We start from the raw sequence: 72,089 nt of genomic DNA, 5'->3' as shown, positions 1-72,089 counted from the left end.
GAACCTACTGAGCAGAAATTTGGAATATAATGCCAAATTTCAGGACAAAACATTTAAAAAGGAGTAATTGGGAGTAATCTAAAATTTCAACTGTAACCAGCTGCTGCCACCTCTCCCCTTCCTGCATAAGCCACCACTGGAATTCTTTCTTCCTCTCAGCACCATGCACACTGGCGGTTCCTCCAGCTTCAGTCAAAGGCTGCTGCCGCTTCGCACCCCATCTCCATCAGCCAGTGCTGGATTTCTCACCTCCACTCCCAGCACCATGCACACTGGTGGCCTCCCCCCTCCCTGCATCCGCTGCAGAGGCAGCAAAGTATTTTGACTAAAGTTATAAGTAGAAACAATTCTGCTTGGTAAATAAAAAATATTTATGCATTTTGCACAGAACAGTGATACGAACATTTTCATTAAACATTTAGAAAATAAAATCTTTATTCTTACAGTGAATTATTTACATTTCTGAATTAAAAAAATAAATTAAAAAAAGCAATGAAATTCCATTGACAAAAAACCTTACGGTTTCACATGTCCCATTAAGGCTTCTTACACATGATCTGGCATTTCTGAAACCTGTTGTAACTCTTCCACTCAAACGCCAAAAAGCAATGAAATTACGATCATTAAGGCTGACGCCTTAATGGACGTGTTCCTTGCGCAATACAGATATGGTACGCCATCACAGCCTGTGGGTAAGTGCAGATTCAGCACTCTCACAGAGTGAGATTGCTGTCACTCACACAATGGTGGAGCTGCTAATTCACAGATTTGTGTGCTCATTGGAATACACACATGCAGTCTATGCAACTGAAGGTCTGAGCAGTTATGTGGTGCACTCATCCTAATAAGTGCCTGCAATCATCTAAAACGGTCTATACCTCTGAGTTGCTATAGTGTTCATTCTAGCACCCGCCATCTTTGAAAACCCATGCAATTCCTCTTCCCTGCCTGGGGTGTAGCTGTCTGTTGTAGTACTTCTAGCACAGTGTGGTCTGTATATCAACACTGCAAACCAGACCTATGCTAGAAGCACCTCAGCAGACAGCAAAAACCCAAACAGGGTAGAGGATCTGCATGGGTTTTCAAAGCTGACAGGTGCTAGAATAAACACTATTACTAGAACTATCCCACTGAGGGTCCAACATCTTTCACACGCACTACATATATCCATTTCATTTAGTATTCACATGCAGTTACCAGAAACATCTTTCATAATTGCAAAAACTATAATACTCCCAACTACTATGCATCTACACTTTCTTCTCCTATACGCCTTCATGCTGCTCTGTCTTCCCTGATACCTACTGATGTGTGTATTCCCTCATCTGCATCAATTTGTCTTTCCCCATCTGCGCTGCCCTGTTTTTCCACACAGATGCCACCATTTCCTTCTACCTGTGCCACTGGCTTCCCCTCTATTAGTGATACTCTGTCTCCCCCTCCATCCATGCTGCTCTGCCCGCCTCATCCATGACACAGTTTCCTTCCATCTGTACTGCTGTCTCCCCTCTCCATCTGTGCTGCTCTGTTTTCCCTTTATCTCCTTTGATCTGAACCCCCTCCTCCTTCAGTGCTGTCTTTCCTCCAACTGCTCCTCTGTTTCCCACCCAATCGCATCACTCTGTCTTACCTTCCCCAATCTGTGCCACTGTTTTCCACCCATCTGCTTCGTTAGTCCCCCATCAGTGCTGCTTAGCCTTCCCACTATCTATGCATTTCTATTCCTCCCCATGCGCACCACACTGCCTCCTCCCCCAATCAACACCACTTTTATCCCATCCTCTCGGCTCTGTTTACTGCTCAGACCTTCAGTTGCATAGACTGCATGTGTGTATTCCAATGAGCACACAAATCTGTGAATTAGCAGCTCCACCATTGTGTGAGTGACAGCAATCTCACTCTGTGAGAGTGCTGAATCTGCACTTACCCACAGGCTGTGATGGCGTACCATATCTGTATTGCGCAAGGAACACGTCCATTAAGGCGTCAGCCTTAATGATCGTAATTTCATTGCTTTTTGGCGTTTGAGTGGAAGAGTTACAACAGGTTTCAGAAATGCCAGATCATGTGTAAGAAGCCTTAATGGGACATGTGAAACCGTAAGGTTTTTTGTCAATGGAATATATATATATATATATATATATATATATATATATATATATATACTGTATACTTGCCAACCAAAGAAAATGGACTAAATTTAATAGCACAAAAGTACCAAAATGTTATATATATATATATATATATATATATATATATATATATATATATATATATATATATATATATATATATATAAACATTTTGGTACTTTTGTACTTTTGTGCTATTAAATTTAGTCCTTTTTTTTTGGTTGGCAAGTACAATATATAATTAGTAAAATGGGCTTGGAAATCAACTTTAAATATTATGCCCATAAAATTGAGGTCACAAAGTCCAGTATCACTTTTTTGAGTTTATTAAATGATTTGGTTTAGGCAAAACCACCCTCGTATTTTAATATTGAATCTGGATTTTAGAAAGATATTGCCAAAAGTGAAACTCATATTATTTTGGCTTGTTTTCATTCCCTCCATATTATAACATTCTAGTCATCTCCACTCATCTTTACTACCACACAACTCACAATATTGTTCAGATATACAGGCTACAAGCTGTCTTGCGCTAAGCAAAGCAACAGAGCTGTGGCATAAATATACAGCAGTTACATTAAGAATATGCTACATCTACATATTATGCGGCACAGATGACTCATTTGCGACTGTGGCTCCAGGAATGCACTACAGACTCTCTTCCAAGTCTTTTGGTTTCTGAAATGTCGAATGGACATACACCACTCCAAGCTCTGTTAGGTAACACCTTTTCTCGTAAGTCTCCGCCACTTATAATTCAGGCTCTGAAAATTTGGAGAGCAATACATGTATTTTTGAAATTTCGGGACATTGATCCTGACACACCTTTATGGAATTCTCTTAAGTTATTTAAACTTTCCTCGCTTAAGCCTAGAGTGGTGTGGGGTGGTAAAGGAGTGATATCTATGGGTCAGTTATATCATGACGGAGTTTTAAAATCTTTCACGCAGTTGGTTAGTGATTTTGGAATTCCATCTACATATTTCTTTAGGTACCTACAGCTTCGCCAAGCCTTGTCCTTACAATTCCCTCAGGGTCCACCAGTTATTCGACACTCTCCACTCAAAACATTCCTTTTAAAATTAGGCTCTAAACATTCTCTCTCAAGCATATACTCTTTCCTTCTAACATATCATCACACCACTGACTTACCAAATCTACAGCAGAAATGGGAAATGGAAGTGGGTAGGTTGTCTGGGGACGAATGGAGTGAGGCACTTGCTTGTCCTCGGGAATCTACTGCTTCGGTTAGATTTCAGCAAATTCAATTGTTCATTTTACATAGAACTTACCTGACTCCATCTAGAATGGTAAAATTTGGTGGGAGGACTTCAGATGTATGCCCTAAATGTCAGGGTAGCTCAGGAACCTTTTGGCATTTATTGTGGGACTGCCCGATGGTGAAACCATTCTGGGATCAGGTGACCCAAGCTATGACTGTTACAGGAATACCCCAGAGTAGTCTAACACCTAAGTTTTGTTGCCTTGGGGTGTCTGGAGATGATGTCCTGGATAAACATACTAGGCAGTATGCAATTAATCTATGTACGTTGGCTAAAGTCTGCCTAGCCAGACTCTGGATGGCTTCCTCGGGTCCTGACTTTAAGGCCTGGACTTCTTTGGTTAATGCTACAGTGCAACATGAGCGATATTTATATATAACTCGTAAGACTGAATCCAAATTTAATCGTATTTGGGGTCGATGGCTTTCTTCAAAATATGCATCCCCACAACAATCCATTAATTAATGGCTGTGTTTTTGATTGTGTTGTTTTTTTTTTTTGTTTTTTTTCAACAATTTTTTTGGGGGGTTATACAGACCGTTCTTTATATCTATATATTCAATATAACTAACTGTGGCATTTTATGGTTTCTCAGGATAATTGATGTTTGCGGTGTTCTAAAAGTTAATATATGAATATGATTCTTTTAGGTTAAAGTAATTACAAGAGAAAATTTATATTATTCCCATAAATAAGATATTGTTAATGTAAGATATAATTGATTATCTTGTGATAGTCATATAAATGTTTGTAATTTTTATTTTTTTTATTTTATATTTAATTTCTGTTTTTTTTTAATTTTTTTTTAATTTTTTCGCTAGTTTAAGTTGTAGTTATGTTTGATTTGTGGAAAAAATAATAAAAATTACTCAATTTAAAAAAAGAATATGCTACATCTATGGAATTGTGGTGGCACATCTGGGGCAGACAGGGTAGCAGTTTATTAAACTATAGATACCAATAAAAATATAATTTTCCAAAGATACCCCACAACATTATTAAGAAATGGAGTATACAGTGGCAAGTAGGTACAGCACTGTTTGATTGATTAAAATGTACTAATTTAATTAATTATTTTAGAAAAATCAAAAGAAAATCAAAACTGCAGTATTGTATCTGTTTTGCAGCAACTGAGAAAATAGGTCATAAAAAAGATAATGTTAATAGTCAAAGATTCCTGATAAGGGTTTAAAGAGAAGCCAAGAAAATGGATACATGCACTGAACTGAAGAGCTGAAAACTCCAAACCAGCCTACAGTATATTGCGCTAACAAATTTTAGAAGGCTGACCTGCTTGCTATACTGCCGCAAACCCCCCCCCCCCCATTTTCTAACTTTGTAACACACTCATTTAATATATTTGTGGGTACTTGTTTCCTTGCACGGCCATACCGATTTGCATCGGGGTGATCGTGTCGGAAAAATTGCGTCGGTCGCATCGCATGCAACCAAATCGCATGCGATGCGACCGACGCGATCGACCCGATTTTTACATTGAATCAAATGTGAATAGGGCCCCTGGGACCCTATATTACATTGGATTCAATGTAAAGTATTCCCCAGACGCCCAATTTTACCCGCTCAACGCCACCCCACTATTGACGCCAACCCGAAGCGTGGCGAGCGCAGCGAGCCCGCGAGGGGCGGCGGTGCGCGTTCTCCGACCTTTTCATACCCCTACTATCCACGTCGGTGTGGAGTTGAGAATATAAAATGTGGCGAGCGCAGCGAGCCACCGAGCCCGAAGCGTGGCGAGCGCAGCGAGCCCCACGAGGGGACGCGTATTACTTTACAGGTATACGCGTCCGCTCGCCTCGCTGCGCTCGCCACACTTTATATTCTCAACTCCACGCCGACGTGTATAGTAGGGGTATGAAAAGGTCGGAGGATGCGCACCGCCGCCCCTCGGCGGTGCGCGTTAAGTTAAGGTACATGATGGACGCGATGGACGCGATTTCCTTTGAAATCAGGTCCATTTTGCCGGCAAAGGCAAAATCGGGGGCATCGCGTCGGTCGCGTGCATTAACATTGCGACCGACGCAATGCCCCCAATTTTGCCATAGGCTTCAATGTTAAAATATTTTTAACATTGAAATCGGGAGCACGCGCACCGCCGCCCCTCGGCGGTGCACGTAAAGTTAAGGTACACGATGGACACGATGGACGCGATTTCCTTTGAAATCAGGTTCATTTTGCCGGCAAAGGCAAAATCGGGGCATCGCGTCGGTCGCGTGCATTAACATTGCGACCGACGCAATGCCCCCAATTTTGCCATAGGCTTCAATGTTAAAATATTTTTAACATTGAAATCGGGAGCATCGCGTCGGTCTTGTGCCATTATAATGGCACAAGATGAGATGGACTTGATGAAGTCCATTTTACATAGGAAACAATGTGAAATGGGCCAATATGACCCATTTCACATTGTATATGGCCGCGTCATGGGTTCCGCAACGCCATTGTGAGCGTCACCCCACGATTGACGCCAACCCGAAGCGTGGCGAGTGCAGCAAGCCCGCGAGGGGCGGCGGTGCGCGTCCTCCGACCTTTTCATACCCCTACTATCCACGTCGGCATGGAGTCGAGAATATAAAGTGTGCCGAGCGCAGCGAGCCCAGCGAGGGGACGCGTATACCTGTGAAGTTATACGCGTCCGCTCGCCATGCTTCGGGCACGGTGGCTCGCTGCGCTCGCCACACTTTATATTCTCAGATCCACGCCGATGTGGATAGTAGGGGTATTAAAAGGTCGGAGGACGCGCACCGCCGCCCCTCGCCGGCTCGCTGCGCTCGCCACACTTTGGGTTGGCGTCAATCGTGGGGTGGCATTGAGGGGGTAAAATTGGGGGTCTGGGGAATACTTTACATTGAATCCAATGTAAAATAGGGTCCCAGGGGCCCTATTCACATTTGATTCAATGTAAAAATCGGGTCGATCGCATCGGTCGCATCGCATCGGTCGCAGTGAGCCATGTTTGACTGCAAACTTCATTCATACATATATCAAATGTACTTACAAGCTAGATACCAGCAAGGGATAGGTCAGCACCACCATGTGCATCCGTTGAGCACTGTGTATTAGGCTAAATGTTGGTGGAAACAGATGGTATTGGTCAATAATTGTTTTATGACTACACTTACAGTACAGGTACATTTTGGAGTACAGGGCACATGAGCTTACCAGAAAAGTAACGGCTGCTGATGTATGTCCGCCACAACTTCTTTAAAGCAAGTAACACTTGAGTAAAATGCTTAGAGAAAGTGGCCTGTGATACCCCCAAGGCCCATGAGGTCACAGACTGAGTGGAGCCTGTGGCCAAATAGTAGAGGGCACACATTAATTTGTGCTGGCCAGACACTGCATAGTTGGCTCCCCCAAAAGGGTCCAAATCATCTCTCACCTGCTCATATAAGTCCAACAGGTTAATGCGGTTCAGCCTAAACATCCCCACAACCTGTTGATCCGAGAGGGAGTCCAGGTACAGGCGAGCACGATACATATGTGGGGTACGCAGTAGTAAGGGGGCTACCAGGATCTGTTGCGCAGCTTCCTCCCTCCTGTGCAGCTCCTCCAAATGGGCCACATCACAGATAAGCAACTCCAAAACACTCTGCAAAATCTCCTTGTCTGAAACCCTCACAGGTGTCCTTAATGATGTTGGGGTTTATGTAGGGGTGTTTGGGAGTGAAAATGAGGGCACCTGTGATGAAATTAACCATGTGTGCACTTGACCAAAATGAGTTCTGGGCAAAATCGCCAAACAGAACCTGGTCTGAAATAAGTGCGATAATTAGACACCTAAAAAGTGCGATTTGCGAAAACGCATTGCATTAAATAAGCGATTTGTATATTTTTCTGTACGAAAACATCTGGATGCGATAAAAATGCAAATTAATCTCGCACTTTTGGTCCACATGCCTTAACGCACAAAATATGCGATTTCAGTCCCTTAGCGCATCCCATTAAATTGGCGATTTGACGGGAATATGCAATATCGCCATTTTGTTGTCTAATTAACGCCAAAAAACGCAAATCGCATCCCATAGAATGTCACCCATATAGTTTTCCATCTATCAAGTAATGTATAGGTATTAATTGCCATGGTGCTTTATTAGGGATCAAAAGACTGGGCTAAGTGACATCGATATGGACATTTCTCAGATGATATTATTGAGTTCCACTGCCTCATTTAACCCCTCCGGGTAAATGGAGTTCATTTTAAACACCCACGGTGTTACTTCTAAGGACAACACGATCCTCCACTCTCCATTGGCGATCTTAAGAAATTGCCCCAATTCATCTGGCAAGCTGTCAACATCTGAGAAAAATCTCATTTTGGATACCACGAACTGGGAAAGCCCCACAAGGTTATTGACCATCCTCCAGCGTCTACAATATATATCGATCTATAAACTCCGCAAAAATAGTGAGGACCACGGACCCAAGCCCGGAAAATACCAAATTCGAAGTGGTGAGATCCAATTCACTCATTCTCATAAACTCTGACATTGCCAATTGCCCCAATTTTTTTTCCAAGGAGGACTGCCCCAAACAAACACGCCAGCCATAGGGGAGAGTACATTGCAATTTATTTTAAGTATTTTTATTGTATAAAATGTGTGTAATTATTAACCTTTATTATTATTAAAAAATATGAAAATACAGGCAATCCCATATGTTTAACCCCTTCCTGACAGAGACAGTTTTTGCGTTCCTGACAGAGTCATTTTTTTCAAATCTGACATGTTTCACTTAAGTGGGGATAACTTTTTTTTGCTTTTACTTATCCCAGTGATTTTGAGATTGTTTTCTCGTGACACATTGTACTTCAAGTTAGTGGTAAATTTGGGTCGATACAGTCTGTGGTTTTTTGTGAAAAATACCAAAATGTCGTGAAAAAATGGAAAATTTTGCAATTTGCAAAATGTCACATTTTCTGCTTGTGAGACAAATAAACATACCACTCAAAATAGTTAATAACTAACAAAGACCATATGTCTACTTTATGTTGCAATCATTATTTCAACCTCCTTTTCATTTTTTTGGACACTAGGAGGCTTCAAATATGAATAGCAAATTCTCAAATTTTCAAGAAAATTTCAAACACTGATTTTTTTAGGGACCAGTTCAGTTCTGATGTGACTTTGAGGGACTTGTATGTGAGACACCCCCATAAATGATGCCATTTCAAAAACTGCACCCCTCACAGTATTCAAAACAGCATTTTGGAAGTTTGTTAACCCTTTATGTGTTTCACAGGAATTAAAACAAAGTGTAGGTGAAATTTCAAAATTTCTTTTTTTTTGCAGAGTTTCAATTTTAATACATTTTTCTAACGAACACAGTAGATTTTACTAGAGAAATGTGACTAAAAATTGATTCCCCCAATACTTTTGTTTTCATAAATATCCTATATGTGGCCCTAGTGTGCACGTTGACCAAACCACAGGCTTCATAATAGAAGGAGCACCTACTTGATTTTGGAGCCTCCTTTTTATGAGATTTTTTTTTAGGCACCATGTAGGTTTCTAGGCACCATTAGTGCTAAAAGTTAGGAACCTCCCCCACAAGTCACCCCATTTTGCAAACTACACCCTTCAGGGAATTCATTTAGGGGTATAGTGTACATTTCAAACCCCCAGGGGTTTCACCAATTTTGATACAACTGGGCTGTGAAAATGAAAAAATTTAATTTTTCATTTTCACAGCTCAGTTGTATCAAAATTGGTGAAACCCCTGGGGGTTTGAAATGTACACTATACCCCCTGATGAATTCCCTGAAGGGTGTAGTTTGCAAAATGGGGTCACTTGTGGGGGGGTTCCACTGTATGGGTGCTTCAGGGGTCATTCAACCAGAATCTGTGCTGCAAAATCCAAAAATCACTCCTTCCCTTCTGAGTCCTGCCATGCACCCAACTGGTATTTTTTGGTCACATGTGAGGCATTGCCATACTCGGGAGAAATTGGGGCACAGATTTTGGGGTGCTTTGTCTCCTTCATTCCTTGTGAAAATGAAAAATTTTGAGCCAGATCTGCATTTTTGTGTAAAAAAATGTAATTTTTTAAACAAAAATGCAGTTCTGGCTCAAAATTTTTCATTTTCGCAAGGAATGAAGGAGACAAAGCACCCCAAAATCTGTGCCCCAATTTCTCCCGAGTACGGCAATGCCTCATATGTGACCCAAAAATACCATTTGGGTGCATGGCAGGACTCAGAAGGGAAGGAGTGATTTTTGGTGGTGGAATGAATGGTGGGTGCTATGTCGCATTAGCAAGACCCCCGAAGCACCAATACAGTGGAACCCCCCCACATGTGACCCCATTTTGCTCACCAGCTTTGGGAGGGGGGCTGGCGCTGCGGCTGGTGGGGGGGTGGGAGGGGTGCTGGCGCTGCGGCAGCCGGGTGGGTGGGAGGGGGGGCCGCCGGGTGGGAGGGGGGGGGGGCTGGTGATCGGTGGTGATCGGTGCTGTACTTAACAGCACCGATCACTGTATATATATATATATATATATGTGTGTGTGTGTATATATATATATATATATATATATATATATATGTGTATATATATATATATACACACATATATATATATATATATATATATATATATATATATATATATATGTGTATATATATATATACACACATATACACACATATATATATATATATATATATATATATATATATATTTCAGTGTGTCTTTTTTTTTTTTTTACTTTTACAGCAGCTCATGCTGCTGCTGAGCCTGGCGGGGGGGGCCGGAGGGGGGGAGCACTGCGTGCGCTCAGCGCTTCCCCTACTAAGGACCTGCCGGGCTGCCGGGCTGCCGGGTGAGTGGGTGGGGGGGCTCCTGCTCATCGGTGGTGATCGGTACAGCACCGATCACCACCGTTTTCTGCAGAGGCGGAACAAGAGAGTTATGGGCCCAGGTGCAAAAATATTGTCTGGGCCCCCCAAACACACACAGAAAAACACATAGTTTTTTTTTCCCTTCAAATTTAAAGCCCAATACACATTATGCAGCACACTGTAATGCTAATTACACATTCACACACCGTAATGCCCATTACACATTATGCTACATGTAATTCCCCACAGTACTCCTGCTTATAAGGTTAATACCCCAATTATTGCCCCTTACACAATGCCCCCAGTAGTGTCCATTACATATAATGCCCACAGTAGTGCCCCTTACAATAATGCTCACTATGTTTTGCAGCCCGGCATGAGGCATCTATCCTGGCAGCGTAATGGTTGGATCTGCCCTTACAGGGAGAGAGCAGGTGAGAGGCACAGAGAGGAGATAGACAGGGAGAGAACAGGAGAGAGGCATGCAGGGGGAGAGATAAGGAAGTCCCTAGCTGTCTATTCCTTGCGGTATCCCTGGGGTTGGTGTCCACTTCTGTCGGTCTGACTCCTGGCTTGGAGTAGCAAGTCCAGTGCTGACAGTTCCCTTCAATGGTTACCTGTGCACAGGTCCCAGCTCCATCATTATATGGCTGATGGGACGCTGACAGGTGTGATTATGAGGAATGAAGCATGTAATTTACAGGTCACAATAGTGTAGGTTAGCTGTTGTGGGGGCTATCAGTCCCACTTAGATCATCTGGCATATTAAATGGACAGCAATATCAATGGCGGACAGCAACGAGCCTATTCTGTCCTTGGCTGTCAGCCCCCAATGACGATTGGCTGCCCCGGCCTAAGCCCATTTTAAATGTACAGTAGCGCCACTGCTTGATTGGGTTTGGTCCTGCCAGCAAGGGTCTAACTAGAACTTTGTGTGCCCTATAGAAAACTCTAGAAAGACCCCCACCACCACCCCGCCCCCACACCATTGTTACTACAATACAAGAGAGGGAGGGGTATGAAAGTGAGAGAGGGTTAGAGAGGGAGGGAGAGAGAAAGAGGGAAACAAGAGAGTGTTTGAGAAAAAGAGGGAGAGACAGGTGGAGACAGGGTGCTAAAGGGGGAGAGAGATAGAATGTGGGTGCATAGACGGGCAGATGTGTGGGGGCTCATAAACAGATGGAAAGAGGCATAGTTAGCCAGCGAGGTTGTCTGATGGGCATTGCCTCGACAGACAGATGAAGGGGCATAGACAGACAGATGGCTGGGTGGGGGAATGGTGAGCAGAGGGGCAGTCACACACAGACTGTGTTATCAATGTACAAATACCCTGACATCTCCCTCTGCAGGCCACCCCACCCATTCCCAGCCCTGACAGTATCTGCCAACCGTGGGGTTCCATGTGTTTGGTTCCACTCGCTTCGTGTGTGCGGCTCCTCTCCTCCTTTCCCCGTATGCACGGCTCCCCTCCTCAACTCCCCGTGTGTCATACTTGCCTACTTTTGAAAATCATTTTCAGGGAGATTTGAGTGGGTAGAATTTTCCGCAGCGGGTGGGGGACATGGGGTGGCGGACCGTGGGAACACATGGGAACACCCAGTGTTTCATGGGCGTTCCCATGGTAATTCGCGGGTGCAGGGGGCGGGCAACTGACATCGGCAGATGTCAGCTGCCCACCTGCTTCTTGTACAGGGTGCCACAGATCCATGTGCACAGGGCTTAAGGGTTCTAGCACGTACTGTCCTGCTGATCTGTGTTCCACTGCAGCGGCTGCATCTGAGGCCAGTCTCCGGAACATAGCCAGCAAGAGGAGATTGCTGTGACAGATTCCAATTCACTGCAGGGGTCCACTGCAGGAGAAAACAGATCAGCAACATGAAGCAGCAGCTCAGCATAACACAGCACCTGGCCTCCTGCTGCTGGTAAAATCGCCGACAGTCTGCCAGGCACTCTGCACACACAAACCACTCCACTCCCATACGCCGTGGCAACAGCTACCCAGAACATAGTGGTGGCAGTCAAGACACCAGCGCATGACATTGCCCATGCAGGCACCCCTCCCCGGACATTCTGGACTTGCGCATCCACAAGTCCGTATTTAAGGGGAGCAATACACTAAAACTAAGGTGCGGGGTAGCAGGTGGTTCATTCACAAATTGTGAGCCTCCCCGCTGAATGTTGTAGAGTAGGCAACCCACCATATTAGACACAGCCCCCCCCCCCATATTACACCCAGTGCACACACCACTATATTACATTACACAGCCCCCTCATGGGATGCAGTTACGATCCCGGCGGTCGGGATCCCGGCGTTCAGAATCCCGACGCCGGAATCCCGACCGCCGAAATGCCGACACATTCTCCCTCCTGGGGTGTCCACGACACCCCTGGAGGGAGAATAAATTAGTGGGCCGAGTGTAGCGAGGCACCGGGCCCGCTGCGTGGCGAGCGCAGCGAGCCCGCAAGGGGGAACGAAATACGTCCCCCCCTTGTCGGCATTTCGGCTGTCGGGATTCCGGCGTCGGGATTCTGAACGCCGGGATCCCGACCGCCGGGATTCAATACTGAATCCCCCCCTCATATTACACCCAGTGCACACACCACTATATTACACAGCCCCCTCATATTACACCCAGTGCACACACCACTATATTGCACAGCCCCCTCATATTACACCCAGTGCACACACCACTATATTACACAGCCCCCTCATATTACACCCAGTACACACCACTATATTACACAGCCCCCTCATATTACACCCAGTGCACATCACGATATTACACAGCCCCCTCATATTACACCCAGTACAGACCACTATATTACACTATACATCTCATATTACACCCAGTGCACACACCACTATATTATGTTACACAGCCCCCATATTACACCCAGTGCGTTACACAGCCCCCATATTACACCCAGTGCACACACCACTATATTACACTATACACAGCCCCCATATTACACCCAGTGCACTCCCCAACAAATTACATTACACATTTCCCTCATATTACACCCAGTACACACACTACTATATTACACTATACACAGCACTCCCTCCCCCATTACAACACACACAGTCCCCCATATTACTCTTAGCAAACACACAAAACTATATAACATAGCACACATAGCCCCCATATTACTCACACCACTATACACACACCATTTGAAAACAGCCCTCCCCATGTTATACAAGTACATGCAGCCACGCCCTCCACTATATTACAGCCTATACACACTACATTACACACAGCCCCCCTCACATTAATCAGAACCCTCCCTCCCCCAGTCTATACCTTTTTGTGTTGCTTCTTGTTTGGAGGTCACCCGGCTTCTTGGTGAGGGAGGCAGCTTAGCGGGGAGAGGAGCAGGGAGAGCAGGGCTGGCCTGATGCACGGAGCCAAGGCCTGCTCTGTGTGGTGGGCGTGGCCAGCTTCATTGAAACAGAGCCCCGGCTGCTGGCTCTCCAGCTCCTCCTGATGGTGACTTCCACCAGTAAGCAGTAAGTACGCACACAGCAGCACGGCCACCCGTAGCGGTGGCCGGCTGTGACCTAGGTGTGCACCCCCACCCCTGCCATTTCCAGACATGCGCGCACGCAGGGACAGGATGCCGGTCCCCAGCGCTGCTGCATCTGATGTAATGTGTTTAAAAGCACTGCTTCCGGTCACTCTCCGTCGGCGGCTAATGCTCTCACATTTTTACTAAACGGAAACGGCGGCATGCCGGGCGGACGGTGGCACCGGGCCCCTTTGACCCCTTGGGCCCCGGTGCAGTGCACCGTCTGCACCGGCGGTAGTTCCGCCCCTGGTTTTCTGTGTTACCGAGCGGCTTAGCCGCCGGTAACACAGGAAACGCTGTGAATGGCTGTTCAGATTTGAACAGCCAATCACAGCGATCGCCGACCGGGGGGGGCATCCCTGCCCCCCCTGGGCGGCGAGGGGGGATGTCTGCTGTCAGGGACAGCAGACATCTCCTAACTGTCACCGCGTCTATAGACGCGGTGACAGTTACAAGTCATGACGTACATTTATGCCATGTGTCGGGAAGTACTTCCCGACCATGACGTAAATGTACGTCAAATGTCGGGAAGGGGTTAATTACATTTAGTGCTGCCACCTGTTCTTGTTGTTTAACATGGATGTAAGCCCACACTTAGGTGTCCTGGTGGTATACCATAAACATCTATATACCGAACATATCATGCCAGTCTACAGTCCAAATCAATTTTTTTAATGGCATTCAATCAGTTCTTTAAATGGTCAGAAATACTGCCCATGCAAGGTCCATAAACTCTGTCCATCATTTCCTTTGCAGATCATCCATCCCGAAGTGCTCATGCACCGCAGCGCTCCAGAAAGAGTGGCACAGATGCAGAGCCTGCAGGTAAGAAGAAGCAAAAAAGCACCATTACACATACAGTACCAACACCCATTTCACATACACACTTGGCAACATTACATTCATATTCAGTTGCCACATGGCTACTGAAATGAATGTAATGACAACCAGCCATCACTCTTATTACCAATGCTAGCATTACATGAAGTCACGGGGTACATGTGTACGTACATAATACCCATTGGTATGTGACATAACCCTCAATACACCTTAGTCACATCTAACTACACATAAACTGCACTAGTATGCTTCAATACTTACCATTTTTATGTATTCACAGGACCATCAAAACTAGGGCAACACCCCACAACATCATCTGAAATGATTGAAGAAGATATGGAAATATTTCTTCAGCCAGTGGACTCCTGGGCACCTGAGGAAGAAAGCATGCCACCTGCAGAATGCAGCAAGTGTGGTGACACCAAACCAAACCACACCCACCCCATTGACCCACACACCAATGATACCAACAGAAATTGCTAACTCATTGCATACTTTCAAAAATAGGCAGCTTGAGTTTATGGAGATGCAAAGTCACCAAATAGGTAACATCCAAGGGTATATTCGCAACTTGTTCCAACAAGTTAAAAAATTAGGCAGCAGTGTCCGTTTTGCTGTGGGAACACAAGTGCGGATGGCTACTACCCTCGACACCCGTATGTCCGAAATAAGTAATGGCCTACGGGAGCACAATACTCATATTGCCACCCTTTAAACCATTATTGGGCAAAATCAAGCTCTAACTGCCCAAACAAATGCTTTAATTGCTATGCAGTCTCAAATTAACCATATGGAGCTTAATGCGTTAGGGGCAGCAACCTCTACTGTTAGTAGTGGATCCAGCTCACCAGTGAGTGTCTCACCCACTTCACCCCTACGTCGGAGTGTTAGGACCAGGGGCGGCCTGGGCTCAGGTGCCAAGGGAGGGTGTGCGCGTGCTCAGCCATCCCAAAAGGAATGCATTTGCCCACACATTTAAAAACACATTTATGCCTAATTGTGTTAATGTATATTAATGTATATTAATGTATGTTTAGCTTATATATATATTTGAACACATTTGTACACATTGTTCATACCAAAAAAAGAGGCTTTTCTGCAAAGTCAACAGTAAAAATGACATGCACCAAACTGAAGTTTCTGTAGTCTATTTACTACAAATGTATTTGTGCTATGACAGAAATGGTTTAATGCTATAGAAATGGTCAAAATGTGTAGGTATGCTAGAAAATGTCTCCAGTCCGTTACCTTGTAACTGTACTAGTTATACAACTATAGAGTTAAAGTCATGGGCCTCCAGCTGCTGTGGAAGTACACATTCCAGCATGATCTGGCACACCTATCATACAATAGATATCTTAAACTGTGCCAGCATAGGCAAATCTAGAATTATGGTAATGGGTGGTCCCAGATCTAGACATAATAGCAGGGGGACCTTTGCGCGGCGTAGCTGCGCGTCAAAAAGGGGGCATGGCCTCATGGGAAGGAGGCGTGGTATCACAAAAAGGGGTGTGGTATTACACTTTAGACCATACACAGTAATGCCCATTACACATTTTAGCAAGCTCCGTAATACCCATTACACATAAAGCCACATGCCCTAATGCCAATTACACATAAGGCCACACACCATAATGCCCATTACACATTGTGCCACACATCATGATGCCCATTACATACTATATAACAAACCGTAATGACCATTACATATTTGCCACATAAGTGCTGCTTACCTATGTGCTCATTGATAGGGGGTTCTTGCTTGATGGCACCATAGTACCCATAACACATGATGCCGCACACCATAGTACCCATTACACATAATGCCGCACACCATAGTACCCATTACACATGATGCCGCACACCATAGTACCCATTACACATGATGCCGTGCACCATAGTACCCATTACACATGATGCTGCACACATAATGCCCCTTACACATGATGCTGCACAGATAATGCCCCTTACACATGATGCTGCACACCGTAATGCCCCTTACACATTAAGCCACACATTATGCGTAATGCCCCCACATACCGCCACTTGTAGCGTCCCTTAAGCAATGCCCCCAAAAGTGCCACCATCGCTGCTGCTGCAGGGAGAGATGGAGAGCGGTGCAGCTGCTTCTATGGGGAGAGGAGCAGAGCACAGCGCAGAGCACGCTCCCACTCCCCTCCTGGTGTCCCCTCTAGCGGAGTGGACATTTGAAATATTGTGCGTGCTGTTGTTGTTGTGAGTGACGTCGGGGGAGCACGCCGGGCGTCGGCACCACATGATTAAAGGGGGGGGCGGGCTGAGGTGAAAGCGGGGAGAAGAATTGGAGCGTAATTAACCCATATGGATCCAGCCTGGTATCAGATTGAAGGCTCAGCGATTTGGGTTAGACTGAGATCAACTTCGAGCTTTAGTGATGCCGAAGGGGGAACTGGCAGCCGTTGAACTGGGTGGGGGTCGGAATTAGCGGGTCCCATGTTATCCTATAGGGAAAACGTTCCAGCTTTGCCTGGCAGTATCTCAGGTTCCCAGGGGGCTAGAGACACGGGGCTGGGCTCGTTGGAAAGCCCCATCCCTCAGCTACAAAATATACCCCCGGACCACACCCTAGATTCGCCTATGTGTGCCAGGGCATGTTGGGATGTGTAGTTGAACAACAGCTGCAGACCCATGAGTGTGATCCCACTGGTATTTAAAAATTCAATAATGTACTTACCAGCATGCCATCACCAAAGGATACGTCAGGATCAATCATTCTCATGAACAGGCCTCTGTCTACTCCCCTATATATTGTTGAGAAAGTATGGTATTTGGTTCAGTTTATGCGTGCACACTTACAGGAAAGGTACAAGGTAGGTTAATGGACACATTTACTTACCTGAAAAGTAGCGCCTAATTATCTCCCTGCGCATCAGATCCCCCCTCTGCGTACCCCGCACTACCATTGCCAAGGCAGTTTGAGCTTCCTGCACGACTGCTGTATCGGCATCCTCAACATAGGAAGGTTGGGCAAGGGCAATGTTGTGTAACATGCAGCAAGCCTAGACGATCGTCACTACTTTTGCTGGGTGGTAAAGAAGTATTCCTGATGACCTGTCCAAACACCTGAAACGACTTTTCAGCACCCCAAAGGTGCGTTCCACAACATTGTGGGTGGCAACATGTGATTCATTATAGCTGTGCTGTGCAGGGCCTTCTGGGGATCGCAGAGGTGTCATGAGCCACGGAAGACACCCATATCCTGAGTCACCTTTACAGAAAAGATGCGGTCAGTGCAGTATATGGTAAGGTATGTGCATTGGCCTAACATGGGTAAGTGGTACAACAGCAATAGGCAGGTCAAACTGTAGAAGTAGAGGGGCTGGTTCCACCTACATTTAGCACATATCAGAGGGGAGTACACACTACAGTGGCACATTAGATGTAAAAGAACACGCCTATCGCATCGCAGACCATAAGGCATGCTATGGTATGTGATGCGATGCAACGCGTTTGGCACCCGATGGTATACAATTTAAAAATGTATTCCATTGTATATGGCATACAAAGCCATACAATGCGATGTGATTTTAAATTGTATCAGCACCCTAATGGGGGCTTAGAATGTTAAATGCACCCCCACGCGGTACGCGTCCTACGACCTTTTCATAATCCCACTATCCACGTCGGCGTGGAGTTGATTTTGTATAGTATGGCGAGCGCAGTGAGCCACCGAGCCCAAAGCGTGGCGAGCGCAGTGAGCCCCGCGAGGGGACGCGGAATACATGTAAAGTAATACGCGACCCCTCGCGGGGCTCGCTGTGCTCACCACGCTTCGGGTTCGGTGCGCTCGTCACACTATATAAAATCAACTCCACGCCGACGTGGATAGTGGGGGTATGAAAAGGTCGTAGGCTGCATACCGCCTCCCCTCGCGGGCTCGCTACGCTCGCCACGCTTCGGGTTCACGTTCATAGTGGTGGTGGCATGGGGGTGCATTTAACATTGTAAGCCCCCATTAGGGTGCTTATACGATTAAATATCGTATAGGGGGCTTATACAATTTTTAATCGCACCACAGTGCATCGGGTGTATGCCATGTGATGCGATTATATGTTGTGCGACCAAATATCGTGGGCGCCCTGCTAATACACAAGTACCGTGCAATCCAGCACATTAGGAAATGCTCAGTGCCTATAGAAAGCCACCTTAAGGTCCTGCCACTCTGAATCAGAACGTGGGAATCTGATGTACTGTATGTGCGCCACAACTTCTTTAAAGCAAGTAACACTTGATTGAAATGCTTTGAGAAAGTTTCTTGTGAGACCCCAATGACCATGAGTGGAGCCTGTGGCCAAGTAGTAGAGGGCACACATTAATTTCTGAACCCTAGACACTGCATAGTTGGCCCACCAGTAAGGGTCCAAATATCTCTCACCTGCTCATCTAAGTCCAACAGGTTAGTCTGGTTCAGCGGAAACATCTCCACAACCTGTTGATCCGAGAGGGAGTCCAGTTACAGCCTAGCACGATACCTACGTGAAGCACGCAGTAGTCGGGGTACCTGGATCTGGCGCGCAGCTTCCTCCCTCCTCCTGTGCAGCTTCTCCAAGTGGGCCTAATCACATAGAGCCAACTCCAAACTACTCTGCAAAATCTCCATCTCTCAAACCCTCACAGGTGTCCTTAATGATGTTGGGGTATATGTAGGGGAGTTTATGAGTTAAAATGAGGACACCTGTGAACAAATTAACTATTTGTGCACTTGACCAAAATTAGTTCTGGGCCAAATCGCCCATCAGAACTTGGTCTGAAAAAAGTGCAATTTATATACACTTAAAAAGTGCGATTTCCGTTTGCGCATGCCATTAAATAAGCGATTTGTATACTTTTCTGTGCGAAAACATCTGGATACGTTATAAATGCGATTTTGTTTTGCTGACTTTTAGAAAGTGCGATTTAATGTAAAAAATATGCGAAATACGGGCCGTTGCGCACCCTATTAAATGGACAATTTGGGGAAAAAATGCGATAACGCCATTTTGTGGCGAAAATATTGCAAAAAAAAACACAAATCGACCTCTATTAAATGTCACCCCAACTTTGTTATTCATTCTTAAGGTGCCCATACACGGTCCGTTTAACGGATCAGTTCGGCACTTAATTAGCACGCATCGCATCGGATCGCATGCCTTGTGCATGCATTGTGCATGCACTGCGATCCGATGCGATGTGCAACTAGTACAAAAAGTATGTGCAGCACATACTTTTTGTACCGTACTATGTGATGCGCGGGAGCGTGCATCGCATAGTACTGAACGGAGCCGGCGAAAACGGACCGTGTGTGGGCTGCATTAGTGTTGTTCTGTTTATTGGGCCCTATTTTGACTCTTTTAAAACCTCTACTAAATTCCTAGAGAGGAGTTGTTACATCATCAGCAGTAGTGCCACTATATTTTTTGAACTCCACTGCCCTTCACAGACATGGTGCTTTATGTTGCACACCACTGGTCTTCACAGTCTGACACAGAGCCGGCCCTAGCCTAAATGACGCCCTAGGCAAGATTTTGGCTGGTGCCCCATAGCACCGCCACTAGTTCCGCCTCTGACCCTGCTCCCCTTTCCCAGCACCATCAACCCTCATCATAGCAGTCATCATTTTGGTGGTCCTACCCGCAATATTTTAAATAGAAACAGTGCACACATTTGGTGCGTAGCCCAAACAGGGGTGTGTTCTTGCTGGGAAGGGGCATGGCCACCCAATAGTACCCCCAATTCAAATTATGCCACACAGTAGTGCAACTTTATTCACAATGTATCATGTGATGGTGTCCCTTATTCACATTACAGCACACAGTAGTACCACTTTACCTTATGTACATTACTCCTCACATTATTCACATTATACCCTTAGAAAAAAATCCTGAGAAAATATTGTGTTTTTAACACCTCCATGGCCACACTGCAACCCAGCACAAAGCAGTGTGTGCTGGGCAGAGGAGAAGAGCTGCAGCTGCTGCTGTCACTTAAGGGGAGGGGGCCCGGGGCCCCCACTGGGCCCTTCCATCATACTTTGGCCTGGGTAATTTGTACCCCCTACCCCTTTCTCTCGGCACCCCTGATAATACCACACAGTAATGCCCCTTACACATGACACACATTATTAATGTCCTTATAACCATAATGCCCCTTACACATTATGCCAACCTTTATTAATGCCCTTCATACACATAATGACACACATAATGCCCCTTACACATATGTTGCACATTATTAATGCCCTTATACACATGACACACATAATGCCCATTCCACATATGTTGCACATTATTAATACCCTTATACACATGACACACATAATGCCTGTTACACATATGTCACACATTATTAATGCATTTATACATGACACACATAATGGCCCTTATTCTGGTTGGTGCGGATATTCCCGCATTCTTACGGAGCGGTCCGCACGCCACGGTGTTCTGCCGCGTGCGGCCATCGTCCGTAGAAACGCCCACGGGTCCTCCGCATTCGGACGGACTCACTCTTTAAGAACAGGGCGTGTTTACGGACGACATACAAACCATGCGTGTGCGGGAGAAACACTCCGATTCTGCACGGTATTACAGAGTATTACAGAGTATGCTCGGGAATATCGCATCCGAACGGGAGCCAAGCGGTGCTACCGCACGTAAGCGGAGTATTTACGCCAAACAACCCACTATTATATATCTTCTGCAATACATCCCATGACCCACTTATTCAATTACCTATCCTCATAACAAACTTCTTATTTGGAATTGGAATCAATTAGATGCCAATATATCCTTACAAGCATGCCTAACACATGCATTGCACACATTAACCCTTACAGCAATTGAAGTGCAATGGTTTCAATTAAAGCACTGACAAGCGTCCTATTAGTGAGTAATGAGTAAAGGAGTCGATTCTATTGGGTTCAGGTGTTAATGCTTGTAGTCATTAGGCGTACGTTCGCCTACCGCATGAACGAGTGGTGTCCGCAAAGCAATAGTACACTTGTGGACACCGCACATTTCTTCCCTTTTTGATCGCGTGCATTCGGAGTGGTATCCGAATGTACGCCCCCCAACATAAGTGTACTCCCCCGTGTCCGCCCATGTTTCCGCCCCGTTTTGCCCACTTTGAAACTACGCCCATGTGTCATTCCGCATGACGCCCATAATACGCCCATATTTCCCGACTGATTGCGGGGAACAGTTTTGGACGGGATTTGGCCGAACTGGTACGGAGTCAAGGCGTGGCACATGCGCGTTGCGTTCTCCACGCATGCGCAGACGCCGAAAAGACGCGATCCGAAAGTATGCGGTAAAGTCCGCGTCAATCAGAATAAGGGCCAATGCCCCTTACACATATGCCAAACACTATTGCACAACCAACCCACCGGCAGACAACACTCGCACAGCTGCTAACACTGTGACCTCTGCCTCTGCTTGGATACAGATGTTTCCTCATACATCTTGACTCAATAAGCGATGCAGCTCCTGGCCAGTTCTGCTAACGTTGGGTGCATTTTTTGATGAAAATTCGTCTTATTTGCATTGTTATGACCAGCACACACAAGGAGCTTCCGATGATTAAAATGATATGTGGCATAAATATATTCTGTGTGCGACTGTGGCTGTGCCTGCATACGGAATGCTATGTTACAGTGATTTCCATGAATACACTATTTCATATGCAAATACAGCCTCACTCACACGCATGCTGCATATCATTTTAATCAGCAGAAGCTGCTGATGCCCCTAGATATTCCAAATGCCCTAGGCAATTGCCTAGTTTGCCTATGCCTAAGGCCGGCTCTGGTCTGACACAGAGAAACAGTAGTGCCACAGTAATGCTTGTACCTCACAGCCAATAACTGACTATGTTTTTAGAGCTGCAGGTCACAGCCATTCATTCTTACAAAGCTACAGTAGTGCTTGCAACCCACAGCCCTTCACTGACACTGATTTGGTGCTGCATCCCAATGGCCTTCAAAGTCTGACACAGACACAAGAGTAGTGCCACTGTAGTGCTTGAAACCTACATCCCTTTTCTAACACTGACTTAGTGCTGAAGCCCACAGCCTGCCCTAACCCTCTGGAATCCTGTGTGAAATGGAGCAAGAACCATGATGGACTTTTATCAAATCCAAAACACGTGAGATCAAATGGGAAAATACATTGTGGCCTCATTTTTTAAATATGGGCATGGTGAGATATATAAGATTCAGGTTGGTACTAATCCCTGCTCTGACCCAGAATCTATCACAATTTGGACCTTGTCGAAATTACATACAGTAGATCAGGCATTCCCAACCACGGTCCTCAAGGCACACCAACAGTGCAGGTTTTGTAGATATCCAGGCTTGAGCACAGGTGACTTAATTAGTATCTGAGGGATTCTGATTAAACCATCTGTGCTGAAGCCTGGATATCACTAAATTCTGCACTGTTGGTGTGCCTTGAGGACCGTGGTCGGGAATGCCTGCAGTAGATTGTTACACTTGACTATTTTTCCTGCTTCCAGCAGAATAACATCAGGAACTGACTGTTTAATAATTGCTGCTTAATATATCCAAACCTTAGACAAATGCCATTGTAATGAGGTAATCAATGTTATCATTGACTTATGATTTGGCTTACACTTACATATCTGTATACATAATATTGTGATATACCATTTGCATGCATATATTAATAGGTATGGGCCAGCGACACTGAATCGGCCCTGGCATTTGTGCACGCGTGCAACCTTTGTCACGCACGTGCAGGAGAGAGGGGAATAGTAACGTGTGATGTTGCCTCTCTCCTGGACCTCAGGAGCACACAGAGAGAGCTGCTCCAGTGGCACTCTCTGTGCACAGATTGGGAGGCGGAACCTCCAGCTTGCAAGAAGAAATTGGCCCACCTGGCCATCGGCCCTTCTGGCATTTGCCAGAAGTTCCAGACGGCCAGTCCGGCCCTGGTATGGGCTCACTTGATAGCTTGGATTGTCAAAGTCTTCTCTCTAGTCTCATACTGTATTAAAATTATGTTTAGTTCCTCTTCCCTATATGGCCTCACTATACCGGAACCCAGTGCTGCACCTGTCTTCCTGTTGTTATTTCCTATATCATGAACTAAGTGTAGAAAAAAAATAGATTTTAGTCTTTGTACCCACATATAAACATTTTTTTCAGTAATATCACCTAATAAACTAATAAAAAGAAAGTAGTTTGCATGCAATAGACTGAGGAGATCAATCATCATATAAAAGCACAAGATAAACTAAAACAATTAACTAAAAAGGGCAATGTAAAACACTGACACACAAACATGTAGAAAGAGATGTATATCAAAACACTCATGCATGTATACATGTTTGTAGATAAATTCTTAGCCATAGTAGACACAATGGGGACTTTATTTCCAATAAATAAAGACATACAGTACCACAGCAACAGATGATTGCTATCAAGCATGTGAGCCACTTTGAACACAAAAGTTTACATGCTGGTTGGATCAATGACTAGGCCTGGAGAAACTCCTGTGGGTGTCAGGTCAGTGGTGACAGCTACCATGGTTTTAGCATTTGTTGGAAAAGGTAAAACATCAAAACGCAACAATTATACAAATAGTTATTTACAGAAATCCCAATACATAATATCCACAGACATGTATTATAAAAATACATTTGACAGAATTTTAAATGACTGTACAAGGGACTTTATCTAATTAGTGTGCTGTTTAACCTTTTATTCTATAATTCATAATTATATTATGCATGTGAATATTAAACTATGCATATATTATGCTAAAAGATACCACTGAAATCGGTTGCTATGAGGGCCCCGATTACAATTTGTACACAAAAGCCGAGGCAGCTGAACTAGGCTAAGAACTTGCTAAGTAATGGAAGTGATCAAGCAACCCAGTCTCCACCATTGCACAGCCTAAGAAACTGCGTACACGTACACAGCATCAACGCAGAAACAGAAAACATTGCCAGTGATTATATGGCAATGCAGACTGGCTGTGGGTAATTAGATGCAGGTGACATGTTTTCTTCATATAGGATTGCAGATGTAGATAGAGACATGCTGCAAAGATGGTCGCAATTATGCCCATTTATTTATTTATTTTTGACGCCACACCATTTTCTCTCCCAAACAAGGCATTCCTGTCAATAACTGTGAATTAGTTGTTACTGCTTAGGTGAGTGACTTTGCTAAGGTCCTTTGGTGTATGCACAGTGCGCCCCGTGGCACATGTGCAGTTTTCAAATCATTGCTTTGTTGGCCTAACAACGCCATTGTCTATTAATTAGTATCAGGCCTTGAGTTTCTAACTGTTGGTGTTTACAATTGATGTAATGCAAAGCTTTGATTTGTTAGTGTGTATGGTACATTTTAAAGTGGATGTAAGCATCTGACAAATTATAGAATCATACAATATATAAGACCATAGCCATCTATCCAATATCAGATAAAAAAAAACAAAAAAAAAACATGACTTTCATTTGTAAACATACGTGTTATATTTTTGCTACTGTAATTTTAAGACTGTTTACAATCTATGTAAAGAAATCATATGGCTTAATAATTGTGTCAGATAGATCCTTTAATTTAGGAAAAGGTGACTACAGCTGAATATGAGAACAACATAGGCCAGCTGTTTGGTCTGGCAAAGGGCTTTGTGTACTTGTATGATATATCCAGAGCGACCTTTTAGATTCCATGTACATAGTAACAATTAAAAGTACACAATGACTTGACAATGTTCACTGTGACAGACTGCAGGTTGGCTGCTTCCCATAACAGCCTCCCAGGCAGCGAGAAACAAAGAGCCGGAGCCCATCTGTACAACACTCTGAATGCCTCATGTTCCAAAGAGCGTTCTTTGTTTCTCCAAACGCCCCAGGAAGCTCTTCAACAAACAAAACTCAGAGGTCCAGAGGAGCCGAGTCACAGCATTAATATGATAATGAATTCTGGATTCAAATGACAGACATTACAAAGAGATAGACCCTTTTGATAGCAAGTTGTTGATTTTATTAAATGGGATTTCTTTGGCTTAATATTGATTTTGAGTGAAGATTTATCACAAGTGTACATACTTTATAAATAGCATGCTTTAAATCGTGCACTGCTGTTTTACAAGGACAGATTAGGGATATCAACTAGACTGAAACCTAATAATATTCTTCTGCTCCACCTGTAGCAAAGTGATGCATTCTTGCATCCAATAAGGATATAATCCCTGGGCAGTTTTTCCAATTGTTGCATGAATGGTTTCTGACAGATAAATTAAAATTTAAGTATAGCACCTCATTTTAATTTCAAAATATTATATTGTATTTATTTGATATAGAATTGCATTTGTAAAAAAACTCATTGCAATAATATAAAGTAATTTTGTTTTTTTTGTGGAAACATAATGTTAAACATGTGGGGTGACATTCTATGGTACGAGATAAAAGCGCATTTTTTTATCTCGCTCCACATCACCGCTCTTCGCTCCTTTCTGAAATCGCATTTTTTAGTAATAAATCACATATTTAATGGGATGCGATTTGGAGGCTGAAAAGTGCGATGTAGTGCGATTTGCGGCGAAGTGGTGCGATTTTATGACACATAAAAGTGTGATTTCTTCTGCCGGTCATGTGCGAGTTTTGGACCAACCGGAGTGCGATTTACAAGACTGTCTCCGCATGACTAAGAACCCCCTAACCTATTGGCCCACCTCTGTCCCCTCTATTATGCATCACACCCCCTATATAAAGGGGCACTGGCGCCATTTCACTCTTTGATAGGAAGTAAGAAGCATGGAGAGGAGCAGTGGCAGTATGAGCAGAGGAAGAGGTGTTGGTGGCAGAGTGAGGAGTGGCAGAGTGAGGAGTGGCAGAGTGAGCAGTGGCAGAGGGAGCAGTGGCAGAGGAGGCAGTGGCAGCAGCCAGCCAAGAGGAGCCAGTGGGAGATGCAGCAGAGGACTGCTGAGGTCGTCCTCCATTACAGGGAGTGGCAGCAGTGTGGCAGGCAGCATGGCCACAGCAAGGCCAGCCCCATACCAGGCCCTGGCGGACCAGCCCCAGCAGGAGGAGGTGGAGGATCCGGTGGCATCCCCATCCTATACCCAGGACCTATTCTGTACCCCAGAGCAGCTGCAGGAGGGCCACATGTCAGAGGTGGAGGAAGATGGAGGTGAGGAGGAGGAAGACACTGGAATGGAGGAGGAGGGGTACATGGCTGGAGTAGTAAATGAGGAGGAGGATGAGGAGTTAGAAGCTGGCTGCACAAAAAGTGGCAGAAAGGGGAGATTCCCCTACTAGGAAAATGCTGCACTTGTCCGGGCTATCATACCCCTGTTTGACCGGTTACTGGGGAAAAGTCACCACAAGACCACTGCACAGCGGAAAAGGGCTATGTGGAAGGACATCACCCAGGCGGTGAACGCTTTAAGTCAGCACAAGCGCCTGGTCAGAAACGTCAAGAAGAGGTTCAATGACATAAAGAGACACCTCAAAAGTAAAATGGCCATGGAGTTGGAGGAGGCCACCAAGACTGGCGGAGGAAGCCCCACCACTGTCTGCTACACGTCCTATGAGGTCAAGTTAAAAAGAATCATACCCCCTGAGGTCCTGCCACTCCAACTCAGAATGTGGGAATCTGATGTATGTCCGCCACAACTTCTTTAAAGCAAGTAACACTTGAGTAAAATGCTTAGAGAAAGTGGGCTGTGATACCCCCAAGGACCATGAGGTCACAGACTGAGTGGAGCCTGTGGCCAAATAGTAGAGGGTACACATTAATTTTTGCAGCCCAGACACTGCATAGTTGCCTCCCCCGAATCCAAATCATCTCTCACCTGCTCATATAAGTCCAACAGGTTATTGTGGTTCAGCCTTAACATCCCCACAACCTGTTGATCCAAGAGGGAGTCCAGGTATAGCCGAGCACGATACATACGTGGGGTACGCAGTAGTCGGGGGGCTACCTGGATCTGGTGTGCAGCTTCCTCCCTCCTGCGCAGCTCCTCCAAATGGGCCACATCACAAATCAGCAACTCCAAACCACTCTGCAAAATCTCCATGTCTCAAACCCTCACAGGTGTCCTTAATGATGTTGGGGTATATGTAGGGGTGTTTCTGAGTGAAATTGAGGGCACCTGTGTTGAAATTAACCATTTATGCACTTGACCAAAGTGAGTTCTGGGCCAAATCGCCCAACAGAACCAGGTCTGAAAAAAGTGCGATTATTAGTCACCTTAAAAGTGCGATTTACGAAACCGCATCTCATTAAATAAGCGATTTATATACTTTTCTGTACGAAAACATCTGGATGCGATAAAAATGCGATTTTTCCCCACACTTTCAGTCTGCATAAGTTATCGCACATTATATGCGATATCCATCCCTTAGCGCATCCTATTAAATATGCGATTTCAAGGAAAAATGCGATGTCGCCATTTTTTTTACTAATATTCGCCAAAAAACACACATCTCATCCCATAGAATGTCACCCTTAATGTGTACATATTGAACTCATATTGCATTGTTATTAAAAAGAACAACATAATGCAAAAACATTTAAATGGTAAAAAAAAATCTTAATTACAGGCTTTAGAAAATGGAAAAAAGTCATCTTAATGTCGGTGTCTTCTGCTATATTTGGATCAGTAGATTTTATTCATTTTATACCCTGAGAGATGTACTAAGCCACGTAGAGTGCTAAAGTAGAGAGAGAGAGAAAATGTACCAACCAAACCGCACCTGTTTACAGGCTGTGTTTGTAAAGTGACAGTTAGGAACTGATTGGTTGATACTTTATCTCTCTCCACTTTGGCTTAGTACGGGGATGAGGAACCTTCGGCCCTCCAGCTGTTGTTGAACTATACATCCCAGCATGCCCTGCAAGAGTTGTAGCATTGCCACATAGCAAAACTGTAACAAGGCATGCTAGGATGTGTAGGTCCACAACCGCTGGAGGGCCTAAATTTCCCCATCCCTGGCTTAGTACATCTGCATAACCATTGAAGGATGTATTGTCATTGCTTTTAACCAATATTTTGTGCAATGGCTTCCCAATTCTTTCACTAATTATAGTGAAGCTGCTCTGCCATGATTAGAGGCTGATGAGCCACAAAGCCTTTAATACTTTTAGCTGCTCTACACAGAGCAAGTGCTAATATGTTTTTTATTATTTATTAACCCCTTCACGACATTTGACGTATATATACGTCATGGTCGGGAAGTACTTCCCGACACATGACGTATATATACGTCATGACTTCTAACTGTCACTGCGTCTAGAGACGCAGTGACAGTTAGGTGATGTCTGCTGTCCCTGACAGCAGACATCCCCCCTCGCCGCCCAGGGGGGGCAGGGGTGCCCCCCCCCGGTCGGCGATCGCTGTGATTGGCTGTTCAAATCTGAACAGCCATTCACAGCGTTTCCTGTGTTACCGGCGGCTAAGCCGCTCGGTAACACAGGGATTCACTGGTGATCGGTGCTGTCAAGTACAGCACCGATCACCACCGATGTGCAGCCCCCCCTCGACCCCGCCGGGCACTCACCCGGCAGCAGCAGCAGCTCCCCCGGAGCGTCTGGAGCGCACGCAGCGCTGCCCTCCTCCCCCCTCCCCCCCGCAGCAGCAGCAGCATCAAGCTGCAGAAAAAGTTAAAAAATGTACAGTATGCACTGAAAAAATATATTTATATATATATATATATATATATATATATACACACACATATATATATATATATATATATATATATATGTGTGTGTATATATATTTGTATATATATATATATATATATATATACACATATATATATATATATGTGTGTGTGTGTGTGTGTATATACCGCACCGATTACCACCGATCACCAGCCCCCCCCCCCCCCCCTCCCACCCGGCAGCCCCCCTCCCTCCCACCCACCCGGCTGCCGCAGCACCAGCACCCCTCCAACCCCCCTCCGCCAGCCGCAGCGCCAGCCCCCCTCCCAAAGCTGGTGACTAAAATGGGGTCACTTGTGGGGGGGTTCCACTGTATTGGTGCTTCGGGGGTCTTGCTAATGCGACATAGCACCCACCATTCATTCCACCACCAAAAATCACTCCTTCCCTTCTGAGTCCTGCCATGCACCCAACTGGTATTTTTTGGTCACACGTGAGGCATTGCCGTACTCGGGAGAAATTGGGGCACAGATTTTGGGGTGCTTTGTCTCCTTCATTCCTTGTGAAAATAAAAAATTTTGAGCCAGAACTGCATTTTTCTGTAAAAAATTACATTTTTTTACACAAAAATGCAGATCTGGCTCAAAATTTTTCATTTTCACAAGGAATGAAGGAGACAAAGCACCCCAAAATCTGTTCCCCAATTTCTCCCGAGTACGGCAATGCCTCATGTGTGACCAAAAAATACCAGTTGGGTGCATGGCAGGACTCAGAAGGGAAGGAGTGATTTTTGGATTTTGCAGCACAGATTCTGGTTGAATGACCCCCGAAACACCCATACAGTGGAACCCCCCCACAAGTGACCCCATTTTGCAAACTACACCCTTCAGGGAATTCATCAAGGGGTATAGTGTACATTTCAAACCCCCCGGGGTTTCACCAATTTTGATACAACTGAGCTGTGAAAATGAAAAATTATTTTTTTTCATTTTCACTGCCCAGTTGTACCACAATTGGTGAAACCCCTGGGGGTTTGAAATGTACACTATACCCCTAGATGAATTCCCTGAAGGGTGTAGTTTGCAAAATGGGGTCACTTGTGGGGGAGTACCTAACTTTTAGCATCTTATGGTGCCTAGAAACCTACATGGTGCCTAAAAAATAATCTCATAAAAAGGAGGCTCCAAAATCAAGTAGGTGCTCCTTCTATTATGAAGCCTGTGGTTTGGTCACCGTGCACACTAGGGCCACATATAGGATATTTATGAAAACCAAAGAATTGGGGGAATCAATTTTTAGTCACATTTCTCTAGTAACATCTACTGTGTTCCTTAGAAAAATGTATTAAAATTGCAAATCTGCAAAAAAAATGAAATTTTGAAATTTCACCTACACTTTCTTTTAATTCCTGTGAAACACCTAAAGGGTTAACAAACTTCCAAAATGCTGTTTTGAATACTGTGAGGGGTGCAGTTTTTGAAATGGCATCATTTATGGGGGTGTCTCACATACAAGTCACTCAAAGTCACATCATAACTGACCTGGTCCCTAAAAAAATCAGAGTTTGAAATTTTCTTGAAAATTTGAGAATTTGCTATTCATATTTTAAGCCTCCTAGTGTCCAAAAAAATGAAAATGAGGTTGAAATAATGATGGCACCATAAAGTAGACATATGGTCTATGTTAGTTATTCACTATTTTGAGTGGTAAGATTATTTGTCTCACAAGCAGAAAATTTAACATTTTGCAAATCGCAAAATTTTCCATTTTTTTACGACATTTTGGTATTTTTCACAAAAAAACACAGACTGTATCGACGAAAATTTACCACTAACTTGAAGTACAATGTGTCACGAGAAAACAATCTCAAAATCACTGGGATAAGTAAAAGCAAAAAAAAGTTATCCCCACTTAAGTGATACATGCCAGATTTGAAAAAAAGGGCTCTGTCAGGAAGGCAAAAACTGGCTCTGTCATGAAATGCGGGAAGAACAAAGATGATCACAATGGGATGTCAGTGGATATTAAGTGGGGGGAAAATATAAATTATGGTATTTTATAAAATACTTTATGCTTGTGGTTGTTTTTTAAACAGGATTCTACCTAGGGAAATAAATGTCCCACCCTGTAATGGCAGTATTGGATATGCGTGCATTTGTTATTAGTTTACCGAAACCATGCACCATGTGATAACAGTGGGAGTAACTGGGAGGACAGTAAAGAAGCAAGGCACAGCAGTCTGGCTAAATATCTATGAGGTTTGTGCTCAGATATTGACAACAATTAAGATTACAGCCCAGTTACTGTACAATGGATCATCAATCACTGTAATTAGGGCCTACACTACCATGCATTACACAGCATGCAATAGTAGTTAGAATGTACTCACCTTCCAGATATAGAATTTAACATCTAGACAGGAGTGGGACCGGCAGCCGGGGAGCGCGGCGGCTAGGGAACATGGCAGCGAAGGGGGGAATGCATTGCGGCAGCTCCCCTCCTCCAAAACAGTAAGAGCCACCACTGCCTATAGTATAAGGGCCTTTTATTTGTGGCAGAAAATATGAGTCATCAGAGTGTGATGGAGGCCATTCCAGATATCAGAAATCTTAACCAGGCTTATTGGGTTATTAAATGGATAATAACAGGTTGCAGGGTAACCTCAGAGTAAAGAAGCAATTAACATTACTATATCAGACAGGAGCTTATGGGGTAAATGCTGTTGGTGTACATTTTAGTGTGGCGCACAACTGTATATAGTTGAGTGGTGGCAGTGGACTTTTTACAGTGAGCAGTAGTGAAACAGTGGTATCTATGTATCCATATAGTGGCTCTACTAAATGATCCCTATTTCAGTTCAGTGAGACACTGGGGGGCAGCTCCTGTCTCATGGAGTTTGAGAAGATGGCTCAGCATGTGCAGTTGACCGCTATGGGCTGTATTTAATCCGGGATTCTGACTGTCAGAGCATTCCTACAGTCAGAATTCTGAGCCATTTTTGCCCTGCTTGACAGGTATTCGATAGGCGGAATTCAATATTCCCGTCTGTTGACCTTCGAAAAAGTGGGTGTATCGGCAAAAATGGCCACGAATTGTCAAAAAAAAAAAAGAATTCAACAATCCATGGCCATTTCTGACAAAAGAGATCCGACAGGGTTAAAAGTTGTCGGAGTCCACCTTCAATGCTGTTGGAAACGTTAGCATTGAATAGGCAGTGGGTGCTATTAGTGTTCATTCTAGCCCCCCTGAACCTTTCAGAACCTGTGCAGTTCCTCTTTTCTGCCTGGGATGTCGCTGTCTGCTTTGGTGGTTCTAGTACAGTCTGGTCTGTATTGAGATACAGGTTGCAATGTGATAGAGACACCACAGCAGACAGCAACACCTTAGGCAGAAAAGAGGAACTGCACAGGAGGTGAAAGCTTCAGGGGCTAGAATAAACACTAGCACTTCGGTTGAAGGTCCCACTGTGATAACAGAGTACCTTTGTCTCATGGGCCTGATTTGTAGTTGTGTGCTATTGATTCCATGGCAAACAAAATAATTTATATTGAGATGTACTTCCTAGCCACCACCGATATCTGCAACTGTGGATAGGTAGCATCAGGCAAAGATCATGCAAACATTGACTTCCTGAGTAAGACTATGACTGCAAAGCATTGCGGCCATAACTGAGGCGCTGAAGCTATGTTATATATATATATATATATAAAAGATATGTTTGGGATGTGTTTCTCTTTATACTGTACATGTAGGTCCACGATGTCTATATGTTTACATGTTTATATGTTTTGTACAGTGGTTATATATATTTGTATATTAAGCAGTTTATCTCTTAAGGGTTAGACTTTTGCACTCAGGACTTCCCTGTATTCTGGTGCCACACATTCCTTCTATCTTAAAAACATTTTACCGGGGCCCGGCATTCCTCTCGGCTGCCCTGTACGTATTCTCTTGTCTGCCAGCATATGTTAACTAACGTCACTATGAACCAACCAGTCCTATAATGACCTAAAAAAACAGGCTAATATTATGCCTTGTTACAAAAAAGGAAAGACCATCCGCCCCTTTAAGGAGTGGATGGTGATGCATCGGACGACTATAAGAGCAGCTCTGGGGGGAAAACCATCGGACCAGCCCCTTGCCAGACATTTTTTTGGAAATGAAGCATAGTCTTGCTAGCTTCAAGCATGTTATAATTGATCATGTACCCGAGGACAAAAGGCGTGGAGACCGACACAAAAGTCTCCTTCGCTTGGAATCTAAGTGGATTTATCTGCTAGATACAGTCAAGCCCAAAGGTCTTAATGACCATCTCAATATGAGTATATTTGTAGATTGAGTCATAGTTTCATATCTTCAATACTAGTCGCTGCTTTATCATCCCCAGGCTTGTAGCCTTTATATGGATATTATTCCCTGTTTTCATATATATGCCCACACAAGTAAAAACTGTAGGCTATTAATATATATAGAGTATGCTCTTTTTTTCAGGTTTTATCCTGTTTTGTATATGTTTGTCTTTGCTATGTTCTGTATTTTTATATGTATTTGTTTTTCTCCAACAGTCACAGCGCATTATTTCAGCGCATAAGAGACTGTATTTGTCCTGCGTCGCCATGGTTACCGCTCAGCGGTGCGAGACGGGGAGAACAGGCGAGGGTGCTCCCTTTACTTCCGGCGGACGCACACGCTGCGGGCCAGGACGGCGTCTGACCACGTTGGTATGTACACTGCTATTTAAGAACTGTATTGTACATTGTGCTTTTGTGATTGTTGCCTGACGAAGGGCTGGAATAAAGGAAGCCCGAAAGCTTGCAAACCCTGTGTGGTTGTGGATAACTTTCTGCTGTTGAAGTCCGTGTGTGCTCGCTATCTGGAGTGGCTGTATTATTATACTGGCTGAAGCACTGCGGCTGTTGTCCTGCTGTAGGAGGGTGCTCGTCTACTGGACTTGTGTATATATATATATATATATATATATATATATATATATATGGTACTTGTGAGTTATCTGGGCGTCCGATTTTTTGATTGTATGCCTTAAGTTAAGGCATACAATCAGATGCGATGCGATACGATATCGCATCGCATCGCATCGCATCGCATGCGACCATCGGATGCGATGACCCGATTTTTCCATAGGAATCAATGTTAAAATGGACTGAGTCCATTTTAACATGGAATTCAATGGGAAAAAGGGGTCCTTTTCATACCCCTACTATCCAAGTGGGCATGGAGTTGGATATAAACCTGTGGCGAGCGTAGCGAGCCACCGAGCCCGAAGCGTGGCGAGCGAAGCGAGCCCCGAGAGGGGACGGTATTCCGTGTCCCCTCGCGGGGCTCGCTACGCTCGCCACGCTTCGGGCTCGGTGGCTCGCTACGCTCGCCACAGGTTTATATCCGACTCCATGCCCACTTGGATAGTAGGGGTATGAAAAGGACCCCTTTTTCCCATTGAATTCCATGTTAAAATGGACTCAGTCCATTTTAACATTGATTCCTATGGAAAAATCGGGTCATCGCATCGCATCGCATCCGATGGTCGCATGCGATGCGATGCGATGTCCCGATCCGACCCGATTTTAAAATCGGACGCCCGGATAACTCACAAGTACCATATATATATATATATATATATATATATATATATATATACATTCATCCCGACACCATCGTCTGATGAATTCCAATGGAAGATTGATTCATACAAATTTCATCGTAAACTCCGGTTAAAATAATTATTTTCCAAAAAAGGATATGTGCCATCCATCAAACAAAGTGAACAGGAGATTAACCCCTGTCGTCCCAAATCGTCCTTCGACCCTATTTCAAATAATTTTTCACTCAAAACTTTCAATAAAGCTCTTGACCATCTGGCTATTACCGAGGGGCATCGCCCAGTCACCAAAGCCATTAATCCCTAAAGGTCACAATTTGAATGTTTAAAATTTGGGTAAAGATCCATCAATAATTATCCGCCCCGCAGACAAAGGTGGGGGGATAGTGATTCTGATTAAAGATACTACCTTGCTTATTAACAAATGGCAGCACATGTTAACCCCATGGCAACAAGAACGTTTTCCCCATTGCCAGAGCATGCAACCCCCTGGCAGAGCATGCAATGCCCCTGGCAGAGCATGCAACCCCACAGGCAGAGCATGTTAAAACTATTGACAATCATGAAACCCATAAAAAATGAGCATGTAGGTAAGCAGATCTTGTGTGGCATAATATGTAATCGGTATGAGTAATAAGCATTGCGATGTTTGGTATATGTGTAAATTTTTGGTGCGCACGTTTGGCACACATTGTTGCTAAAATTTTGTTTGTCTGGCTCCTACATTTTCATCCTGCTCCTACATGTTAAAGACATTTGTCGAGCCCTGGCTTATATTTATATTATTTATAGATAAGTAAACATAAGTCTTTTAAATCATTGTGTCATAACATGCATAACTTGTAATGTTCACAAGAATAGCCCATTATGGTGGCACCAGACATTTGCAATTAATAGCAGTTACATAAAAATAATAGGAAACCAATTCTGAGACTGATGGAAAGAAAACTCATTAGCCCGGGAGGGATTAAGCGATCTCTTCAACACATTTCCAGCTGCAATCTGAGTGTGTTTAAACAAAAATTAGCACACTTAACAAGGAGTTTGATAGAGTGTTAACAATCCTCAACTTCACATTAAGCTGTTAACCAACAAAGTAGTCATTAACTGTTGGTAATAATGGCATTTGGGCATTACTACTGGTAATTACAAAAGTGATACAGTAAAGCTCAACATTTGATGTAAGGGTTTATTTTCCATTGCATATAAATACATTTCCTATATATATTTTTAGCAGTATAATATTGAAGGAAAAATACTGAAGTGAACAGTCATGGTGTAACTAGCAAATATGGCTACATCTTAACACATGCAGTATACTGTATGTGTGTATTGTATACATGTATGTATGTATATATATATATATATATATATGCTTCAAGCTGTCCTGAGGAAGGGGCTTCGGCTCCGAAACTGTTGGCAACTTAGGCTGAAGTTTTTATGCAATATTTGTGTGTGTTTATTCATTTGATGTATTGAATACAAGCTTTTTTTGCACTTTACTGAGAGTGCCGCCTCCTGTTCCTCATTTATTTGGTAAAATCGCTACTATGTACTGTATGTATATATATATATATATATATATATATATATATATATATATACATATATATGTATATGTGTTTAAAACAAGGGTGAGAAGAGTGCCTCTTGTGTAATATTGTATGGTGTGTAGATCAAAACCTCCACCACGCTGAATCACACACCAAAATATAAAGGTTTACTATATAAAGTGGTATCCAGCCACTTGTTAAAAAGCATGTGTGATCAATCCTCCGATACCAAGTACCTGCATGAAGGAGAGGCTTGCTGGGACTTACTGTTCCACAGGAGTACCCAACATTTATTTAATTCTTTCTTTTACCCAATACTATCAACCTGGCACCCACTGCCCAGGGGTGCCTGGGATAACCCCAAGCTTCAGCACTGGCCTTGACATTACATAAAACTGTCCCCCAGCTGTGGCTTTACCCTGTTACAGTATGTGTTGGATCCTGGTGCTGGTTTTAGAAATACGGAGGTCACCTACTTCTTTTGTCCCCATAATAATTAGAGACAGGATTATATGCAACATAAAAAGCTTGAAATATGCATGCAAATATGCATGAAAAATACTTAAAATATGCATCAGTTTTACAAGTCTTAGATATATAAAAATTGTTTTTATTGTTATTGGAGAAAGTTCCTTTAAAACTCTTTGGTATTTTAAGTTGGTGTTCTCATTCAATGATGAGTCTATTACCTGTAGCAAATGACCCTTTTGTCTAAATCGTTTGTGCCATCTCCATTTCCATCTTCAAGAAACAGATGACAATATGTACCCTTATCTGTAGGGTTATGATGTAATTGCTGTATCGCTAGTATCTATGATGCATACTTAGATTTAAAGGTAGATTCACTATTGTTTCTCCAAAGTGCGAAAAAATTGCTTGACCTTCAACAAATTTTTTAGACCTGGGAAAGAAAATGATCCCTCCTGGTGGATGAGTGCATGCGTTCTTCTCAGAGTCCAAACTGCAAGACTATATTATAAGGGCACGGTCGTGCCCTTATATTAAGGCTGAGTGCATCAAATGGATTTTTCCCTTAGGGAACTTTTCGGATGGGGGCATGGTGTTCGAGGGACTACACCTCAAAAGTGACTCGACGTACGGAGCTAAAATTTGGCATGTACGTGTAGAATCATGCCAAATTTCAGGGCGAAATATAAAAAAATTAGCAAATGGGAGCGATCTAAACTTCCAACTGTCAGTTTTTTTCTGCCACTTCAGAAATGGCAACTTGCCACCCATGATAGTCTATGAGGTTTTTTTTGGGAAGGCATAACTCAGGGTAGAGGAACAATTGAGACCTGGGGTTTGTTTTATTAGGTAGATATTGTCCCAGTGTATTGCCTTTTGGGGACTGAGGCGCTTCCACAGCCTGCGGACCAGATTCAGGTGCTTCCTTGAGGTAGAAAGAAGCCACCCGGTCCATCAGAGGAGCAGCTGCACCCTGGTAAATCCGTCCTCGCACTGTCCCTGTGTGTACCCTATCCCCCACCCCACTGTCCCTGTGTGTACCCTGTCCCTCACCCCACTGTCTCTGTGTGTACCCTGCCCCCCCACTGTCCCTGTGTGTACCCAGTGCCCCCGTGTGTATGCTGTCCCCCCAGTGCCCCCGTGTGTATGCTGTCCCCCCCCTAGTGCCCATGTGTGCGCGCTGTCCCCACCCATTGCCCCAGTGTGTGCGCTGTCCTCCCAGTGCCCCCGTGTGAACGCTGCCCCCCCCAGTGCTTCCATGTGTACAGCGCCCCTGTGTGTACGCTCTCCCCCCAGTGCCCCCTTGTGTGCACTTTACCCCACACAGTGCCCCCCATGTGTGCGCTGTACCCCCGCAGTGCCCCCGTGTGCACGCTGCCCCCCAGTGCCCCAAGTGTGTACGCTGTCCCCCCAGTGGTCCCGTGTGTACGCTGCCCCCCAGTGCCCCCGTGTGTATGCTGTCCCCCCCAGTGCCCCCGTGTGTATGATGTGCCCCCACCGTGTGTATGCTGGGCCCCCCCGTGTGTACACTGGGCCCTCCCCCCGTGTGTACACTGTGCCCCCTCCATGTTTACGCTGTGCCCCCCTCCGTGTGTACGCTGTGCCCCCCTCCGTGTGATCGCTGTGCTCCCCTCTGTGTGTGTACACTGTGCCCCCCTCTGTGTGTACGCTGAGCTCCCTCCATGTGTACGCTGTGCCCCCCTCCATGTGTACGCTGTGGCCCCCTCCGTGTGTACGCTGTGCCCCCCTCCGTGTGTACGCTGAGCCCTTTATTATTATTTTTATATTTCCTGCACAGACGCTGACCTCCCCATGCTACCGCTGGGAATGAGGCACTTCCACAGTCTGCGGACCAGATTTAGGCACTTCCTTGAGTTGCCTCCGCCATCGGGAAGGCAGAAAGAAGCCACCCGGGCCATCAGAGGAGCAGCTGCACCCAGGTAAATCCGTCCCCCCACTGTCCTTATGTGTACCCTGTCCCCCATCCCACTGTCCCTGTGTGTGCCCTGTCCCCCACCCCACTGTCCCTGTGTGTACCCTGTCCCCCACCCCACTGTCCATGTGTGTACCCTGCCTACCCCCAGTGTCCCCATGTGTACCCAGTGCCCCCGTGGGAATGCTGTCCCCCCCAGTGCCCCCGTGTGTATGCTGTCCCCATCCAGTGCACCCGTGTGTGCGTTGTCCCCCCCCAGTACTCCCATGTGTGCTCTGTCCCCCCAGTGCCCCTGTGTGTGCGCTGCCCCCCCAGTGCCCCCATGTGTGCGCTGCCCCCCCAGTACCCCCCGTGTGTACGCTGCTTCCTCCCAGGGCTTCCGTGTGTACAGTGCCCCTGTGTGTACGCTTTCCACCCCCCAGTGCCTCTGTGTGTACGCTCTCCCCCCCAGTGCCCCCCTGTGCGCACTGTACCCCCCCCCCAGTGCCCCCATGTGTACATTGTTCCCCCCAGTGCCCCAGTGTTTATGCTGTCCCCCCAGTACCCCAGTGTGTATGCTGTCCCCCCAGTGCCCCCGTGTATGCTGTGTCCCCCTGTGTATGCTGTGCCCCCCCGTGTGTATGCTGTGCCCCCCGTGTGTATGCTGTGCCCCCCCATGTGTACGCTGTGCCCCCCTCCGTGTATGGATTTTTTGGTTGGTAACCTGCGCTCTGAATCTTTTGGTATTTGGTTAGCAGCCGCACTAAACGGAAGACTGGTTCCGTTTTAATTTGTACAAGTTTCTAGATTGGTTTGTGCTGCGCTCTACCTTATATGTGATTGACTCTGTAAATGATTGACATATATTCTGAGATGTATGTCTTAAGAAATTCCCAATTTATTTAGAACATCAATCATAAATTGTAAATTATAAAAATCACAGTACTGTGTATGTATAACCCTACTGGGTAACACTCCCTTATAAACGTCAAGGGATTTAGATGGATGAATATTTACAGGAATAAATTAATTATTGAAAAAGAGGCAAAAAATTATAAATAAATAATGAATAAATGAAAAAGATGAAAAAATGAAAAAATGAATGATTATTGTGCACAAAATTGGTCTGTTCAGAATGAACAGAATTAGGTCCTTCAGTCAATGAAATAGCGGCGTCCCGCTGTTTGATAAACTATAATGTCTTTACTTCTCGGAGCAGCTTTCAGGTAACTCTTGCCTTCTGGTTTTCCGGGTCTGGTACTAGTAAGTATTGGTGTGCACTAAGGGTCCCGGACTCTTGGGGCTGCGTGCGCTGTCTGTCTGCTCCGGGGAGCTGCGTGTATCACACCGCTCTCCGTGCAGGCAGGGAATGGCCGGACACTGCACCTTGTCTGTGGCGGTTACTGAGACCACCGTTTCGGGTTTGTAAGTACCTGTCACGGTGACTGTTCACCACTCTACAGGTCCCCTGGCTCACTACCTCACTTTCCCTTCTCCGTACTCACCTCTTTCTGGGGCTTCCTTCTTGGTTTCCTTGCCGTCGTACAGTGTGTGCACACGCTGTTTGCCGCTGCCGTCCCGTTCACTCCGCCTGTCTCCAAAGTAAGTTAGGTTGTACTGGGGGTCTCTCTCCAACGCGTTTCGGCGTAAGCCTTCTTCTAGGGAGCTGTGCCCCCTCCATGTGTATGCTATGCCCCCCTCCATGTGTAAGCTATGCCCCCCTCCGTGTGTATGCTGTGCCCCCCTCCGTGTGTACGCTATGCCCCCCTCCATGTGCATGCTGTGCCCTCTCCGTGTGTACGCTGTGCCCCCCTCCGTGTGTCCTTTAATATTATTATATTTCCTGCCCAGACGCTGACCTCCCCATGCTACCACCGGGACTGAGGCGCTTCCACAGCCTGCGGACCAGATTCAGGCACTTCCATGAGTTGCCTCTGCCACCGGGAAGGCAAAAAGAAGCCACCTGGGCCATCAGAGGAGCAGCTGCACCCAGATAAATCCATCCCACCACTGTCCCTGTGTGTACCCTGTCCCCCACCCCACTGTCCCTGCCTGTACCCTGTCCCCCACCCTACTGTCCCTGTGTGTATCCTGTCCCCCACCCCACTGTCCCTTTGTGTACCCCCCCAGTGTCTCCGTGTGTACGCTGTCCCCCCATGCTCCCGTGTGTACGCTGCTCCCACCCAGTGCCCCCATGTGTGCGCATCCCCCCCTGTGCCCCCATGTGTGCGCTGTACCCCCCTGATGCCCCCGTGTGCATGCTGTCCCCCCACAGTGCCCCCGTGTGTGCTCTGTCCCCCCACAGTGCCCCGTGTGTGTGCTGTCCCCCCAGCGCCCCTGTTTGTGTGCTGTGCCCCCGTGTGTGCGCTGTCCCCCCCAGTGCCCCTGTGTGTGTGCTGTTCCCCCCAGTGCCCCTTTGTGTGCGCTGTTCTCCCCCCCAGTGCCCCCATGTGTGCACTGTTCCCCCCAATGCCCCCATGTGTGCACTGTCGCCCTCAGTGCCCTATCTATATTGACTCTGTGTAGTCTCTGTTCAAATCATCCGTGAGTGCCGCCATGCTGTTTACTATATATATATGTGCCCAATGTGTATGCTGTCCCCCTTCAGGGCCCCCATGTGTATGCTGTCCACCCTTCAGGGCCCCCATATGTACGCTGCCCCCCCCTCAGTGCCCCTGTGTGTATACTGCCCGCCTCAGTGCCCCCCATAGTGTAAAGGGCAGTACGGTGTTTGCTATAAAGTGTAATGTGCATTACGGTGTTTTCTATAAAGTGTAATGTGTATTACGGTGTTTGCTTTAAAGTGTAATGGGCATTACGGTCTTTTCTATAAAGTGTAATGGGCATTACGGTGTTTGCTATAATGAATAATGGGCATTATGGTGTTTGGTATAATGTGTAATGGGCATCACGGTGTGTGGCATAACTTAATGGGCATTATGGCATGTGGCTTTTTACTGTATAGGATCATCTCATCAAATTTTTTTACTTTCCTTTTTTGAGAAATTTTAAGTTTTGATTTTGACCATTTTTATTGAAATATACTGCTGTTTATAACTCATATGAAAGCCAATAAATTAAACCTTGTCCAACTCTTTACCTCAATTTCATCTTTTCATATTAACTTCTTAAACCAATGTACGTTAGCCTAAGAATTTGAAGTTCTCTCACATCCAAGCCATCAATAAATATACCAAATGCAATTGCAACATGGAATAGTCAGTTTAACACCCAGCGGGGAATGTAATAGGGTGTGAGAATCCAAAACTGAGAGATTTTAGGAGACTTTATGCACTACAGTAAGCTTCTACACGCTGGGTGTCATGCTCATTGCCAGGGGTTTCATGGGCTGGATGTCTTGCCTGTTGACAGAGGTTTCATGCACTGGGACAGGTGTCATACTCATTGCCAGGGGTTTGTAATGCTCATTGCCAGGGTTTTGAAATTCATGTGGCCAGGGGTGATGCTCGTTGCCAGGGGTGTGTTATCGTTAAACATTTAAATAAATCCAATGTTTATTCTTACAGTGAAATTTTAGATTTCTGAATTAAAAAAATTAATTGAAAAAAAGGCTATGAAATTCCATTGACAAAAAACCTTATGGCTTCACATGTCCCATTAAGGCTTCATACACATGATCTGGCATTTCAGAAACCTGTTGTAACTCTTCCACTCAAACGCCAAAAAGCAATGATATTACGATCATTAAGGCTGACGCCTTAATGGACGTGTTCCTTGCGCAAAACAGATATGGTACGCCATCACAGCCTGTGGGTAAGTGCAGAAGTAGCACTTTCACAGAGTGAGATTGCTGTCACTCACACAATGGTGGAGCTGCGAATTCACAGATTTGTGTACTCATTGGAATACACACATGCAGTCTATGCAACTGAAGATCTGAGTAGTAAACAGAGCCGAGAGGATGGGGTAAAAGTGGTGTTGAGTGGGGTAGGAGGCAGTGTGGTGTAGATGGGGAGGAATAGAAATGCGTAGATGGTAGGAAGGGTAAGCAGCAATGATGGGGTACTAACGAAGCAGATGGGTGGAAAACAGTGGCACAGATTGGGGAAGGTAAGGCAGAATGATGCGATTGGGCGGGAAACAGAGGAGCAGTTGGAGGAAAGACAGCACTGATGGGGGAGGGGGTTCGGAGCAAAGGGGATAAAGGGAAAACAGAGCAGTACAGATAGAGAGAGGAGACAGCAGTACAGATGAAAGGAAACTGTGTCATGGATGAGGCGGACAGAGCAGCATGGATGGAGTGGGAGACAGAGTATCACTAATAGAGGAGAAGCCAGTGGCACAGATAGAAGGAAACAGTGGCATTTGTGTGAAAAGTCAGGGCAGCGCAGATGGGGAAAGACACATTGTTGCAGATGAGGGAATACACACAGCAGTAGGTATTGGGGAAGACAGAGCAGCATGAAGGCATATAGGAGAAGAAAGTGTAGATGCATAGTAGTTGGGAGTGTTATAGTTTTTGCAATTATGAAAGATGTTTCTGGTAACTGTATGTGAATACTAAATGAAACGGATATAGGTAGTGAGTGTGAAAGATGTTGGACCCTCAGTGGCATAGTTCTAGTAATAGTGTTTATTCTAGCACCCGCTATCTTTGAAAACCCATGCAGCTCCTCTACCCTGTCTGGGGTGTTGCTGTCTGCTGTAGTGTTTCTAGCACAGGTCTGGTTTGCAGTGCTGATATACAGATCACACTGTGCTAGAAGCACTACAGCAGACAGCTACACCCCAGGCAGGGAAGAGGAACTGCATGGGTTTTCAAAGATGGCGGGTGCTAGAATGAAAAATATGTAATTCAGTGGGCTACACAGTTTTAGATGATTGCAAGTACTTATTAGGATGAGTGCGCCACATAACTGCTCAGACCTTCAGTTGCATAGACTGCATGTGCATATTCCAATGAGCACACAAATCTGTGAATTAGCAGCTCCACCATTGTGTGAGTGACAGCAATATCACTCTGTGAGAGTGCTGAATCTGCACTTACCCACAGGCTGTGATGGAATACCATATCTGTATTGTGCAAGGAACACGTCATTTAGTAATTTCATTGCTTTTTGGTGTTTGAGTGGAAGAGTTACAACAGTTTTCTGAAATGCCAGATCATTTTGTCAATGGAATGTGTATATATATATATATATATATATATATATATATATATATATATATATATGTACTGTATACAGTACTGTTGGCTAAAAAATTCCTAACCCACTGGCTTTTTTACATACAGCAGAGGAAGATGAGAAGATGGAAGATAATAATCTCGTTTTTTTAATACAATTTTCACCTCTTCTTTAATAGGCACTCTCTTCTGAATTTAAACAGTGGCATGCTATAATGGGTGCAAGGTGTGTGTGGTGCTCACTGGTCCCTGAGTCCAAGAAGGTGCACAATGCAATCACTGCACCGATGTGTTGAATATGCACTCCTTCAGAGTCCTTCATGAGTGGTAGCAGCGCTGTACAAATCACCTGAAAAATGGTGCTTGCAAATTAAATATATCACTTAGAAAATGGCACGTGTACCATTTACCTGTAAACCTGCAATGGCGCACTAGACTCTGTTACCCTAGTACTAACAGAGTCACTGTACTGACAGCTAGAAAAGAAGGTTCCAAGAAATAGACTGATGTTAATGTTATAAAAAAGACATCTTGCTACTGGCACATTCAGACACTCTGATCTCTACAAGGGAAATACTTTGTAGCAGAATTATTATATACTGTATATGCAGATATAAGAGATGTAGTCTGGTCTGTGTTTGACCCAAACCCCCCTTATTTTTGAATCAGCTGTCCCTGAATGCAACAATGTTGAATTGCCTTAAGTGTTTTAGTATACACCGCTGCTACTTATAATGGTTGGATACTTCAGCGGTGCTTGTTGAATAGACTGCATAGCACCTATGACCCCCAACTTGGAGGGGTGTGGATCAAAGTGTGGACAGTTATTAGGTCAACAAAGACAAAAGGTTGAAACAAGCAAAAGGCTGAAATGGAAGTTTTTGATGTCCATTTGTAGATTTCTGCATATGGAATCCAAATTAGTGGAACACATCCCCTCACATGGCTGGCTTCGAATACCATGCTTTACAGTTCCAAATCAGAGTCCACGTAAAGTATAAAACTGTTCGGGAAAAAAATACTCATGTAGAACTTTTCATGTGATGGCCATTGTCATTTCAATAATTTTTCCAATGCCGACATCTTGGCCATGCTGACCACATGGTGTTGACCTATTCAATGTTGATGTAGACCATAGGTTCTCAAACACAATCTGCATGACACTAAACAGTTTTCCAGATCTTCTCACAGAATCACAAGTGAAATAGCTCCACCCGTGTATATACTAAAATATGTCAACAATTAATGACTATGCATGTGCACCAGCTAAATGATAGGCAAAATGTGAACTGTTTGGGTTCTGGAGGACCGAGTTTGAGAACTTATGACTTAGGCACTGTCAACCTCAATCATCCGTAGCCTGACTTAAAGGATTGATACATTTGATTGGATGCATCATAGCAAGTGATGTTTCTGTACAGGTGAAAACGTAGCCTATTGAAAAGTCATTTGTTTGATAAACTGTATCTGGAAAATCACAGGGAAAAATAAATGTAATGTCTACTACATATGTATTATTAATGCACTTGGCATTGCATAACATACTGTAAGCCATTTTACAAGCAGTTTACAAAACAGTGCAATTAGTTGTGAAAACCAACTACTTTCTATCTATCTATCTATCTATCTATCTATCTATCTATCTATCTATCTATCTATATATATATATATATATATATATATATATATATATATATATATATATATATATAAACTGTATGTATATAGCACATTTGTTTTAAATCAAACTAGATGCATTTATGAGAACAACTTAACATTACCTAACATTATTCTGCATGTTTTACTTGCCACCAGTGAAAGTGTAATTGGCCAAATGTACAAATGACTAGGTGCCAGACATTGTGCAGTTGATGCCAAGGAGAGTGTGTCACTATGAAATTCCTATAAAAGTAAAACAAGTTCTAGTTTAATCTAAAAACAAAAAGCTATAGTTTGTTAGGGCATATTCACATTAAAATTTTATGCAGCAAAGTGCATATATAAAACTAGCCAATTTTTTTTACAATTTATTACGTGCTTGTGTCGTACCACTTGGCTGATTAAAATGTACAATGGAATCAACTCTAACGTTATACCATTTTCAAAGCCAACTTTTTGTGAGCTTACTGTATAGAGTGAAGTACATTAGATAAATGCAATAAGAGCGACTTAATGAGTGCTGACCCCTGCGGCATTTTTTCAATAAAATCTGCAACTAACTAGCCAATTATTGTCTATTTTCCAAGAGCACCAGCTCGTTTTGTTAAATAAAGTACTGCTGCTTGTATTATGTCTAATTTAAACAGCTATTTTCATTTGTGGTTAGATTAAGTGCTCATGTAATGCTAAAATAATTAATAACACTGTTCTTAATACAGGAAATTAAAACTGGCTGGGTATAATTAGGTTGGTTACTGATCAAATAAGAAAGTTAGACATGCAAATAAAAAAATATATAGAAAATATTACAACTGATCGTAAGATAGCATAAACACGAAGTTCTTTGTATTCATTAAATAACCTATAGAAGGAGCCTTTTAATGTCTCCTGTGAATATTGAATTCTACTACTGCCATGTATAATTTACAATGAATATTAGATATTCTAAAAGTCAAAATGTTTTTAGCTTCAGCGGTTCTATGGTTTGGTATATAAAATGGTTACTCATTAGTTATTGTGTCCAGACGGGTTAAGTAATTCAATAAACCGTGGTTATACACAATTTTTTTTTAGTACATTTTGAAAAAAGAATACATTGTGTTGGCAATTTAATAGCATTAATGTAAAATGTCACATCTTGCTGTTTATATAATAATAATAATAATAATAATAATAATAATAATATTTATAAACAACTGTATTTGAAAGAAAACCAAACAAAAAAGAACAATTAAAGAGCAATTCAGGTGAAATGTTTTCTTTATTTTACATATATCAGGAGCAAATTAAAGAAATACTTTTATATTGTATGTTAATTAATATCATATATTTTCCGCAAATATGCTTAGCAATAAAGACTAACTTACAAGTAATAATGTAAAAGCTATATTCTTTGTTAAAGACATTAAGTGCATCTGCATTTTAAAAATGCTAATAAGGGGGTGGTGTTTTTTATTCTACAAATTTCACTTGATAATCATTGCAGATCTTGATAATACTGGCCTCAGTGCTGGACAATAATATCACTCTGGCATACATGTGGCTGGTCTACTTTCTGGCCAGACTGGATTCTGGTAGCACACACTAGGGCAGATGTATTAAAATTCAAAAAGTGTTAACATGGAGAGTACCAGCCAACCAGCTCCTACCTGCCATGTTACTGTTACTGATTTTAGTAAACTTTCAGGAAATAATCAACATTGACCCAATCTGTTTCTTCCACGATTATTGGGACCTGCACCAAATTTGGGGGCCAAATCACTCAGAAAAGTCACCAGGTGGAGGGCCAATATGCAGCTAAGATATATATTTGGCAAAAAAACAAACAATAAAGATGCCTGCCCCTAACTTTCATGCACCTGGCATGATGAGACGAGCTGTTTGACATTACTGCAACAAAGATATATTAGGACACATATAGATATAGGCAAGATAAATAAATAGTATTGCAGCCACAGCTACATAGAAGGAATTGATAGCTATTCTGTTGCAGTTTTTACACGAGTTCACCAATGTTCCTGGAATACACCTATTTGGCTGCATGGGGATAGCTACTGAAGTGCCATTTAACATTTGCTGTTACAATTGTCAGACTAATCATGGAAATTGCCTGGTGAGGCCATGATCTACCAGGTCTTTCAATTGCAAAGAAATAGAATATACAGTACACCAATGGTGTAAGTTTGTCCCAGTTGCCTGGAGGCAACATAAATATTGGTGCAACACATATAGCACAATTAGTAAAGTGTCTGGGCCAGATATATCAAGCTTCAAAAAGTGATAAAGTGGAGAGTGATAAACAACCTACTTCTACCTGTAATTTTTCAAACATAGCCTGAAACATGGCAGTGAGGATCTTATTGGCTGGCTGAATATCACTCTCCATTTTATCACTTTTTGAAACTTCATTAAGACAGGTCATGTGTTCTAATATAGAGTGTGACACTTGCAAAAATTATGCTAGGAGTGGGTCAGCCACAGAAGCAATATTGACGGCTTCAATTAACTGATTCAAACTCGTAGGGAGGAGAGGTGCCCCACTGGGAGTAGGAGCCTGTGGGTAGATGACTCCATTGCCAGAGTTACACCTCTGCAGTACACATATTGTACAGACACAGGCATACTTTCAATAAACTAATCCATTGGTTCCCAATGTATACCTTGGGACATTTGCAGGGGTGCCTTGGGTTGGTGGTCCAGGATCTATTCAAATTATATATAGTCAATGTAATGGGAAAAACCAGTGCTTGTGGCTTCCTATCATGAAATATGAGGACAAACAGAAGAACATCTTGTTCCTCACACCATAAGTAAACCTAATGCTGTGTACACATGTTACATTTTGACATTTGATTTTGACTATATAATCAAAGTTGAATCAGGATCGCATAGACATCAAATGGAGATAAAACATGTTTTTAAGCTTTCTATCCCGATTCAATGCCGATGCATACTCCCGTTCAGCTGAAACTATAAAGCCAAATAGACAGTGCAGGAATTACTATATAGTGCAGATTGAATGTAGATAAAATGAATTGTATGTAATAACACATGAGTTAGCAAAGATTGCATAGCATAGCAATCGAATCTTAGTCGAATAGCAAAGGAATCTCACCGTGTGTACACACCATAAGAATGACATATAGATGATGAAGAACCCTTATGGTTTAAAACATGTTAAGACAGGTTGACCAAGCTTGGAGGGACTGACCTGGGGGACCCTGGAAAAGCTACTGTAAACTGTATGCGTTTATTGATTTGTGTGTTTTTTTGTTAAACATAATTTGACCATGGCACCTTATTGATAGAGCATTTTCTATCCTACATATACAGTTTTTACAGATGTACTATATATACTTACATAGACATATGGTATATAAAGGCAAAGGTCAACTCAACCCTGGACATATACAGATGTGTCCTCATACATCGTTGCTCATAGCGTGCTTTTTAGGCTCCTAAATTGTGAGTTCTATATAACGTTATGGCTGCGTTAAAACCCACACCATGTAATACATAGTTAACCACTGAGTGGCAGATGCTCCACGTTAAGACTACAGTGCTGAATACAATGCTGTGGCAGTAGACAGTGATATGTGATAGGCTGTTCAATCGCGTTCTTCCCTTTATAAAAAAACTCTTCTACAAAATACAATGCCAATCTCCTGCCCTATACTAAGTACTGGAAATATTCACAGATACTGTACAGCATTGTTATCTCAGAAAGCATTCCAGGTTTTGTTTTATAAAATAGAAAGCAACATGAAATCCATTGTACCACTCAGAAATTATCTCATTAATATAAATTAACAATATGCCCTCACAATCACTCATTAATATTGATTCCCACTAAGCTCATTTTATGCCTGTATCAAAGCACCTCCCATCCACGCTACTGCCTATTCACGCTATTGACTCCTGTTATCTAGTGATTTTGTCTTTACTTTGTGTACTCAATTCTTGGGTTTTATTCTCAGACTAAGCTTTATTATCTCTAAAAGTACTCCTGGTTATAAAAACATTTAATCCAGTGTATTACTTGCTCCCTACTCTACAGGATCTCATAAATATGACTTCCACATGGTCTCCAGTCACATTGTGCTGTATACACTAGGATAAAGGCCCTGGGGTCTGATTATTTCGCAGATGGCTGTGGCCTAGTGGGTATGGTAGGTGACTTGGGTCTGGGACGGATGTTAGACAGACCTTACATCGACAGCCATTACATCGACACCATTAGTTCGACAGCTCAATAGGTCGACATGGTTTTAGGTCGACATACCATTAGGTCGACATGTCATTAGGTCGACAGCTCATTAGGTCGACAGGTCATTAGGTCGACAGGTCATTAGGTCGACATGTTTTTAGGTCGACACTACCATTAGGTCGACAGTGTCTATGTCGACAGTCAAAAGGTCGACATGGTTTTTTTCACTGTTTTTTGGCCGAAATGTCGACACAGTCGACATGGACACAGTTTGAAGTGTACCGCAGCCCCTCGCATCGCTCGCTTCGCTCGCAATGCTTCGGGCACGGTGCCTCGCTGCGCTCGGCACACTATTTTATTCTCCCACCATGCCCTAGTGGATAGTAGGGCATGAAATACCGCCTGTCGGCACATGTCGGCTCAAAAAACAGTGAAAAAAACCATGTCGACCTTTTGACTGTCGACATAGACAATGTCGACCTAATGGTAGTGTCAACCTAAAAACATGTCGACCTAATGACCTGTCGACCTAATGACCTGTCGACCTAATGAGCTGTCGACCTAATGACATGTCGACCTAATGGTATGTCGACCTAAAACCATGTCGACCTATTGAGCTGTCGAACTAATGGTGTCAATGTAATGGCTGTCGATGTAAGGTCTGTCTAACAATAGTCCGGATACCGGTGACTTATAATGTGTGAGTCATGGGTTCAATCCTTAGAAGGACACACAATACTGTTTTTTAATGTATTTATCATTTTTGTTTTCAATAAATTAATTTGATGTATCATTTCTTCCCTTTATAGGAAAAAAAAAAATCTCTTCTACAGTATTCATTGCCACAGTATGCTGAGGCACTGTTCACACTGAGGTACTATTCACATGGTCATGGCAGCTTAATACTGTACAATACAGTTTGCAACTCAATGCAGGCTTCTGCACCTCCCCCACATTCACTCATTAGTATTCATTCCCACTGAGCTCATTTTATGCCTGTATCAAAGCACCTCCCCATCCACGCTACTGCCCATTCACACTATTGACTCCTGTTATCTAGTGATTTTGTCTTTAATTTCTATACTAAATTCTATGCTTTTCTTCTAAGAATCAACTTTATTATGTCTAAAGGTGCACACAGACGCTACAATTGTACTGTGCTGTGCGTTTTTGTCTGTACAATGGTTCTATACAATTTTTCTTCCAGCTTGTGATGCAATGTGCACTTGGATGCATGCGATGCGATGTGGTGAACCCATATTTTGGGTTCAATTTCAGATGTAGTCTAAAAAGTACGTGCAGCACGTACTTTTTTAGACATACAATATCGGGCTCCCGGGAACGCGCATCGCATCGCATCGCACAAGCCCATAAACACCATCCAATAATTGTACATAAGATGCAATTTGTGCTTAAAAAGTACAAAACGCATTCGATAATTGATGCGTCTGTGGGCACCTTAAAAGTATTCCTGGTTTTGTTCTTATAATAAAGCTGATTCTGAGAAGAAAAGCCGAGAATTGAGAATGATATATGCCACTAGTCAGTGGCGGAACTTGTGAGTGGTGGGCCCAGGTGCAAAAGTACAATTTGGGCCCCACAACAGTGGGTGACAGTGGTACAAGCTGTTGGTCTAGGCAGTAGTGGGCCCCTTAGTCCTCAGGGGCCCCCGTGCAATGCACCTGCTGCACCAATGGTAGTTCCGCCTCTGCCACTAGTGATCGTAAAAAGTAAATGCCCTAGGGCTTTAAAAGGTGTTAAAGTGTATCCTGTAACTTATCATGCAAATAAAAATAGATGGATAAATACCGAGTAAATGCAAGAGGTTCTAAAAATATTTTGTGGCAGAAGCCAGAGCACACTGCACATCCTACCAGAGGACTGCAAAATCCTTCATATCCTGGACAACTGCATAGGCAAATGCAGGGGGGTGGGGAGTTTCTGGTTGCCCAGAAACCTCCCTCCTCTTGGCAAGTGCCTTAAATTATGACAATACCATTGGTATATAATATGATCAAAAAAGCTGCCACCACATCATGCAGTGTATGGGACAGAGCAGAGCTGCCGCACATGACAAATGGTAGCAGCTTCTTCTACCACATTTTCTGTATGTGCGGATCGGTTGGCCTTAAACATCACAATGGACCAGAGAGCAACTGCCAGGAGGAATAGACAGGAGCCTTACCATAAAACAGGAGATTGTGAACTTAGAAAGTGCAGTACTGGTTCTATTATGTTTGTATATTTATTCATTATGGCATGTTTAACCTTTTCCTGAACACTAATCTTATTTAAATGTGTGAAACAGCCTGTACTATGGACCATCTGTACTGTTAAATATTAATATTGTATTCCATACAGTATCCAGTGTATAAAAAGACCAATTTTCAGGGTTGTTACCGCTCCCCCAGGCTCCCATACTTACTCCAATGCACTGCAGAGTGGGAGATTATGTGTTACATTTGGGGATACAGTCATTGGGTCTACAGCTAGTTGGTCGACAAGCATTGGGTCGACACCGTTAGATCAACATGGTTCTAGGGCAACATGGGTTTAGGTCGACACAAGCATTAGGTCAACAGGGTCTAGGTCGACAGTCATAAGGTCGACATGGGGTTATTCACTGTTTTTTGAGCCTACATGTGCCGACAGGCAGGATTTCATGCCCTACCATCCACTGGGGCACGGTGGGAGAATAAAATAGTGTGCCGAGCGCAGCAAGGCACAGTGCCCGAAGCATTGCGAGCAAAGCGAGCAATGCGAGGGTATACTGTGCAATGGAAACTGTGTCCATGTTGACTGTGTCGACATTCAGGTAAAAAAGTGAAAAACCCCATGTCGACAGTTGACTGTTGACCTAGACCCTGACGACCTATTGCTTGTGTTGACCTATTGACCTGTTGACCATGTCGACCTAGACCCATGTGGACATTGACCCACGTCGACCATCTTGCTGTAGACCCAACAATCCCAACCCACATTTGGAAACCCCCCCTCTAAAAATCCTGAGTTTGCCACTGAACTGTTTGGCTCACCCTAGAGCGGAACTGCTGCACAAGAATAAGGTGCATACAGCATACTTACCACCCAACTGTACATCTCTTATCCAACCACAAGATCAAGGAATATTGCACTCTATGAAGGCCAAGTATCGCACACTTTTCATGAAACACATGGTAGATGTGGTGAACTTAGGCAAGCCTATTGAGTCGTTTTTAACAAAGACTTTAACATGAAAGAGGTACTTTGGTTTGTTGCTAGTGCCAGGGAAAATGTACATTTGTTAACACTAAAGAATGGATGGAATAAGTTGTGGCCTGCTATGGTGTTTGAAAATGAACCTGATGAAGATCCTAGTATTGCCTTCACAGAATTTTGTGTAGCAAATGATAAATAATGTGTTCTTGATTTACTTGAATATACAAAAACATGTACAGGTACTCGAACTGCTGCCAACAATCTATCAAGTAGGTTGACTAAAAAAAAGTAGGTTGACTCTAAAATTATGGATATGGTTTTAAATCCTACAAAAATCATTGATCAGTGATGTTGGTGACAGTGAAGAAGATGTAATTGAAATTCCCACTGGTATTGACAAGCTAATTGAGATGACAAGTGAGCTAATCAAAGGACTAGAACAACGTAACTTTGGGGGTTATTCTGGTTGGTTCGGTGGGACCGCGGTCACACGGTACAGAGGTTTTTTTCAACTGTGCATGCGTACCATTAGGAATGTGCATTTGCGGTGACAGCACACCGCACACGAACTGACCTTTCCGAGCAAAAAATTCGATCCGCAATCGCGCGGTGATAGTGGGCGTGATGTGGGCATTTTTTGGGGAGGATAGAAAAGTGGGCAAAACTCGGCATATACCTTGGCGTACACGGGTGTGTGCACTCAAACTGCACGGAAGGGACAACCGCCTCGCTCAGCGATCGCACAGTGCATACATCTGTAATGCTGCAAAACGCCGGGCCTATAATGCGGCCTGGCGCAGATTCCGCAGCATAACGGGTTTGGTGCACTATCACGCAGCTAGAGCGGCGGTGGTCAGACCTGAGGAGGAGGCAGCCTGAGCTGCTAGAGAGGATCCGCCGTCATGTCCGCCACTGTGAGTATAGTATCTAAATTAATGTAATTAATGCGAATGTTTGCAAATGTATGCAAAATGTGTGTGTGTGTGTGTGTATATGTGTATGTGTATATATTTGTATATGTGTATATGTATATGTGTTGTTTGTTGCTATTTTATTTTAGTAGGCTCATTTTCCACTTCATAATAGACAGGATTTTAAAGTACATTTATAAGTAAAAACATGTTTTTGTTTCATATTTATATTTTCTGATTAACCTTCTATCACCATTCACATTGCAGCACACGCAAGGGCACGCCACAGAGCCAGAGAGGCCCAGGAGGAGGTGCAGGAGGAGGAGCAGGAGGCCCAGCAGGAGGGCCAGGAGGAGAAGCAGCAGGAGGGCCAGGAGGAGGAGCAGCAGGAAGCCCAGCAGGAGGGCCAGGAGGAGGAGCAGTAGGAGGGCCAGGAGGAAGAAGATAGCCAGGAGGTGGAGGAAGAAGAGTGGGAAGCAGCAGCTGGTGTTTCACACCACATCTCACCCTCCACTACCAGCACCCACTCCCCAGCCTACCTCCACTCCCCTGCCTCTATCCACTCCTCTACCACCACCCACTCCCCTGCCTCCATCCACTTCTCTCCCAATACCCACTCCTCTACCTCGATCCACTCCTCGCCCAACACCCACTCCTCTCCCAACACCCACTCCTCGGCCTCTACCCACTCCCCACCAACCCCACCCCATTTCCTACCACCCTACTACTCTCCACCACCCAGCCCCAACCCCTACCAATCACCACCACACCCAACAACCTTTATCCCTACTCCCATCACTGGCTCACCACTCATTGGCCACCCATCCCCAACCCAACAGGAGGAGTTGGATCACACAGTGGCCCTGCTGCAGTGTACATTATTATTGGTGGCCATGCTACTTGCATGGCCGTAAATAAATATATTTTTTTAAATAAATATTATTAAAAATAAAAGTTAATGACAAGTTAGAAGTTGTATGTGGTTTATGTAATAACATGTTAGAGTGTTTTTGAGTGCAGGTGGAGATAGATACATGTCAGATATATATGTAATTTAAAGTGAGGGGTAAGGGATTAATTTTGTGGGCATGTGTGGGTTGTAGGCATAAATTGCACATGTTTTCTATTTGTGGGTACAGTAAAACATCACACATATCAATAGTGTAGCAAGACATGTAAATTAATAGGAACATATTAAGTATGGTCATTAATTATACAATGCATACAAAATAAAATTTAATAACGAAAATACACATTGGGGTAAACATAGATTGTGTAAAGATTTCAACATTACTACACATTAAATACATATGTAATTAGGGTTAAATTGTAGTAAAAGTAAGGGAGACAAATGAGGTAATCACAAGCAAATCATACATGACACTTAGGATAATTGGAAAAGTGATAGAATTCTACTTCAAAGGGATTTCCCTTTGAAGTTGGATTCTACCAATTTTCTCATTAGCAGACCAATTGCTGGTCCAGACAAGTGACGCGTACGCTCCCGTGCTCGGGCGTACGCTACCGCCTCTCATCTGTGCTGCGTTCTGTCTCCGATCGATGAGGCTGTGGACCGTCTGTGCACAGGAGCGTATGCTCATATGAACGCCACTCCCCATTGTCAGTTGCTGACTCCGTCCATGCACGGATCTGCTGTGGGTGGACTCACGCTCTCCCGAGAGAATGCAGGATTTGCCCTGAAGGACCGTGCGAACGCGGTCCACCCACATCAACCAGAATAGGGGCCTTAGTGACAGAACAAGAACTAATGCATTTTCACTTGATGAAAAAAAAAAAAAACACTACATGGAAATGTCAAAACTTATGAAACACCTCACCTTGATGTAATTTTTAAGAAGCTATGCAAGGATGTGCCTCACAGCAGTACTTGTGCTATAGCATCTCCAATTTCTCCAACTTCTAGAACAGTTCCCTATTCCCCAGACATCCCAGATGCAACTTTCCCACCTATAATACTTCAAGCTTAAGCTGATGATTAGGTTGTAGGGGATTTGGGCTGTGGAAGGTTTAGAGTTGGATTGTGGAAATTTTGGAGATGGAATGTTTAAGGCTTAGAAAAGTTGTAATAGGAGTTGGGATGTGGAAGGTTTAGAGTTGGACTGGGGAAGGTTAAGAGTAGCTTGTAATAGGAGTTGGGCTGTGGATATTTTAGAGTTGGACTGTGGAAGTTTTAGAGTTAGACTGTGGAAGGTTTAGAGTAGGTTGTAATAGGAGTTGGGATGTGGAAGGTTTAGAGTAGGTTGTAATAGGAGCTGGGCTGTGGTAGGTTTAGAGTAGGTTGCAATTGGATTTGGACTGTGGAGGGTTTACAGTAGGATATAATAGAAGTTGGGCTGTGGAAAGTTTTGAGTTGGACTGTGGAAGTTTTAGAATTGGACTGTGGAAGGCTTAGAGAAGTTGTAATAGGAATTGTGATGTAATAGGAGTTGTGAAGGTTTAGAGTTGGACTGGGGAAGGTAGGTTGTAATAGGACAGGGGTCCTCCTTGAATCACTGACTGAGATTAGAAAAATCATCAACCCGATGGTCAGCAGCATGGAGTCGCAACCCCATGCTGAGCAGGTCAGGACCCACTTTGGGGTCAGGACCCACAGATTGAGAACCGTTGCAATAGGAGTTGGGCTGTGGAAGGTTTAGAGTAGGTTGTAATAGGAGTTGTGATGTGGAAGGTTTAGAGTTGGACTGGGGAAGGTTAAGAGTAGGTTGTAATAAGACAGGGCTCCTCAAACTATTTTGCTCTGGGACCCCTTCAGACAATAAAAATAATGGCAGGACCCCAGCAAGTTACTGCAGAAGGTCATCACAACACATGTGTAGTCAGCAGACAGCACATGCATGGCAGCATTGTGGAGGCACAAAGTGATATCGGAGTCTAAAATAACAGACAATTCAACAGATTTTTCAGACTCCTTGAATCACTGACTGAGATTAGAAAAATCATCAACCCGATGGTCAGCAGCATGGAGTCGCAACCCCATGCTGAGCAGGTCAGGACCCACAGTTTGAGAACCGTTGTAAAAGGAGTTGGGCTGTGGAAGGTTTAGAGTAGGTTGTAATAGGAGTTGGGCTGTGGAAGGTTTAGAGTAGGTTGTAATAGGAGTTGGACTGTGGAGGGTTTACAGTAGGATATAACAGGAGTTGGGCTGTGGACAGTTTAGACAGTTTAGACTTGGACTGTGGAAGTTTTAGAATTGGACTGTGGAAGGTTTAGAGAAGTTGTAATAGGAGTTGGGATGTGGAAGGTTTAGAGTTGGACCAGGGAAGGTTAAGAGTAGGTTGTAATAGGAGTTGGGCCACGGAAGGGTTTAGAGTTGGACTGTGGAAGGTTTAGAGTAGGTTACAATAGGAGATGGGATGTGGAAGGTTTAGCATAGGCTGTAATAGGAGCTGGGCTGTGGAAGGATTAGAGGTGGACTGTGGAAGTTTTAGAGTTGGATTGTATAAGATGTAGAGTAGGTTGTAATAGGAATTGGGATGTGGAAGCTTTAGCGTTGAACTGTGAAGTTTTAGAGTTGGACTACGGAAGGTTTAGAGTTGGTCTGTGGAAGGTTTAGAGTTCAGCTGCGGAGGTATAGGGTGGGTTGCATAGGTAGTGTTAGGTATAGGGTGGGTTGCACATTGAGTGTTAGGTGTCCACCCGTATGAACAACTCCCTGCCACTAGCAATACCAGCAATACCAGCAATACCCATTTACCAAATACTAGACACACCCCTTTAAAAATGTGCTGCGCATGCTTATGGTAGGTTGTAGTGGGTGTTTGCTGCAGGAGGGCTAGAGTTACTGTCATGTTGCAGGAGGATTAGAGTACTGTACTTGTAGTGACTGTTTCATTCATACTGCACGTATTGTTAATGTTTGTTCAAAACGTATCTGATACCAGTTTTGCTTATACAGTACGTAGTACAGTACACTGTAATAAACAGTTTTGCATACACCACAGTGGTTATTTATTAAGTAATATTAGACTGTAGCATATATTTTACTATTTATTGCTTTAGAAATGTACCGAAGGTGCAAAATGAGTAAATAATTTGACATATTAATAGATCCTCCGTTAATCTGGCAAAATCAATAATCCGGCAAGGCACTGGAACCGAGGATGCCGGAAATTGGTAGTGTACCTGTATTTAAAATGAGACTACTACCTATATTTATGTGATGCACACTGAACAATACAGTAACTTTTTTTAACAATAACTTTTTGAACACAAGTGCCAGTTTTCAAACGAATAACACAAAACCAGTAAAAAACACATGCCACTGGTGCTGTATAAGCAGGGACAAGGTTCCATTGCATTTTCCTGCACATCTATATATCTATTTTTCTCATCTTGCCTTATTTCAGGATATGACAGCAGTTTCTTCATCTCTTTTAACTTTTTTCCCCAACAGCTTCTGCACAATCCATTCACATGCAGGTTATTTTTACTGGTGAATAAATATTACAAACCGGTAAGTAAACCTGTCAATTTCCAGGTTTTAACGGCCACATTTGACAGCATTGGCTTATCCATTCTAAGAATGGAGCACACTTCCATTTTAATGGCTACTGTGGATGTAGTTTATATGTCGGGTTATTTTGTTGAGACATCCCAATTTCATATTAGCAATTATTCAGTCTTCAGAGACTACTGTATGTATATTTGTCTGTGCCATGAAGGCAAGGATAAATGTTGAACTACTGTAAATATTAGTGATTAAGGGAAAATTTGTTGTGGGAGCCAATTGAAAACAATTTGTAGTTTGCTGAAAATGAACTCTAATACTGCTGTATTGTAAATAATAATATATATCTAACAAGAAAAACTAGTACAGTCTGTTTCGTATGTATTAGTTTCAACTTCCTATCTTTAGGCGTGATGAGAAAGGCCTTCTCCATGAATGAAAATATGGACACATTTTAGTGGCATATAAAGTACAACATTCATTGACAGTTCAACTGCTTTAGAAGTTAATGACAAAATATTGGGGTTGGAAACTAAAGAGAAGGTTAGGGATTGAGGTTAGCGAGAGGGGATAAATACTCACCTAAATGGCAGAGGATAAGACGTCTTTCCTAGAAATTATGGACCCAGACCATTAGAATATAAACCACAGTTTAGCCACCAAGGATTATGGGTGAAATTTAATACGATGAGATATTCTGAAAGAAATCTCCAGGGATTTTATAAAGCGGCAATCATTTACACTGCAAAACCAGTTTGATTTTGAAGTGTAAATGATTGCCGCTTTAACAAAACTGGACATTTCTCACCAAATCTCTCACTTACTGAATCTCTCATCCTATTAAATTTCACCCCTTATGTTGACATTTCATCGCTGTCTATATAATGTCAACCTTATGACAGCCAAGGTATCATACCTTATTCCATATCTCAACTACAGATGTGTCCTCATTCACTTAGCATTTTTGTGACATATACTTGCAGTGATGAGTGGTTTGGATTCTTAGGAATCCAAACCCCTCCGATAGTGGGGATCTGAGTAATTCCCACCAGACATTCCCGCTATACTCCCTTCTCTTCCCTAGACTTCCCTTCGTTAACTGAACGCAATCTTCCTGGCATTGGATTGTTGCAAAACCACGTATGGGATCCAATCATCGGGAATTAAATCTCTGCTGCACGCTCTTCAGCGCATTATTATTTAAAACAGCCGACCCCACTGTGCATAATGTGAATACTTGCCATCCCCATAACCCCACTGTGCATACTGTGATTGCTGGCAATAACCCCACTTTGCATACTGTACTGTCACTGGTGGCTGGCCATAACCCCATTGTGCATACTGTGCTGTCACTGCTGTACGTACCCCACCTTTTGGTAATGGTACTGTGACTGCAGGCCACACCCCCACTGTGTATATGGTACTAATACTGCCAGCCTAACTGTGTGCATGGTACTGTGACTACCAGCCATACCCAAACTGTGTATACAGTATTGTGACTGCTGTCCTTTCCCCACAGTGTATACAGTATTGTGACTGCTGAAAGTACCCCACCATTTGTTAACAGTACTGTGACTACTGTCTGTACACCACTGTGTATACGGTACTGTGGCTGTTGGCCGTACCCCACTGTTTGTTATTGGTACTGTGACTGCTTTCTGTTTCCTACACTGTATACAGTACATTGAATGCTGGCTGTATCCCTCTATTTGTTAACAGTACTGAGACTGCTGGCCGTACCTCACTGTTTGTTAACTCAAGTGTATAAATTCACAGATTAAGCAACTGTTTGGGGCATGGCACAAGTCAACAACATTGGAACATTGTCATTTGCCCTTTCATCCAGATGAGCAATTTATGGCCTGTTCTGATTTGTACGGTATTGCAAAACCTTATATTTATAATGCAAATGCAGCAGGAGGCATCTGTAGGAAAAAGACGACTCGTGGATTCATCTGCGATCCGAATGCTGCATCTCAAGATGTAGCACTGCAATCATCAGTCATGATGGTTGCAGATTAAGATGGTTGCAGATTAAGATCTATCAGTCTGCATAACTCAATGCTAGTTGTGAAATTGTAGAACAGTCCTGTTTTGTAGAATAATCCAAGTCCCCACCCCTGCACCACCTTCCAGATAATGCAGCATGTCAATAATCTTATTTATATAGCCCTTTTCTGCAGGACTTAAAGTCATTTTACAGATATGATAAAACAATATATTTTACAATGGTCTTTGTATAACAGCAGGTAGCAAACTACATAGAAAATAAAAAAACCTAGAGATCACAATAAGCATAATACATGATTAATGCAATAATTTTGGGAAGCAAATTTCTGGCAACCATCTTGGATTCACTTTGCAGGATTACCCTGGGTAGAATAGGTTGTACTTAGAGTAGATTACACAAAGGGAGCTATTCTGGTTTATTCGCTCAGATGTGAATTTGCACCCTTGTGAGTCAACCAGATCCCGCCCTGGGCAGGGCTGCTGAGAATGGGGGCAGGTAATAATTACCCAGGCCCCGGCTTGCTGGAGGGTCCTGGCGGGGATCCTGATCTGACACCTTCCCCCTCCATCCCTCCTGGGCCGCATAAGCAGCACACACCTACAGTATGTGCTGTGCTGACAGCAGGCTCAGCATGAGCATCTCACTGACAGCGTGAGAGCTCATGCTGAGCCTGCTGTCAGCACAGTACATGCTGTAGATGTGTGCTACTGCTGCTGTTGCTGAGTTCGGGGGGGGGAGACTTTAGAGTGTTTTTTCACCCACCTTAAACATTTTGGGGATGTGTCCAAATCACAGGAGGTGACCACGCCTCCCGCAATTAGGCCACAACACCAAAATTTTACCAGGGCCCATCATACCTCTTGGCTGCCCTGGCCCTGGGAATGGTGGTATGCCCACCCACTCCCCCTGCAGCATGTGTTCCTATGCAGGGCCTGCGAATGGATGTTTAACATAAACATCCATTTGCAGCCTATGAGTGAACACTCATATTGAATGATGTGAAATGTGGACGCATATCTAAGTGACTTTCATGTCACTTAGATATGCGTGCAGCCTCGGGAGGAAGTGGGCGGCAAGGTGACAAGTGATGTCAACATTCCACCCCCAGCATCCATTTCAGGGCCTAATTACCATGGGAACGACCATTGTTTTCATGGAAAGGCGCATGAAACACTGGGCATTCCCACCCCACACAACCCTGCCGCAGCCTTGGGTGCATGCACCCAGTGAACAGTATGTTTGCTGTGGCCGCATGCACCCAGCGTATGCACATGCGAAGAAATTCGGCTGCATGTGCGCATATACCAAACATTGGTCCCTGTGCGAACAAATGCCGGCTGTGAACGGACCAGAATGAGGTCCAAAATGTGGTGGTTGCTGCACCATTAGATTTGTACACAAATCTGAAGTAGGCCCTGAGTCACAAACATAAGCACATGAATGTTTAATTACCCAGGCCCCGGCTTGCTGGAGGGTCCTGGCGGGGATCCTGATCTGACACCTTCCCCTTCCCCCCAGTATTTCATGTACTTTTGTTGCATCAGCTATGCAAATAAGACAGACTTTAAGATAAAATTGCTGGCTAAATACTTGCAAGACTAGGACACAAAGTTCATATGGGACTATTTGGTGCATTTAAAGCAGATATCTTAAAAGTGTACAACATAAGCCTTGACACAGTTCGTTGACCACATGTGTCTAAAGTCAGTATGTTACACCTGCAACCTTCTTCACGTTTTATTTCCTACAGAAGATTTAATGCAAAAAGGAGCAGCAGTGTTGTCACTGTCATTATATATAGAAATAAGAAGAGATAGATGTGCACTCTGTCTGTTTCACCACTTTAGTACATTAGTAATTATACATTGGTGTATAAAATTTGTGTTTATTCCAATTTTCTTTACAATGATAACAAATAAGTTTGTAAAATACTTGATGCAGGTTACAAATTCAGATGACAGTTTTGTTCAAATGAATGACAACAGATCCAATTTCAAGATGTGTGTGACTTCTTAGGATACGAAACCCTACGCGTTTCGTCCCTTAAGACTTCATCAGGGGCAAATGAGGATCCAATCTGAATTGTATCATGAAGATAAATTTCTTCCAACACTAAAGAATGAATGTAAAAGGTTACTGACCACGTCAGTTAAGGTAAAACATCTGTCCTGCAGAGGTGTAGGACTTCAAAAAGCCCAGTTTCTGCCGATAATAGCTTGAGGTGAACTGCTCAACCACAGGGGTCACTTCCACGTATGTGTGGTTAAAAATATGCGAATGAAAGTAGTGAGCATCCAACTCCTGTGGGTGTGCAGCGATACAACCACAAATAGAGTAGCACTCTTTCTGGTCGGTGCAGATAGATACAACCACAAATATAGTAGTTTGCTGAGGAGTGCTACTCTATTCGTGGTTGTATCTATCTGCAACGGTGGAGCCTACCCCATTGTCAGTTGAGTATCAGCACCCATTGATTTATTGCTACTACTGATATGGGACATTCTTCCTGTGGATTCTGACGATAGCAACATTTTTAGATGGTGGAGGTGAGGTTCCACTGGGCAGCGTGAATCTGTCCTTACTGACCCAGGGCAACACATTCTACTTTTCGGAGTCAGAGGCCGAGGTGATCCTATCTAAACATGTTCTGGAGGATGAGGAGGAATCCAGGCCCCTTGAGTTCCTGTATCATGACTGGCTGAAATTGAAACAGCATGAAATAGACTATCAGTATCATAGTATCATGCTTAGTGATTACTATAAGAGCAAGAGGATACTGCGCGAGTTTCTGGTCCGCAATGCCCCGACAATTGGGAGATTCAACACTGTTCTGCAAAAAATGGATTGCCATTGTAAATAAATGCAGTCTCGACCTAATATTACTTGTAATTGAGGAATCGGGATGCGAGATGGAAATTGCTCGAGATCTTATTAAAGCATTCGAGGAGCAGCATAAGGCAACATTCCAAGCTGACCCTGGTACCAATTGGGTTGAAAAATTGGAGAAACAGGTTTCCACATACAAAACAAGATCATGTACAATTTAAGAGACAAAAATTAGCAAAAGTGAACCTCGATTACGAACAAAACCGAGTTTACCAATGGATCCAGGGCCCTTCTAACAACAAGGGGCAGTTTTACCAAAAACGGCAATATAATCAACGCAGATGCGAGGCATTTGCGGATTCTTCATTTGAACAACCAACTACCAGTGATTTGATGGAACACAGGCTACCCCTGGCCCCTCTAACCAACAGTTCCCTTTAGGGGTACGTACACGTCGGGGCGGCATTACCCCAAGAGGTACAGGAAGCGGCTAGGTCACCAAAACCAAAGGATACAGCAAAAGAGGATGTCCACCACTAGAACTATTGTATAATCTGTCTACTCACACCATGATGGAGGATGAAGTCAAGGTCCTGAGCCATGGGCTCTTGATCGTGCCTATGGTCCAGTTCAATCCTATCAAATGAGAGATTGAAAATTACAAATTGACTACACAGCTTAAATTGAAAGAACACTTTGGGAAACAGATGAGACCAGCAGCTGCAGTTGAGGACTTTGGAATCCCTACGTAATTAAAGAAATGACAAGCAAAATCTGTATTTGAACCCCTATTTAATTTAAAACTTTTTCACGCATTTTGGATACTGATGTGCGCAATGAAGTGATTTCAAAATTACCCATTGAAAATGTCAAGCATAATTTATCAGTCGGAGAGAGGAACACTCTTAAAGATCAGGTTTCATATTCAGATGTGATCATCCGGCAAGCCGATAAAGGCGGTGCCGTGGTGGTACAAGACCTTTGTGATTACAAAAAAGAAATTGAGCGACAGCTTTCTGATACTAATGTGTATGGTAAATTGACGAAGGATCCTACAGCAGCATTTTCTGTGAAGCTTGCCAATGTGTTGCAGGAAGCGGTCAGTAAGGGTACTATCACATCTGAACTAGCTACAAGTAAACTAGTATAAGTACCTTCCCCTACTGAACCTCTCCTGTACACATTGCCAAAAATTCTTAAGAGTTTAATAGCTCCACCTGGCCGACCGATCATTGCGGCCAGGGGGTCATTATTCCAGAACGTATCTACATACATTGACGCGCTGCTTCAGCAATGTATACAGGCTAGCCAAGGATTTTGCCTCAATACAACAGCTTTTATCAATCGTCTTGCTGCAATTGAGAATGTTCCTGAGGGTTGTTTACTGTGCAGAGTAGATGTAACAAGTCTTTATACCTTTATACCTAACCAAGGAGGTTTAACAGCGGTACAGAGGTTGTTGGAGAATAATCCTGAGTACCAGGGTCCTGAAATTGATTTTGTGCTCGAACTTTTGGAGATGGTGCTTACGCATAATTACTTCCTATGTGATGGCTGCTTCTTTCTTCAAAATAGCGGTTACTCTATAAGAAGTAATTTTTCTCCAGCGTATGCTAATGCATACATGCAATTTGCTGAAAGAGAGATCTTCTTTTCGGATCTCGATATGTCTGGTTGTATTTTTTTCTACACCAGATACATCGATGATTTATTTATCATCTGGCAGGGACCACAAGATAAATTTGTTGCTATGATTGAGGGCCATAATAACACAAACAGCCCCATCAAATTAACATTCACTATTGATACCATGAAAGTTAGTTTTTTGGATGTGGCAATTACTATTGTAGTGTGTACTATTGTTACTTTGGTCTTTACTAAGACCACAGACCTGAACACTTTCCTACATGCACAGAGTTGTCACCCCAAATCCTTGAAGTTCGGTCTGCCATTTTCTCAGTATGTACGTGTCAGGCGATTCTGCAGCAGTGTGGAGGAGTTGGAAAGGCAGATTGAGATCATGGTGGGCAGATTTCTGGAGAGGGGATACAGCCCTATATTACTTAGTGAAGCTAAATGCAAAGCTTTGGCGCTGCCTCATGACCAACTGCTAACATATAAACCTAAAAGGAGCGAGAAAGGAAGACTACCGTGGGTCAATAACTTCAGTGTGGCCAGTGGTGGTATTAACCGTATTGTGAAAAAACACTGGCCCTTGGTGAGGACAGATGAGACCTTGCACCTGGGCAACAATGAGATTATGTCTTGTTATACTATGGGAAAGAATCTACGTGATTTTGTTGTAAAAACAGATGTATCCCAAATCCGCAAAGAAAGTAGCGAGCAATTTTTAGCAAGACGGATGGGTTGCTTCCGCTGTCTTGATTGTACTACCTGCCGCTCATTGACTCGATCTGATTCATTTTGCCACCCATATAGTGGCAAAAGGTACATAATCCGGCATAGAGTAACCTGCACGACGAGATTCATAGTATACAGATGGCGCCGGGCTTGTCTTTGCTGGGGATGGCGGAGGACTCGCCACCCGCCATCCCCCGCCCCTCGCCATCTGTATGTCGGAAGGGGACGCGCGTGCACGAGGTGCACGCGCGTCCCGTTCCGACGGTGCCTTTCCCCGGGTCCCCGCCGGCTTCCCCGGGTCCCCGCCGGTCCACACCGCCCCCCCACAGCCCCCCGCAGCCCTGCCCGTCTCCCTGAAGCTGGAGACGGGCAGGACTGCACCCGCCGCGCCGCCTCGCCGCCCGGCTATTGAGACGCTCGTGCGTGGGAGACGCACGAGCGTCTCATTCAGCCAGAGCGCCAGATTGCTGGCGGATCGCCAGGGACACGGTCCTGGCGCTCCGCCAGCAATAATAAGGCCCGCTCTATCTGTATATGATTTCTTGTCCGTGCGGGTTGCACTATGTCGGCAAGACCAAAAGGACCCTCAGGGAGAGAATGGCGGGCCATAGGACATCCATCAAAGCAGTGTTAGAGAAAGGCCACAATGATCAGCCTGTGGCCCGCCATTTCTTAGTTGGCAGACATACAGCATCCATGCTTCATTATATTATAATTGACCATGTGCGCTGCAACATTAGGGGTGGGGACCGGTCCAGTCAATTGTTGCGTTGCGAGGCACAATGGATTCAGAGACTTGGTACTCTGGCACCAAAAGGTCTCAATGAGGCTGCGGGCCTACACTGGTGTATTAATTAGTCTGGTGCTATTGTGATAATCTATCTATGGTTAGATCATGTAAGCATAGCACTAACATATAGCCTTCCGTGGTGTATTGTAATTAGCTACCTTAGTGCATCATTTATGACGATATTTAGTATTTAGTGTAGATGCACTATATCGGTCAATCTGACCTGCGAGGGAGTATCGATTTGCCTTGTATCAGTATGTTCTTAATGTAATTCTTGTCATTCTGTATGTTTGATTGTATTGTATTCTGCACTATTGTCTTAATATGTTTTTGTTTACTCCAGTCTCCATGGTAACCGTGAAGGGCCCGATGCATTGGCTGTACATAACGAGCAGGGACCACGTGGTATCTGAGGGACGACGCACGTCCAGTATGCGGAAGGTCGCATGTGATGACGTAGTGCTGGCAACCGTGGCGCAATCTGGAAATTGCGGGATGGAGGCACGTATCGGTATGTATAAATGTTGGTTTTATTCATTCTTTTTTTGTACTGTCCTAATGAATAAGCTACCTATTTAAAGGCCGCTTGCAAGACGTCTTTGTGTACCGAGTGCCACCATTGAAGTGTATATATATATATATATATATCTTTGTAGAATGTCCGGCACTGCCCGCTCTCCAAAGGTTAACTGCCCAGGTGCCTTCCCAAGGCAGGTATACCATCAATACAGTGCAGGAACAGATGGGCGTCACTCCGGGTCTCATGCAAAAAGGTGATACTTAAATGTGTTAAAACGGTCAACACCTTTTCGAGATTACTCCCATCGTCAGGACCAACAACTGACGATGGGAGTAATCCCGAAACGGCATTGACCGTTTTAACACATTAAAGTATCACCCTTTTGCATGAGACCCGGAGTGACGCCCATCTGTTCCTGCATATATTTATTTAGATTCATTGCATGCAAAATTGCTTATTCTAAAGGGTAATGCTGCTACCTCTATAATAGGAATTGAAGTGTTGTGCTTGTCTGAAGCCACTAGGTGTCAGCTGTCAGAACTGACATTACTGTTGATGGACTGGTAACCAGTTTTATGCAGCATAATCTCTTTAAATATTTGCATAACTACTCACCAACCAGGTTATTATGGATTCAGTTTACTCCCACTTATTAGTTTACCTATTATGATTTACCTAAGATTATTTTTATTACCTAGTAATCATTAGACCTACATTATGATTTATCTTAAAATGTTTGCATTGAATCCAAGTAGAAATTTCTGGACAAAATAAAAAATTTCTTCAGTGTTTACTATTTTGTAGATATTTTCACTGGCTCTTATGGCTTCTCTATTCACTTATTTCCAAAATGCTTCTATTCTCAAATATTTAATCTACACCAGACAATTGAATGGAGTAAATTACCATGCTCCACTTCAATGAATTCCAATGCTACTAAAAATTGAATAATTTTGTATTTCAAATAATATGAACTGAGAAAAGTTATTAACACAGGCCAGTAAATGTAAAAATCTGAAAAAAAAAAGTATTAAAGAATAACAGTAAAAACCATGTGAACTGGTCTGTGAAGGATAATCTGTGCAAATAGCTTCTAAAAAGTGCTACTTTTCCATGCAGTACAATAATATTTTGAAGCATATTTTGGCTCTAGCACAATGTGTTATGCATCAATGTTTAGGAGCATATTGTGCACTGTGATTGCCCTGCCTCTGGAGGACTACAAACTGCATTAGTATGAATTACCAAATCATAACTTTATGTGCAGCAGATCTTCCACAAGGACTTTAGCATTTTTATGTCATAATCCCTCTATTATCCCCCTCCTCACATGCTTTATAACTATTAAGGTATTGAAAAATTCTGAACAGATGTCATCTGAAGATGAATGTTGCAGTTCGGATGGATGTCAAGTCTGGATTCTGGATATTGCTCAACTAAAAATGTCAAGCAGAAAATAGTCAGCTATAAAAATACAATAAATGCCAGATATTGTTGTTCTCATGTCAGTTTTAGCATATCTTGTCGTGTTCAAAATTTTACCTAGGAAATTGTAGGTTACACATCTAGTGTTAATAGTCCAATATTTATAATTTGGAATACATAAAAAAGGTTTATTTTCAGCATTAATGACATTTTTTGTGCTCAGTTTTCTACATCAGGTCATACATATTTAAAATGTTAGCAGTAAACTCCGTAATGACTGATGATAACTTGTGGCTTCTCTTAGCTTGTAAAACCTTGTTTTTTATGTAAACATTAACTAATAAAAACACAAGAAAACAAAACATGACTGATCTTTTATTGAGAACAACAGCAAGCCATGGTGAAAGAAAAAGGATGTCCAAAATCAAAGCCAAATTAAAATGAATACAACATTCAGTGCAATTATCACATGCACTGGGCCAAAGGGGTTAAACAGGAAAGCCTACCCTAGTTGTTAATATTATCAGGGGTTCTGCCTCTCCTTCATATAACACCTGGGGCCTGATTTCTATGCTGATGTTCATGCACCTTGTCAATGTTTTTCTACTGTGCATGCATCTAAATACTTGAAAAGTTGCATGGCGCATTCATGATTTCTGTGTAGAAAGGGACTAATTCAGAGTTAGAATTTAATGTCATCACAGCTTCAAATCAGTAGGCAGTGGTTTTGAAGAAATATACACATGTTGCAATTGCCAGGATTTGTAAATTAAAACACGTCTATGACTTACTAAAAAACCCTCCTAACAAATCAATTTTCGACCCACTACTTACCTCTTGGCAGAAAGAAATTCCCTCCATCAACAATATAGACACATTGTTACATGGGTTTACATCCTTGGGATCAGCTTACAGTACCTACACGAAGTCCATTTAAGAACAATACATAGAGCGTACATGCCTCCGTCCACTCGTGCTAATTTTGACCCTGGTGCGGAAATCGAGGGCTGACTTCTACCACTGTTTTTGGGACTGTCCCAAGATCAGGAGATTTTGGAGCAAGGTATACCTTTTTATTACCCAACATTTTTCGATTTCTTTATCTCCTTCTACTACTGCAAGTTTATGCCTAATCTACTCAGAATGGATACATGTCCCACAGGCAAAACCTCTCCTTAATATGTTTACTATGTTATTTACGATAACGAAGAAACTTATTCTAAAACATTGGTTATCCAAAACTGCCCCATCCATGCTCCAGTTGCACAATATGATGTAACAACACTTGTATTATGACAGAAAATCCTGGCTTCAACAGAAAACCTTTTCTTCACATAAATTCCACCTAAAATGGAACCCATACTTATCTACCCTCAACATAGATCTCAGAGACAAGATTTTGAAATCCTTTGATATAACCAGCTGGTCTACAATAGCCTCACAATAAAGCATTACCCCCCCCCCCCCTCCCCGTTTGCGTTGTAGACAAACATGAAAAATAGATAAACTATGTCAACCATCAACATTGACAACAGGTTCACCCATACATGGTTGGATACCCTCCCCCTCAATATTTCTATTTTTATTGTAAAGAAATATGTTATGGATGCCTATGATCTTGTCATATACATGGGAAGATATATTTCATTGAAAGGAAAGATCCTCCACTTGATGATTTAAAATATTGATCCCATGTGGGACTTAATATATGTAACTTGATATGAGTACGCTTGTTGTTAATAAATTGTGCTGAAACCATAACATTGCTACTGTTTACATCTACGCCTAGATTATTTAGACTGTGCAAAGCTCTCCCTCTCCCTTGTATTTATCCCCCCCCCCCCCCGTTTCTCCAAATCTCCCTTTTAAACATTTTTGGGGTTTTAGTTTTGTTAGAACAATTCAACAGCAATATGTGGTAATATTCCTGTTTTGACCTCTACTTCCCTTTCACCCCCCCCCCCCCCGCCCCATCTACATATTTGATAGAAAAGCGGTTAGGAATATTCATAATAACCACACAAAACATTGTACAACTGTTTACTTGTTATTTGCAAAATTACAAAACAATAAAAAATTGTTATTTAAAAAAAAAAAAACATTGCATCCATCCCTGAATAAGGTACGGAGGGGCAGATTTATTAAGCCAGACATTTCCAAACTGTGGCCCTCCAGCTGTTGTGAAACTACAAGTCCCATCATGCCTTGCCACAGTTTTGCTATTAGGGAATACGTAAACTATGGCAAAGCATGCTGAGATGTGTAGGTTCACAACAGTTGGAGGACCACAGTTTGGACATGCCTTGTAAAGTGATAAAGCGTCTGGTACTTTATCACAGGCCAATCTGCTCCTAACTGCCATGTTAAAGACTGGGTTTGAAAAATGGCAGTTAAGTGCTGGTTGGCCGGTGGCAAAATACCAGCCAATTTTTCACTTCACAGGGCTTAATAAATCTGCCCCAGAGTTACATGACCACTTGTCCTGCACAGAGGGCCTCATTCAACTTGGATTGCATGTGTTCCTTAAGCAATGCAATCCTTAAGCAATGCAATGTGGCTATGTATACCACCACCTTTCTGTATTTGCAATTGCATCGAACTTGCATACGATCACAGTTTAACCATACCACAGTTCTAAACTTACTCAGGCTGCCTGTCGCAGAACGGCTTTTAAGAAAATGAAAACCACACCTCACGGCAGAGTCCTTTTCCAAGCCACTCCCATAACACAGTGTGCAATGCCCCGCCGGTTTACTGAAAATGTCGGCTACCCCCACCCCTTCCCGCAAACACCTTTGCTTTTCTGCAGTGGAACTGCAGGTCCCGTCATGCACACATACAGAATGGGTCTTGCTCATGCGCAGAACATCACCATCAGGCATAATGCAGGTCGATCACTTATGCGATCCAAGCTGAATTAGCCCCAGACAAAATATATTGGAAATATATAAATCTTTTCTGAGAGGTGAGAAGGAGGTGGCTATGCACAAATATGTTGCATCTTATGGGAATTTTACTGACACATCACAGCAGTGACACATCCTACCATCCAGAAGACGGTTCAGGTCCATCCCCGTCAAAACGTCCAGATCCGCAAGAAGCTTCTTTCCGCTAGCCGTCCATCACCTGGACAATCCAATCAAAGCGAATGCAATCCCAATATCAACAGCCAAACACTGTGTCCCTACTTGGCGACCTGACCACCATAGTCGTAGCTAGAAATTAAATGATTGTAATGTCTTTATGTAATATATCTAATGTCTCCCTCCCCCCTTTTTATCCCTGCTTGATGCTGCACTGTAATCCACAAAAAAATCCTAGTGTGCGCAAGCATACATGGCCAATAAAGTTGATTCTATTCTATTCTATTGTATTCTACATTGCAAAAAAAAAAATAAGCATTGGTCCGGCGCAAGTTCACACATTAAGTCTGATGGTTGCAAGATAACTCACACAAAAATGTGTGTCCCATGCTTGCACACTTAGAATCATTCACAAACTGTATTCTATCTGGATGTAGCTGACTCCTGAGAGGCTGATGTCTGTCAAACCTTCTATTGCAACTGTTGCACCAGTATATACACCGACTGGCAGCTCTTCCCGCCTCAGCAAGGCTTTACCACGAGAAACATCATTGCTATTGTACCTAAAATTAACTACACAAGAACTACAACCTGAAACAA

Source organism: Crinia signifera, chromosome 5, assembly GCF_055691185.1.
Source record: "Crinia signifera chromosome 5, ASM5569118v1, whole genome shotgun sequence".
In the NCBI taxonomy this organism is placed as follows: Eukaryota; Metazoa; Chordata; class Amphibia; order Anura; family Myobatrachidae; genus Crinia; species Crinia signifera.
The sequence above is the reverse complement of the archived record's forward strand: the minus strand, read 5'-3'. Positions refer to the sequence as shown.